At 39.6% G+C, this 72,089-nt stretch overlaps 2 protein-coding genes and 2 long non-coding RNA genes across 4 annotated transcripts; 1 reads left to right on the top strand and 3 right to left on the bottom strand.

Annotated features, from left to right (window-relative positions):
• Positions 1-2,349: 2,349 nt before the first annotated feature.
• LOC121968124 lies at positions 2,350-4,111 on the bottom strand. The gene is made up of 2 exons (XR_006107942.1): positions 3,859-4,111; positions 2,350-2,528 (listed from the first exon to the last, which is right to left on the bottom strand). It is a non-coding gene; the product is annotated as an uncharacterized LOC121968124 (long non-coding RNA).
• Positions 4,112-12,487: 8,376 nt separating this feature from the next.
• LOC122056109 lies at positions 12,488-16,463 on the top strand. Its single transcript, XR_006133026.1, has 2 exons — positions 12,488-13,371; positions 15,583-16,463. It is a non-coding gene; the product is annotated as an uncharacterized LOC122056109 (long non-coding RNA).
• Positions 16,464-49,106: 32,643 nt separating this feature from the next.
• On the bottom strand, positions 49,107-51,277 carry LOC122056108 (G-type lectin S-receptor-like serine/threonine-protein kinase At2g19130). The gene has a single exon (XM_042617895.1). It carries the CDS (start codon positions 51,275-51,277, stop codon positions 49,655-49,657), a length of 1,623 nt encoding a protein of 540 aa, XP_042473829.1. The 3' UTR covers positions 49,107-49,654.
• Positions 51,278-51,280: 3 nt separating this feature from the next.
• On the bottom strand, positions 51,281-62,222 carry LOC122054734 (G-type lectin S-receptor-like serine/threonine-protein kinase At2g19130). Its single transcript, XM_042616172.1, has 2 exons — positions 62,000-62,222; positions 51,281-52,029 (listed from the first exon to the last, which is right to left on the bottom strand). Exons 1-2 carry the CDS (start codon positions 62,220-62,222, stop codon positions 51,281-51,283), a joined length of 972 nt encoding a protein of 323 aa, XP_042472106.1.
• Positions 62,223-72,089: the final 9,867 nt, after the last annotated feature.

Genomic DNA, 72,089 nt, shown 5'->3' with positions numbered 1-72,089 from the left:
TTTTGTTTTTCTTTTCCTTGTGATTTGATTATTCTTTTCGGTTGACCTAAAGTTATTTAAGGAAATTAAATATTAGTTTTCCTTAAAAGGCTTTGTCTAGTCGGTGGTGGTTGTTTCCATATCCAAGAAGGCCATGTGCCTCGCCACGTCAGTACTGAAAGCCAATTTTGGAAATTAATATTTAATAGAATTAATAACCTAGGTGATTTGGATCGAAAGTGTTAAGTTTCGCAGGAGATCCAAGTCTAAACCTAAAAGAACAAATAGATTAAATTTTGGATCAAACGTGTTAAGTTCCGTAGGCGATCCAAGTTTAATTTAAAAGAACACATGGTAGCTAGGAAAAGGTTCAGACATTTGTACAAAATTTTTGTACAGTGGAACAATTAGGTTATCCGAGTAGCAACCAACACGTTCCCCATATATCATCTGATCGGACACCATTCATATCTGGTCTGCCCCATGGAACCATTTGCACACCGCCAGTTTCCTTCGTGCTGCCACCGCCGAAGATTCAAAAGTCTGTCATCCGACTGGCATCATTATCTCGACCGTCCAGCAGAGCCACCTTGGCCCAATCAGCCCCAAGCGGCCAGCATCACATAACAACGGTTATTCATCTTCCGACTGAGGAATGGCGTGAATCGAATGACGCTGAATCCTGAGCCCCTGAGCGTCAGATAATCATCCAAGGGTCGCTCGCACAAATATGGGTGGCTGCCCGAGCCCGTGCAGTGGTCATGCCTCTAGGGGTGCTCGCGGACAGCCATACCCAGATGTCTACTCGGGTAATTTTTTTTTGTACGTGCTTAATTTGCTCTGATCGACTTATAATTTCCTGATTCCTCGCAATGTTGGGTGGAGAGTCTGGTCATGTGCCAAAGGCTTGCTTTTTTGGAACCTGAAATTAAGCAACTACGCGCGTCGAGTGGCCAATCATCTACTTCACAAGTGCAAGTGGAGCAGATGAATGTTGAGATGGCACAATTAAGTGCCAATCTGGCTAAGAGTGTCGAGCTGCTAGAGATGGAAAAAGGCAAGAGCGCCGAGCAGACGACACAATTGGCTCATCTCAATAAACAAGTTGCCTCCTTTGAGTCGAAAATCCACTCGGCCAACACTAGAAAGGTCCGAGCTATTGAAGATCTAGAAATAAAAAACAAAGAGTATAGGGTGTTGACTCAGAATTTGAAGGAGGCTGAAGCGATGCTGAAGGCCGAGCAAGATGAACGATCGACCGAGCAGACTGCAATAAAGGCTTAGCTCGACGCCAAGGATGAAGAGCTGACCAAGTTGAAGGAAGAGCTGGAAGCCTCCCAAGCGGCTCTAGAGACTTATCAGGGAGCCAAGTCAAGTAGATTTGATCTCATGAAGCAAGCTACATCCGCTCGGATGCTTTTAATGAAAAAGTCACCAATCAGGCTCTTCGTCTATTCGACCTTGCCATTGAAGGGACATTTGGCCAACTTAGAGAAGGCGGCTACCTCCCCACTGCTCTATCAAGCAAGGTTATCAATCGGAACAAGCTAACTGAGTTACTGCCTGACGATGTCTTGGATTATCTAGAGTAATCTTGCTTGAGCAAATGTTTTTATATTGATTTTCATGCATGTTTGTAATCCTTATCATGTTAATGAATGGTCGTCTGTCCGGTGATCTTTTCTTAGTCGTTCGTCCCCTTATTGCCATGCAGTATCTTTTGGCTTGACTTATGTGCATCATTATAACCCTCCACTTAGTGACAAGCAGTCGGCAGAATGGTCATCGTATTTTGAAAAATTGAAGCTTTTTTGGGTAGTGTGTGTTCTCTATCGACCATTTTAGTCGATGATATTCCTCAATGGGCCTGAGTTTAAGATCGACGCCCGATTGTTGATGATGATAGGGGTTTAAGGTTGTCACTCGACCGCTGACAGAGATAGGTTTTTAAGATCGCCGCTCGATCACTGATGAAGATAAGGGTTTAAGGTCGTCGCTCGACCACTGACATAGACAGGGGCTTAAGGTCGCCGCTCAACCACTGACATAGACAGGGGTTTAAGGTCGCCGCTCGACCACTGACATAGACAGGGGCTTAAGGTCGTGTAACGACCACCCTTCTTACTACTACTACTACCTAAGAGTGACCGTTACTTAACTACTAATTCTACTTAACCGGTATGATTAAAATCACAAGGAAACCCTACCGAAAAATTTCGACAGAATCTCCCCTGTACCGGTGACCATAAACATTAATACATACATAGTATACTTCAGCCACAGGCGGCTGGAACATGCATCAAACACCACGCAGTTTATATATGTCAAAAACAAAAGAAATCATGATACTAAAAGAAGCAACTCTAGCGATGCACGATAAAACGAACCAAAGATTTACAAGTACAAGTTCTAAGTTCTCTTAACAATTTAGCGGAAGCAATCTTAATAAATTCTTAGCAATTCCCAGATCTCTCCATAGTCCAGACATCACACACTTCTCTTGCATCTCCTTGTCGCCTTCCTTTCCTATAGCTTTTCCTTTCTTTGATCTGTAGTAAGAGGAAATAGTATCTATAAGCAAAATTGCTTAGTAAGCGCTATCTAACTCACAAAATCTCGACATGCATGTACATACATCCATAACATGATCTAACTGATTACTTACTGAAGACTACTCATGCTCATCTACTACTAAAAGAAACAGGACATGCTGAAATGCTAAACATGTAGAGCTAGTGCAACATAAACATAAACATAGGCATAATCATGAACATGACTTGAACATACTTGTATGCGTACTTATAAACCTACTATTGTGGTGATCTAGTTACACTTAGCAATACCTTAACATAAGTTGTTGATCAGACAACTACCCTAGCGCTAGGTTGGTAGGGGTCCGAACTTAGGACTGGAGCCCCCCTTTATTCTGGCGCGCTCACCGGGCTTAGGTCCCCAGATCATACCACCATCCCAGAACATATCTTAGTTGATTCTGGCGCGCTCACCGGGCTTAGGTCCCCGGATCATACCACCATCCCAGAACATATCTTAGCTGATTCTGGCGCGCTCACCGGGCTTAGGTCCCCGGATCATACCACCATCCCAGAACATATCTTAGTTGATTCTGGCACGCTCACCGGGCTTAGGTCCCCGGATCATACCACCATCCCAGAACCTATCTTGGTCTTTTCTTTCTTTTCTTATCTTTCTTATACTTTTCTTAAACCCAAAATACTATTAGGGTATCTTTCGTATGCATCTATGAATGAAACTAACTGTGTAACACATAATCAGGCATAGAATACAAAAGAAATCTGCACATACAATACTTATCATGATCTGGACCATATCGGAATTTAATCAAACACCTGTGCAACATGAGTCTACACCATTCTAATCTAATCTATACTGTTACTACAGTTACAAGCATCCTCAATCAAAGCTTAAGAACTTCATAAGCCAGAACGGAACAACACAAACCTACCAAAAACATCACGATCTTGGTTCTGAACCCAAGCTATTTAGAAGAAGAAACAGGACTGGTAACCCAGAAATCCATGCCTTACTAACAGGACTTAAAATGATGCAGAGCATACAAAATATCCATAATCCACCAAGAGCAATCAAGAACTAAACGGAATTAAAGAAAGAACAGGACCCGAAACCTCAAAAGAAACCATAACCCTAGCAACCTCTTTTCTTACAGCATGATCTTAAAAGCTAAAAGGAAATAAAAACCTAATTCCTTAGCCAATTCACAAATTCCTCACAGCAGCAACTTAAGAAAAGCAAACTTCCATAATAACATGCTTCAAAAACAAGAAGAGGAACAACGAATAAACCTCGAAGCTATCCTACTGCAGGTGAGTAGCAACTTACCTTGCTCCTTGAACTCACAACCGAAAAGAGGGAGGCTCTAGGGTTCGCGGAGAAGCTTGAGTTTCGGCGGCTTCTTTGTGTTTCTGAGCTCTCCTCATCGAGGTGGTCACGTACGGTGAAGACCGGCCGGAAAAAGCCTTCGCCGGCCGCCGGAGGGAGAGAACCCTAGCTCCGCCGCCTTCTTCGCCCGAGAGCCGTCGCGCGCACAAGAGGGAGAAAGGGTTTCGTGAGCCAATCCCTTTCTCTCTTAACTTATCCCTTTTTATAACCGAGGGTATTCTGTTATGGCTTAAGAATATTTCGCTCCTTACCTTTTCACGAAATACTCGCAGAACCGTTGGTTGGTTGTGTTTTCGCCGAACCCCAGGTCATGGGTTCAAATCCTCAGCCGAGCCTCTTTCTTTCTCTTTTATTTTAAATGTTCCTAACTATACCTTATATAAGTTTGTTCTCATATCTAGATAACAAATCGAGCACAGCTCGGTTGGTCGGGCCGAGCTTTGCTTGGGCCGAGGAGCTCGGTTCGAAACCCAGCTTCTTCAATTTATTTTCCTTCTTATTATTCTCCATTACCATGTTCTACATCATATACACTTTATCTCATATATTATTAACAAAACGTTTCCAGACCAGTTGGTTGGCTAAGTCCGGATTCAGGTCCGGGGTCTTGGGTTCAAAACCCGGCTTCAACATTTTTTTGTCACAACTTCTTTCTTTTGGTAAAAATACCAAACGACCTCCAAAAATTCCATAAAAATACTCTAAAAATTTCTAAAAATCTCTAGAATTTTTCTAAAGTATTTCCAGATTTTAATAAGGTCTTTTAGGACTCCAAATCATAAAATTTGGGGTGTTACAGGTCGCTGCTCAACCACTGACATAGACAGGGGTTTAAGGTCGTCGCTCGACCGCTGACGTAGACAGGGGTTTAAGGTCGTCGCTCGGCCGCTGACATAGATAAGGGTTTAAGGTCACCACTCGACCGCTAACGTAGACAAGGGTTTAAGGTCGTCACTCGACCGCTAATGTAGACAAGGGTTTAAGATCGTCGCTCGACCACTGACATAGCATGGGTTCAAGGTCGCCGCTCGATTGCTGAAGTAGACAAGGGTTTAAGGTTGTCACTCGACCACTGACGTAGATAGGGGTTTAAGGTCGCTGCTCGACCGCTGATGAAGACAAGGGTTTAAGGTCATCACTCGACCGCTGACGTAGATAAAGGTTTAAGGTTGTCGCTTGACCGTTGACGTAGACAGGGGTTTAAGGTCGCCGCTCGCCCACTGACATAGACAGAGGTTTAAGGTCACCGCTCGACCACTGACGTAGACATGAGTTTAAGGTCGTCGCTCGACCGCTGATGTTGACAGAGTTTATAGTTGTCGCTCGACTTTTAACTTGGCCTGATCAGCCCAAGAGTCTAGAAAACTTTGGTTTTTATTCATGTCGGCCCTGCACCTAGAAGGCATAAGTACATTTATATTTGCTCACGACCTCTCACCTAGGCCTGTAGGATTGAAGATGACTCACGCTCCACGACCACTAGTGTCGTCTCCCATTTTCGTCTTCCAAGTAATAGGCACTCGAGCGGAGTTTTTGTACAACCTTGTAAGGTCCCACCCATGGAGCTTCGAGTTTGGTGACATCGCCGACCGGCTTGATTTTCTTCCACACTAGATCACTAACCTGGAAGGATCTCGGGATCACCCTCCTATTGTGGTTCTGCCTCATCCGCTGTCGGTAAGCCATTAGCCGAATGACCACTTTTTGCCGCACTTCATCCACCAAGTCAAGCTCCATTAACTTTCGCTCTCCATTTCCTTCGTCATAGAGTCGCACCCGGTCAGATTCTACTCCAATCTCTACAGGAACCACCGCTTCTCCTCCGTACACTAGCTGGAACGACTCCTTTGGAGCCGTGTGAAGTGCCCACAAGACACTTGAGAGCTCGTTAACCCAGCTACCTCCTGCGTGGTCAAGCTGAGTTCATAAGCCTTTGAGGATCTCTCGGTTTGTGACCTCCGCCTGGCTGTTGCTCTGGGGGTAGGCAACTGAGGTGAAGGTCTGCTGAGCTTGTGATGCCATAGCCCTCGCACCACTCCCTGAGCTTTTGACCCGCGAACTGTCTCCCGTTATCCGAGATGAGATGGCGGGGGATGCCGAATCGACACAGGATGTTCTGCCATATGAATGTAATGACCATCTGCTCACTTATTCTTGCTAACATCTTGACCTCCACCTATTTTTAGAAGTAGTTCACAGCGACGAGTAGGAACCTCCACTGATCGGTTGCCATGGGGAACGACCCCACGATGTCCATGCCCCATTGGTCGAACGAGCAAGATACAGTGGATGACTTCATTTCTTCGGTCGGTCGGTGAAAACATTGTGATACTTTTGGCAGGATAGGCATGTGACTGTCGTCCGAGCGACATCCTCTTGGAGAGTTGGCCGGGAGAATCTTTCGAGCTAGTGAACGGCTGTCCAGATGGCTCCCACAGGAGCCTTGGTGTACTTCTTGCAAGATGTACGCTGCATCCTCTGGTCCAACACACTTGAGCAACGATCTAGAGAATGCTCTTTTGTACAGGTGATCTTCGACCAATGTGAATCGTTCAACCCTCTTCTTTAGTAGACCTGCCATTTCTTGGTCGGTCGGCGTACTTCACGATTGGAGAAATTCGATTAATGGTGTTCTCCAGTCGCTCGAAAAGACAACTACTCCCTTCATCTGGTCAATATGTGCCACTAAAGAAACCTGCTCGATTGGCTAACTGATCACAACTGGTGATAATAAACTAGTTAACTTAGCCAGTTCATCTGTTGCTTGATTGTCCGATCGGGGAATCTTCTGGACAACGACTTCTTGAAAATTTGTCTTTAGCTTCTCAAAGGCTTCTACATATAACTTGAATCGGGGGTTGCTAATCTCGAACGCCCCCGCCAACTATTGGGCGGCCAATTGGGAGTCTAAGTGAATGAGGACCTTTGTGGCTCTGACATGCCTCGCTGCTTGCAAGCCAGCTATCATGGCTTCATACTCGGCCTCATTGTTGGTGACGCGATATTCTAGACGAACAGAAAGTTGCATTCGGTCTTCCCTTGGAGAAATGAGTAGGATACCGATCCCGCTGCCTTGTCGGCTGGAAAAGTCATCAACATATATTCTCCAAGTTACTTCTAACTCGTCACTCTGGATTTCTGTGATGAAATCAGCTAAGGCCTGAGCTTTTATCGTCGTTTGGGGTTGGTATGAATGTCGAACTCACTTAGTTCAGTGGTCCACTTGATTAGCCGACCAGATGCTTCTAGGTTAAGGAGAACTCTTCCCAAGGTACTGTTGGTCATCACGATGATTGGATGGGAGAGGAAGTACATGCAGAGTCTCCAAGCGGCTAGTACCAAAGCGTAACCTAATTTTCCCATACCAGTGTAGCAGGATTCATCATCTTTCAATATATGACTTAAAAAATACACGGGATATTGCTCTTGCCCATTCTTCTTAACTAATGCCGAGCCGACCGCATTTTTGGTGGACGACAGATAAATCCAGAGCAGCTCTCCTATGCTCGACTTAGCTAATATAGGCAAGGAGTTAAAATAATCTTTGAGTTCTTCGAACGCCCAGTCGTACTCCGCATCCCACTGGAATTTAATCGTCCGACGCAGCACCTTGAAGAACGGTAGGCTCCAGTCGGATGATTTGGATATGAATATGGGCAGAGCGGTAATACACCCGGTCAGCCTTTGGGCTTCTTTCAAGTTGTGTGGTGGTGTTATATCTTATAGAGCCTTGACCTTGCTTGGATTCTCCTCGATCCCCCGCTCGGTGACTATATATCGCAAGAATCAACCACTTTTGGCGCCGAATAGGCACTTGTTCGAGTTTAGCTTTATTCCATAAGCCCTCAGAGTTTGACAGGTCTCCTTGATGTCTATGAAAAGATCAATAGCTCTTGGAGATTTTATTAGTATGTCGTCAACATACACCTCTATGTTTTGACCGATCTACTTCCGGAATACTTTGTTCATGAGTTTCTGATAGGTGGCGTCGGCGTTCTTTAGTCTGAACGACATGACATTATAGCAGAATGTTCCGTCGGTCGTGATAAAGCTGACCTTTTCTTGATCTTCTCGGACGAGCAACACTTGGTGATAACCTTGATATGCGTCGAGCATGCAGATCAGCTCGCAGCCAGCCGTAGAGTCCACCATCTGGTCTATCCGGGGTAGCGGATAGAAATCCTTCGTGCATGCTTTATTCAGGTCGTGAAGTCTATGTAGACCCTCCATTTGTTGTCCGGCTTGGGGACCAGTATGATGTTAGCAAGCTAGCTCAAAAATTGTACCTCCCATATGTGACCAACCTCCAACAATTTCTCTATCTCCGCTCGGACAACCAAGTTCTGCTCCGCGCTAAAATCTCCTTTTTTCTGTTTTACTGGCCGAGCATCTGGTTGGACGTGTAGCTCATGCTGAGACACACTCGACGAAATACCGAAAAACTCGTGTGTCGTTCAAGCGAATACATCATGATTCTGTCTGAGGCAAGATACCAGTTCCGTCTTTCTCTCATCCTCCAGATCAATAGCAATGAAGGTAGTTGCTTCTGGGCGGTCAAGGTGGATCTAAACTTCTTTTTTTTCTTCATAGACCAAAGTGGGGGGTTTTTCAATGATGACGTTCACCTCCAAGCAAGGGGTCTTCTGAGCGGCTCGTGCTTCCGTTCTGACCATCTCGACGTAACAACATCAGCGGCCAATTGATCTCCTTTGACTTCGTCTACTTTTTCATCCACCAGGAATTTGATCTTCTGGTAGTAGGTGGACACCACAGCTCGGAACTCATTGAGTGCTGGTCAACCCAAAATAACGTTGTAGGCCGAGGGTGCATCTACTACTATGAAATTTGGGGCCCTTATCCGCTTCAGGGGCTCTTCTCCGAGTGAGATGGCTAACTTGATCTGGCCGATCGGCAACACTTCGTTGCCTGTGAAGCCGTAGAACGGAGTCGTCATTGGCAACAATTCACTCTGGTCAATTTGTAATTGATCAAATGTCTTCTGGTAGATGATATTTACCGAGCTCCCTGTATTAATAAAATTGCAATGGACTGTATAATTAGATATTACCCCCCGCATGATTAATGCATCGTCGTGGGGGACCTCCACTCCTTCCAAATCCTTAGGGCCGAAGCTAATCTTGAGTCTCTCAGCTTTTTTCTTGCTACAGCCAACAACATGTATCTCGAGCCGCCTAGCATGCAACTTTCTTGCTTGGTTAGAATCTCCGCCGATCATTCCTATCTCCCCTTGAGTGGCATTATTCATGTTCTCTTTTTTCCTTGCAGGCGGTCTGGTCCGTTCGAAAGAGGCTCAGGCAGGGATTCGGTCCCGATGGTGGTGGCGTGGCTTGGTCGTCCTTTCCTTCTTCCTTCATTTTGCAGATCGACTTCGATGATGCCGAAATGGAAGTGGCGATCGACAGCGGTATCCACACGGAATTGACCTATTAGCTTTCAGGTCGTAACAGTCCCTGGTGTTGTGCGTTGTTGACTGGTGGAAACTGCAAAACATTAGTGCCCACCTCTTGCCTCCTGGATGAACGACCACCACCTGCTGTACGACATGTGGCTTACTCTCCTGGTGTGAAGGAGCTCCGGACCGGGGCCCTTTAGGTGGCTGATGATTGCTCGATTAACACCGCTCGGATGCTACTGCGTGCTGGGCGGCCATCTCTTTCTTCCTTGCCGCTTGGGATTCTTCCACATTAATGTACTCATTGGTCTTCTTTTGGAGATGACCAAAGTCCTTCGACAGTCACTGAATGAGTGATAGGAAGAACTCTCCCTCGGTGAGCCCTTGGGTGAAGGCGTTCACCAACACATCTGAGGAGACTGCTGGAATATCCATCGCCACCTGATTGAAGTGCTGGATATAGGCCCTCAGGGCCTCTCGGGGTCCTTGCTTCAGCGAGAAGATATTAACGCTAGTCTTCTGGTGGCGGTGACTACTAGCAAAGTGGTCTAGGAATGCTGCTTGGAAGTCTTTGAAGTTGTACATCGAGTTGTCTGACAACCGCTTGAACCATCATTGCGTCGATCCAGATAGAGAAGTAAAGAAGACTCGGTACTTCACTCTGTCCGTGTACTGGTGAAGGGTGATTGCGTTATCAAACTTGGCCAAATGGTCGTCATGATCAGTTGTTCCATTGTACTCTCCAATTATTAGCGGGGTATAATGCTTCGGAAGAGGGTCATTAGGATCCCCTCCAAAAATTGTTGATTGACTCGTTCGGGCGAGTCATCTTCTCTCGGCGTTTTTCCCTTTCATGCGTCCCGTACGGGCACTTCATCCGAGGAAGATCCCCGGTCTATATCCGCTCGGCCTCTTTCTACTGGGGAACCCATGATAGTGCTCGGTTGAAGGGGATTGGCGCATTACAGGCATCCCCATAGGAGCCGATTGGTCTCCTATTTAGCTCACGAGTGGAAAGTTGATCCGTTCGATCTTCTCTTTCTCTTTCAGTCTGCCGACCTGCTGTAGAGGCAGCGGGCTCATGCATTGGTCGATCGGCCAACACCTGTTCTTGTTGCTCCAATATTTTTGTCACTCGAGCCTGTATTAGTGTATCGAGTTCCTCTTGCGTTAGCGTCACTGTTGTGAGTCATCCAATGTCTTTCATCTTCTTATTCGGATGCAGGCAACGTTTCCACAAATGGCGCCAAATTGATCCTGCCTGAATGAAGGAAGCTGGAAAACCGAGAATGGCGTGATCGTTGATGGGATGAAGACCTCGATCCTGCAAAACAAAATCAAAACCAGGGAAGGGGTCTCTGGCATTGGCCCTCCGATGCTCAAGTCAAAATCTGAAAGAGAATGAGTAATCCCGAAAATAAAAAATCTTACCTTCCTCATACTTGACGTACCCTTTATACCTTTTTCTGTGATCGTTCATCTGCCCTTATTTAATAATATTAATTGCCAGAGGAAAACTTATTTGTCTTGACTTCCATATATTGATGATAAATGTAGTTTCTTCTTTGTCTTGGCTTCCTCATATTTAATGATAGACCGCGTGTTCTCTTTTGCTTTCTTGTCTCATTCTGTGTAATGTCATTCCTTGCGCCGGGCGAGCGGTCCGAGCGGCTCGTTTCCCTGCCGACCGGTCCATGATGCCCCAATCGGTCCGGTGATATCCGCTCTACTACTCTTTTATTGATCAGGATAACTATAAGTCTGACGTTGACCGTCTAAACTTTAATCCATACCATATCAATTGACCTCCATGACAAGTAGGCCGGCTCTCCTTTATCATCGCATCGGGTAAATTTCATATGGAAAAAAGTCCAATCGGTGGCTAAATCCGAGCGGCTCAGGGGGCAAATTCCAGTCACATGCAAAGCAACTGGTCAAAGCTAGGGATGACAATGGGTCGGGTTCGGGTCAGATTCTATATCCTCCGTACCCATACCCATCGGGTATAGGATATCCAATGGGTATACCCATACCCATTAAAGGACCGGATATATTCTATACGTATAATTTTTCTTCTTTCTATCGAGCTATTATCATTCAACAAAAACATATTAAAATTAACATCCTATTAAAAATATATATATATATAATTTTAAAAAATAGATTAAACATCTATATAGGCCTACTAATATCAAAAAAAAAATAGTAAGTTGAGTTTAGAAAAAGAAAATTTTCTTTAATATATGTATATATATTATTTAATCGGGTATTCGGGTCGGGTATCGAGTATTGATAGTCCCTCCATACCCTTCTCCATTCGGGTCGGATGTCAGCGTCGTGTTCGGATGAAATTCCCATCACTAGTCAAAGCCGATTACTTCAAAGGAAAAAATTTTCATTCAGCTCAAAGTAGTAAAAATTCAGTCAGCAGCATAATTGGAGTCGACAGATCCGATCGACAGATGGATCGGCACGTGCGTCATCAACAGTGTACATTTATAATGCGCTGTTAATAATAGTTTTCATGCGCACCAAATAAAGTATGTTGCAAATACTATTATATTTTTATAAATAACAACGTATAAAAATAATATATTATTAAATACACTTTTAACCGTGCTTAGTACGTTATTTTAATTAAAAATAATGCAGTGTTAAAACCTTGTTTTTTTATACTCCCATGTGCATCTCTTCGCCTTCGCCAAAAAAATCCTTGCCCTTTCCTCTCTTCGCTTTCATTGAAAAAATCCTTGCCCCTTTGTCCCTCCCTCTTCGCATTCCCTATTCCCTCCCTCTTCATGGAAGGAGTGAGGCGCAACCGCCTCCCTCTCTTCGAGCTCTATCATCCTCCCTACTTCTTCGAACCCTATCAGCAGTGGTGCCCCCCTCTTCGAGCACCATTAGCGGTAGAGGCGCCACCCCCTCCCCCTTCAAGCACCATCAGCGGTAGAGGCGTCACCCCTCCCTCTCTTCAAGCCCTATCAGCTGAGGTGCCCCCCTCTTTAAGCATCATCTCCCTCTCTTTGGGCACCATCAGCGGTAGAGCCGACACCCCCTCCCCCTTCAAGCACCATCAGTGGTAGAGGCACCCGCTTCCCTATTCGAGCCCTATTAGCAACCTCTTTTCGATCCCCATCAGCAGAGGTGCCCCTCCCCTAAGCACATCATCATCATTTTATCATGATATTTTAACTCATATAGACATACTATTTAATATTCTTATGTATTAATTTCATGTTATATTACATTTCATGAATTGTATTTATTTTTAGACTTAATTGTAAATTATATCATATTTATGATATTTGATGCTAATATTTCAATATATTTTTTTATATGCATTAAAAGATCATAGATCCAATAGATAGACCTAAGTGAGCTCAAATCTGAGTTGAAATGAGGAGATCAACCTTTGAACAATCTGGACCGTTCATTCAAGATCTGAGGAGATCTGAGCTATCCATTAGAGATCTGGTCCATACAAGTCAAGGGAGAGTAGATCCTAGACATAGATCAAGATCTGGAGCTTTAGATCAAATTTAGAGCAATTGCAACCATTGGATCATATCTGGAGTAATTTCATCCATTGATTCAGATCTGAGATCTGATTTAAAAGAGAAGCTACAGTACATAGAGGGGATTGTGATTTCGGCTACAAGGAAGATGTGCGCGAGAGCAAAGGAAGGCGATTCCGATCATCTTCACCGCCACCGACTGCCGAAACTCCACCCACTGTCGAGGGTTAAGAGTTTGTCCTTCACCATCCACTCCATCCAGCTTCAGTGATCTATTTTCAGCCATCCGCAAACACCATCACTCGCCAAGCGTCGATCATCTTCCGCCATCATTCACCGTGAGAGAACGGGGTTTTCCTTTCATCTCCGACCTTTCTCACTACTGCGACCTTCTCCTTCTTCATTGTTTCCATTTCCTACGCACATCCTCTGCACATCAGATCGTCGCCGATGCCCTCTATTCCTCCAGCAGTGCTTCTCTATACAAATTCAATCTGGCACAAGCTTGGGATTCCCTAGCTTTTTGTAAGCACCCTTAGATTTTTAGATTCATAGTTGGTTATCATTTCCATTTGATCAGATTGTTAGATGCATGTTTTGTTCAAGTTCCATATACATTTAGTTGATTTTGAGTTAGCTTGATTAATTGTTATGTAGTTGATTAATTGTTGTTTCTGTTCATGTTTGATTTGTTTACAACAGTAGATTGGATTAAGATTGTTTGTTTATTCTTCCAATTGCATTAGTTGATTGTAGTTTGTAGTTGTAGTTTAGTTTCCTTAATTCTCTATTCAATGCAAGTAGGTGATGGATTTGATTAATTGCTAAAGTTTCATTAATCGCCTTGTGTTCTTAAGTTCATTGCAATCATGGTTTAGATTAGATTAGGTTTTTATTATTCGCATTGTCTTTCATTTCTTAGCTTTAGAACCCAAAACCCAAATCCCCATTTTAACCTCAAAATACCAAGCAATAACATTTGATCCTAGATTTATCATATATTGCCTACATTCCTTGTGAGAGATGACCCAAGTTATCTCTATGCTACATTAGTATAGAGGGGTTCAGTACTTAATTATTTGATATCCATTTCACGATAAAATTGGGATCTATCAGCCGTCCCTTTAAGCCCTATCTCAGCAAAGGCACCCCCAGCCCTATCAGCGAAGGGAAGGGAGCTAGGCGCAGCAATTTGTCCTTAAGATTAGCACTATCTTTTTTTAAACAACACCATCTGCCGACTGTAGCCTCGCCAACGTCAACTACCTAGAGCACCCCATGAAGCTCAGGCGGAACGATATTCTGCCCTACATTGAGATGGAGACAAGCCAAGACTTGCACCAGCATTCCCCTCTACTTAGTTGATCATTGTGGATCTCTTCGGATCCCTCGACGGAGTTCTATGGATCCCCCTTCTCAACTGATAGAAAAAAGTAATTTCCCTCTTTGATGCTATATTCAAAGGGGAATCACTTTGTTCATTTTGTCTTGAAATTATGCTTTGGTTTTAATGTATGGTGTTATATTCCTTTTCCTTATTTCAGACCACCAAATAAACTATTGAACTTTTACTTGTTCATGAAGTTTTGTTTCTTTATATTTATGTGCCAACAATGGGTCTCAGTAAGACTAAGTCAATTTGAGAAGATTGTTGGAAGCGGCTCCGAGATAGTAGAATGAAACAAAGGCCATACATGTAAGTGTAACTACGTAGCCTGAGGAGCATTTCACTCGCTACATCTTCTCATGTATTTTAGTTAAATTTCATGGTTCATCATCCTGCTTAAAGGGGTACCTTGATTGATGACGCTTTCTTGTTGCTTCACAATTCTAGCATCAATAGTGCGTGTTATTTGTTCCCTATTATTCTATAAGTTACATGTATTTATAACAGCAAAAGAAACATACTAAATTTATTTTGACAACTACGATGATTATCATGGTGCACCAAATCAAGGAGTGTTTGATGTTTTGCTATATACATGTTGGTAATCATGGTCCTTTCCTTTTGGATAATGATAGGCATCAAAAATCAAGGTAGCTCTTCTGTTGAAAAGAAATCTACTAAACTAACTCTTACCACAATTTAGATTGATCCCAACAGAAGAGACTTGCTCCTACGATGTCATGGTATACACTTTGTAATAGATATGGTGTAGTGGATCTTAGTTCCTACAATAACCCTTGAGTCATGCTTCACTACTAAGAATTCCGCATGTGTTTGGCTGTAGTAGTCTTTCATGATAGCACCTTTAGCTATGAATGTTCTTTCATTAGGTAGCTGCATATGCTCTCCTTTGATTGCTCTATGTTTATTCCATAACTATTTTTGGTTTAAAAGTCAAACATTGAACATTTGCCTGAAAGTCCACACTGGCTAGCAATCGAACGAGCAACCCTCGCCCTTTTTCAACCAATCTTGGGACCGACTTTGGCAAGGTTGTTTAAAAGTCAAACATAATTAGTTCTTTTTATACTCATTAAAAAGTTAGCAACTGAGTAGCTGGTCTAATGATAGAAAAAGTTTTAGATTTAGGATTATCCCTACTTTATGCACATATGATGATGTGTTAACGTGACATTTTATTTTGTCGGAATTGTCCGGTTATGGAGACTATTTTGAATGAGAAATTGATTTGTCAGTTAATTTTTGTTAAGCAAGTAGTATTTTGAGCTTATCTCATTTATTATTCATCATTCATGATTTGTGCTTAGCATGTTTAATTTGATTTGTAGGGGAAGAAGTGGACTTATCTAAGGAGGTTTAACTAGCTTGGAATTTGGACTTAATCCGTACTCAAATACGGATGAACCAAGACAATTGAACCAAAATCAAGTATTTCGAGCTTGCTGGACTAGTGAGCCTCCGTTGAGCTCAAATCAGGCGAAACACTGTTGAACCTAACTAGATCCAACTACTGTGCTTGAACCGGTTTTATTCAGCGTTTAAAAACATTGAATTGGCATGATGAATAGCCACTATTCACCGTGCATTTCTTCTCAAGAGCAAGATCGCGGAGCCCCGTTACACTTTCAGATTTGAGATTCGAAGTTCTTCATCTCCGGCGAATGTTGAGGTACCAGTGACCATCGTCCAAAGGTAGAGCGTATCAGGCGGAGTTTCCCTGATCGCGATTCTATTTCTCGCGTTTTCTTGTTGCGTTGAAGATTATTGGGAGTTTCCTTGATCTTCGGTTCCCATCTACAACGGAGGTCTCAGCGGAGTTTTCTTGGTGTCTTCGATTCCATTGCGTCCATCATTTCTTCTGTGTCACCTGAGTCGATCGGATCAATCGATCTGATTTCATTGTGCGTTGGATATGTCATCCAATCGCGAGCTCGAAGGGAGGTACCCAGGAGCAGTCAACATCGATTGAACAATCTGAGAGTTTAGATTCTCTTCGGAGATTGCTTGAAGGGAGGTTCCTAAGAGCATTTCTATGTTACAACAAAGAGGAGTTTTCCCTTGGATTCGAGTTGTGGAACGTTTTCTGGATTTATGACTTCAATTTGGATTGCTCAGATCTAACGATCTGATTTCTCACCTTGCAATTATGTTCTTGATTGCACTTTTACATTCGATTCCTTATTTCAACAATTGAATCTTTGTTTCGAAATCTGTTTTTGAATTCATTTCATTTGATGCTTAAATTAGATTTGTTACAATTGAATTGCTGTTACGCTCTGAAATCAGAGTTACAAATTGGAACAGGTTCAATTATCATCAACTGGTATAGATTTTGTGTTCCGAGTTGGCATGATTGATATTCTTTGGTTACATAACTTTCATATATCTACTTTTAGTTTAACCAAAAATAATTTCCCAGATTGTTACAAGAAAACCCAAAAATAGTTTTAAATCTAAAATTTACACACACAATTAGTATTCCCTTAAAAATACTCCTTACTTTATATGAGTTTCAATAATTAAGTAATTTGAACTACCTTGTGACATGCAAAATGGGGATATCAACATACCTTTATTTTCACATAATTATGTTCTCATAACAAGAGGCAAGTAGTACTTGGTTTGAAGATAAAACTATCACTAAGGGGGTGTTTGGTTAAATGATGGGAATGATTATGGGTATGAGTTTGATAGTAGGGTGGAATGGGAATAGGAATGGAAATGAAACCGATCAAGTTATATGAGTTTGGTTGATTCCCATAAATCTGGTAATCATTTCCAAAATGTGATTCCCAAATCCACAATCCAAACACTATCTTTTACTATCATTCCATTCCTTCATTCCCAAACTCATCAACCAAACACCCCCTAAGACTTTAAAGACAAAAACCAGAAACTTGCATCTTTGGTAGCAAGTTGATTTTCTTCCACTATCTTTTCTTATTCCCTAGTGTTTCCTTCAACTATTATGAAAGCTTGTAATCCTTCTGAAACCATAAGGCAAGCTACATGCAATTGTTATTACATCTTAGCCTTTTCAGTTTGGTAGAAATCTATATGAGCTTCATTAGTTTGCTTGTATTTCTAATTTGTTTCCATAAATTGATGATTAAAGAATTTTGTTTTATTATTTTTCAATTGACAAAGCCATCAATTTATAACATGTGACAGTATATCACAATGTTAAGGGAACAATTAGAGCAATTAAGTGTTGAGACTACACTGAATGGAACACACAGGTTTGTTGTAGTCTCTTCAAATAATTTTTTTTTCATCTTGATAATATTTGATCTGAACAAGTATTTTTTTGGAAAGAAAGTGCAAGTCATCCATTATGTCTTGAGTAGAGGGGGAATGCTGGCAGGGAAATTATCCTGCCATATTTTTGAAAATCTGATTGAATTTCTAAATTACTTTTCGTGGAGCTGGTATCTGTTTTACTATTCTAATGTTGTTATCTTGTCTCTAATAATTGTTTACGTGAAGAAAAGTGGTATCTAAGATGATGCTGTGTAGCAATTTGCTAATCCTCATTCTCTTTCCATTGTATTTTGTTCTTTTTTCTTACATTATACTTTTATTCTTTGTATATTTATAATGTTTGGTAATTGTTTCTTGTTTATGTTTGTATTTTTCTTGCTCATGTTAACATCTTACTTGTCTTTCTTTGCAATTAGGGGGGAATCAAGTCGACCAGACTTTAATTGTAAAAGCACAGAAGGTTAGCGAGTGCCCCTCCCTGTCAAAATCTTTTTTCTATTATTATATTAATGTGTTTCCAACTCCCATTATTTCAAAATAAGAAAACTATCATTTGGTTTTTTCGGACACATGAATCAGTGGTTGGTTATTTAATGCTAACTTAGGTGTGAGGATTGTCAATCTAAATTGAGACGTGTTGGGTCACTTTTTGATAATGTTGATTTGCAGTGGAATAGACTCGAAGCAAGCTCTCAATGCTAACAATATGGATTTACTTGGTATCCACCTTAAATGAGGTGACTAATCCAAGTATCCAGACCTTACTCATACATCCACTATGAATACACTCCTTCTCGGAAACACTCTGGAGGTGAAGAAACCTTGTACAAAACTCTCAATACAACAAGAATAAAATAGAAGCTAGTACAAAAGAAATCTTACAAGATTTACACAAATTAAAACCTATCTAGCATCTTCTTCTTACTTGGGAACACCTCTTGGCCTTGGAAGTGCAACAACACTTGACTCCAAGAAACTTCAAGAACTTGCGAGCTCGATGATGAGAGTGGAGAAGAAAACTGTGTGAGCGCTGGTGAAGATTGTCCACATGAACGCCTTTTATCAGGCTGATAATGGCTAGTTTTTCAAGCTTAATTGACTACCCTAATCGATTAAGTCTTTCTAATCGATTAGCCCAATCGATTAGGAAGCTTTCTGTTCCCACGATAATAAGCCATAAGCGATTAAGCAACCTTACTTAAAGCTACTGTTTCTTCGTAAAACACCTTAATCGATTACCCTTAAAGCCTTGCTCAATCGAGTTGCCAGATCGATTCAGTACCATTCTATTCAATCACGAGAAATAGCTTAAGCGATCAACCTGATCGCTTAAGCTTTAAATAGAACCATTCTATTTTAAGCAAAAGGAACCATAAGCGATTACCCTAATCACTTACGGTGTCATAATCGATACCAATAGATTAGAAAGTCTTTCTCGTGATTCTAAACTTAAGCGATTACCTTAGTCGCTTAAGCTATGGTAATCAATTAGCCTAATCGATTACCTAATCCTAACTTCCAAACCTAAGTCTAGGGTTCTTTTACCCAACATCTGGTCACACATGACCTGTTGAGACTTCTCATTGCCTAGCATCCGGTCAACTGATGTGCGTAGATTTTATATACTTTTATGCATGTTTTGACTCACATTTACATACTTTGAGCATGCTTGATCTATGCATTTTTGTACTTCCAATTTTCCTTTTAGCATATTTACTCTTTTTGTTCGGAGATCTGCTTTTGTGCATTTTCTATACACAGGAGTCGAATTCGATGAAGATTCTGCATTCTTGGACAAAACTTATAAGCAAAGCTAGCGAGAAGGCACCTGGTCGTGTACCAGACACGGCCCTGCATTGGTAGGGAGCTCTGGCTGTGTGGAGTTCAGAGGTCGTGTGGCAGCAACAGCAAAGGAGCTTGTCCTGGCCGTGTGAACCTCACACGGCCGTGCCAAGTTTTGAAGCAAATCAGAGTTCAATCCTTACATGGCCGTGTGGATCTACATGGCCGTGTAAAGTTTCCAGAGACCAAGAAGGCCTTGGCCGTGTGCATCACATGGCCGTGCAGGGTTCCCAACGCTTAAAAGTGTTCTGGCCGTGTGCACCACACGGCCGTGCCAGGTTTCCAGAAGCTGGGGCAGTCCAGGCCGTGTGGATCTACACGGTCATGCTTGGAGGTCTTGATGGGAGTTGTCCACAGCCGTGTACACCACACGGCCGTGTATGGATGGCAGAGAGGGGAAAGGCTCTGGCCATGTGAACCTCACACGGCCATGCCTCGAGGTCGTGTGGCGCCCGAAAACCCCCCTCTATTTAAAGCCTCTTTGAAGATTTGAAGGGGGATCTTCTCTCCTTTGGGAGAAAGCAAGATTTGGTGGATTCCTCCCATTCTTGGGAGGATTTTTGGGCGATCTAAAGGGAGATCTTGGCGAATGCGACTCCGGGAGCGAGGATTGGATCGGAAGATGGAGCTATATTGTAGATAAGTTTTCTTTCTCTCCTCTTCTTGGATTGGGATTGAAGGAATGCTTGTAATCTTCCTATCTTTGGTTTTCTTTCTTCGTTTCATGGAGTAGATCTTGTTGTTCTAGGATGGAGGGAGTATTTGTGAGATAAATTGATGTAAACTCTTGTGGATTTGCCATTTCTTTGTTTCTATGATGTTGCCTAGTTTGTATCGATTAGATCTTGAATGATTAATTGTGATTAGGGCTTAATTCTCATTCTTGATTGATTGTTTGGATATCTTAAGGACTTTGTAGAGATTAACCCTCACTCGATTTTTCGAGGGATCCACGTGACAGGTGCAAGCCCGTGTAAGGACGTTTGAGGGATAACCTTGAAGGGGAAATGAGAATATTCAAGAGGGTAGGATATATTTTATGATTCAATCCTTGTATCTTTATGGGTTAAGAAGTTATGAACTTCTATGTTGGTATTCGAGGGAAGCATAGTAATATGTGCAATCCTGTGTAAGGACAACGTAGGTTCATATCTAATTGATCACATTTAGGTACATTTTTCAGTCCTAAGCCGGTTATCTATTGCAAGAGAGAACCGGCAACCTTCTACAAATATTAGACAATTGAGAAATAAGAATTGGTAAACCATATACATTCAAGAGATCCTACAAAGAAACCAAAACTCCCAGAACCTCTCTTTATCATAACTCAAACCCCAAACTCTTGTTTGTTAATCTTTCATTTTAGATTTGTTTTTCATCCTTAGCATTTGAAACCAATTGATTAGTTGTTTAGCTAATTCGCTTTAAGATATTTCTAGTGCTTATTCCAGTACCTGTGGATACGATAATCTTTTATATTACTTGCGACATTTTCGTACACTTGCGGAAGCGAACATCAACCTTGACCTACTGGGACTTCTTTACTAAGTGTCCGATCAATCCTTTGACCTACTTGAACTTTTTTTCCTTGTGCCAAGTATTCGATCAATCTTTTGACCTACTTGGAATTTTTTCCTTGTGCCAAGTATCCGGTCAATCCTTTAACCTACTTGGATTTCTCATCTCATGCCAAGTGCCCGGTCAACCTTGACCCACTTGAACTTCTAAATACCATATGCTCGGTCAACCTTGATCCACCTGGATTTCTACATGCATGGCTTTACTCACCAGGACTTTCTCACTGCCTAGCTTCACTCACTAGGGATTTTCACTTAACTTAACTCACCATCATTTTCTCACTGCTCGGCTTCACTCACTAGGACTTTCAATTGTCTGGCTTTACTCACTAGGAATTCCGCCTAGCTTCACTCACTAGGATTTTCTATTTGCCTAGCTTCACTCACTAGGATTTATCAACTGTCTGGCTTCACTCACTAGAACTTTTTCACTGCCCGACTACACTCACTAGGACTTTTAACTGCCTGGCTTCACTCACCAGGATTTTTACCTAGTTTCTCTCACTAAGATTTTTCATCTATCTAGCTTCACTCACTAGGGCTTTCTATCACCAAGTGTCCGGTTAACACTGGCTCACTTAGATTTTCTTCTTCTGCCAACCTTCCGGTTAGACTTGCCCTTGCCTAATCTCCAGTTAAGACTTCTCAGTCAAGTATCCGATCAACCTTGACCTACTTGACTTTTCTTCACATCACACTGGTTAAATTTTGACCAATCTCCCTAAACGGACAATTGCACCTGCAATTTCCATATATTATCAAACATCAAAACTCAAGCTTGAGCTAACTCAAGCTTAGTCAACCTGATCAACTTTGACCCAAGAAAATTACATCAACAATATTTTCCTTTTTGATGTTTGACAATCCGTTTAAGTTAGACTAAACCCATAGCCTCAACTTCTTCTTCATGCCAAAGCATGAATGAGGATTTCCTTTATTCTCCCCTTTACATAAGGGTTTCACAATCTCCCCTTGCGAACATGGAGAATTTCCTAACTTAAATCCTACATTCTCCCCCTTTGGTACACATCAAAAACTCTTCCCTTGAAGAGTTATCTACATATTGTTCACAACCTCACTTGTTGTTCACAACACTACACTGAATGCCTCATACCCTTCATTGTGCCCAACACTCACCCTTGAGCATTAATCATGCATGGCAATGAAGATTTTTCATCTTCCATTATCTTCGATGCTCAACTTGAGCATTCACAATCATGAAGGTTTACAACATTCCATTGTTTAAAAAAAAAATCATATCTTTAAAGAGTAGCTTCCTCTCAAGACATGCTCCAAATTTCTGTCACTGCACCAACAATGACTAGGAGTTTCTAAACCTTTACAAAATCCAAAATTTAAAGTTTTGAGGTTTAAATATCAATATTAAATGCAAACATCATCCTAAAATTTAACTTAGTCTTCTTTTAACCAATCCTTTTTTGTTTCAACAAGAAAACTACCCTTAAATGCTTATCTAAGCACTTCCTAGGGTTATGAATGGTTAACACAACTAAACATGACTTAATCAACTTAAATAAACTTATTTAAGATGAAATCATGGTCTTAAGCGCTTAAACAAAGCTCTTAATTGCTTAAGACTAGCCATAATCGATTGAAATTGGAATTCAATCGATTCCCAAGTGTTAATCGATTGTCGTAATCGATTAAATACCTTAATCGATTGTTGTAATCGATTCTGTGAGCTACTGTGCTCATGGGAATTCACGTAATTGATTGACTTAATCGATTAGAGTGGGTAATCGATTCCCATTTATGATTTCTGAAATTCAATTCTGTCCAAATTTCAAAAATACCCCAAAAAGTCTATAAAATTCTAAAAATCATGAAAATTCATGTAGACATTATTTAAGGCATATACTATCATGAAAAAATAGTATAGTTTTCTAACAAAATATATCTTATTTTTAAAGATTGACACAAAACTTGAAACCATTGAAAAACTTCAATGTTTCTTCTTAGTTTGTGGCTAACTATGCAATGATGATTACTATAAAAAAATAGCATTCACCAAGGTTTTCCAAAAGTATTTTAAAATAATTTTTAAAATTAATTTTCAACCATGTTCTTTGGACTCAATGCACATGACTTGTACACTAGCTTTTCCAATGATTGGATAACACATAACTATGTGCTTTGAGGATATTAAAACTAAAAAATGATGCACTAAATCAACATCTCGAGTTTTGTTCATCCTCCTAACATCTCACTTGTATCTACTGGGCACTAGAACAAATACAAGTAAACTTATGGTTTTTATGAGATGTAGATATTGGTTTTCCCTAATCTAAGGGATTATCCATATCTATTTGAGCATTGTAAAATTGATCCACCTAGGATGTCATTTGTTGATTAATGTCATTATTCTTAATTATAAAGAATTTAAAATAATGTATGATAATTTATTCCATACATCAAAATAAATAATTTTTAAAAGAAAATCTACAATGTCTACATGATGTATGTATGACATGACATGATATTTTTTTTCATAACAAAAATATATACAAAATATGATGTCATGACATATGATAAGAAAACAATTATGACAATTTAGTATAAATAATATACCTAAATTATTTATCTAAGTATCCTTGATTATTTGCTAAAATTAAAAATAATTCTAGGTTGCTCTCATCTCCCTAAGAAAATACCAAAATCCCAACTTGACTTTTCTTTTGCTTTTCCTATTTGTGTCAATTTTAATTAAGTCCACTTTATCAATTTTTTGAGCACATTTTACTGTTCCAAAGAGTAAACATTTAATCCGTTTCATTTTCAAGGAGTATAACTACCTTGAAAATGTCCTTCAAGTGTCAATTTCTTTAAAGTTGGGTTAACTATCCTTCTAATTAAAGTTGACACTCTCTAAACTCATCTAGGGTGTAGAAAATATACTCTTAGGAACCCAAAATCTATTGGTGTTCCTTGAGTGTTCTAGGTATTCGCTAGGGATAACTTTCCTAGTTACCTTCCTGATGACTTTCCTAGACTTCATAGAAGCCTTGGTCATGCTCATCTCCTCTAGGTTAACTTTAGGGATAGCTTTCCTTGTGGACTTCCTAGTGACTTCCTTATGCTTCTTTGAAGCCTTAGTCACATTGGTCTTTGTAAGGTTAATTCTAGGGATGACCTCCCTTGTAACCTTGACCCAACCACTTGACCTACGGTTGGTTCCATAGCTATATGGAATCCTATGGTATGAAGTCACATCCTTCTTAGCTTTAGGTTTGTATCCCAAACCTCTATGACAATTGGATGACTCTTGTTTTTGTTGGTCCCTTGGTGACCGACTAGAGGGGGGGAGGGGGGTGAATAGCCTGCACAATAAAAACAAGAAAAATCCCTTTTCAAACTTTATAGCTTAATTAAATCATACACTTACATAAAAATAAACTGATTAATTAAAGAAATAAAAGAGACACAAAAGAAATTACTAAGTTTGCAATCAGAGAATTGCTAATCCTAGGAAATTAAAAGCTCACTAATGTCTCCTTCGGGCGGAGAAGCTTCTTACAGTAGTCAAAGCACTCAAACAATAGTAGAATAATCAAAGAAAGCGATTACAAGTGTTGTTCTAACCTTCTGGGACCAGAACTGTATTTAAAGTCCTGGTCGGGGCGTTCAAGGCGCCTGGAGGAGGATAAACTTTTATCCCCATCACAATGGGGGCGCGTCATTTTGAGTTTGGATAAAATTTCTAGTCCGGACGCTCAGAAGGGTTCTGGGACCCCGGGGTCAAGCCGCCCCGGAAGCTGCCCTAGACCAAGAAAATCAATATTTTGTTGACTTTCAGTCTCGGTCTTCTGCTCTGGTTCTGCTCACATTGGTTCGGGTTTTCCGCTCCAGCTCCGCTCGCTTGGGTGATTTCGTCCATCTGGAATAGGGCTCACCTGAACCCCTTTTCCAGCGTTAGAGCAGTCTTCCACTCAGGCTTCTCGTCCCTCAAAAACGTCACACGCCTCCTTCTCGTCTGCCAACGTACTCTTCCACAGCATCTCATGCCTCAGACGCACCGAGCCCATTGGTGTAGGATCGTTGTGCTAGAGGGGGGTGAATATGTTCGTGGCTTTCATGCTTGTTTAGAAATGTTCGAGTAAAATGCAGCGGAATAAGAAGGCAAAGACAAAAAGAAAGCAATTACGAACACTGAGAGTTACTTGGTTCGGAGCGTACAGTAACTCCTACTTCAAGGCCTGCACGTGATGTTAGGATGTATACTAAAAGTCTAGCTTTTTGTATGAACATTTATTGAATGAATATTTATTTTGTAATACGAATTACATTGGTCGAATGTCTGCATTTAGTTAAATGCAGTTGTCCATTTAATTTATATTGTAGATAACATGGTGTGTGGTGTCACTCAGAAGATCATGTTATCAGTTCCTTATAAATTATAAATAGTAGCTCACACCCAAGATGGATTGGGACAAACCATTGGAATGGTTGTAGTATAATTTGGTATTAATTTATCTTGACTATAAAATTACACTAGTACACTATGTGTGTATTGAGTAGGACCATTTGAGGTTGTTCCTTTTATACTGACTGCATAAAAGAACATAACTTCTGTTATTATGGATGTGCGTACTCTTAATCTCGATATAATAACAAGCACATATACTTAGTATTTATTTCTTTAATTTATCAATGAGTGAGATTTATTCGTTAAATCAATAGGTCGATAAGTTGAGAAATAATATTATTTATTGGTGTGTTGTTGATTATAGAAGGAAATTGTGTCCTAGTTATCTATGTTGATGATGCCCCCTTAAGGAGCTCATAAGGATGGTCATGTAAATTCTGCAGGTGGACTTAGTCCGACATGATAATGAAATTGAGTGGTACTACTCTTGGAGCTAGATATTAATTAAGTGAGTTGTCAGTGACTCATTTAATTAATGAGCATTCAATATCTTAAACACAAGGAGATTAATGCACTCATGATAAGAAGGAGCCCATAATGTAATATGGGATTGGTGCGGTAGTTCAATAATAACTCTTTAGTAGTATGAGTTATTATTGATGAACTTGAGTTGAGTGTTCGGGTCGAATACAAGAAGCTCAAGCTCATCGAGAGACCAAAACCAATTCCTCCTCTGTGTCCCTGTTGTAGCCTCTATAAAGCCTTCTATCCACAAAGTTCACTTCTTATCCAAGTAATGGGTTGGACACATCCTTACTTGGTGCAAGGGGGTCAACCAAGCATTAGCTTGGAGCACAAGTAGTGGCCGGCCAAGCCTTGCTTGGTGCCCAAGCAAGGGGCCAACCATAGCATGATAGAAAAAGAGATTTTATTTAAAATTTAATTTTGGTAAAAAATTTTCTTTTTGAATCCATCCACATGGTTTTAAAAAAGAGTTTTAAATTTTAAAATCTTTCCTTTTATAGTTATCTACAAAGGATTAAAAGAGAGATTTTAATTTTGTTTAAAATCTTTCCTTTTTGTAGTTATCTATAATGTTTAAAAGAGAGATTTTAATTTTGATAAGACTTTTCTTTTTGTAACCATGATTTAAAAAATAAGCTTTAATTTTAATCTTTCCTTTTTTTAGCCATCTACATTGTTTAAAAGAGAGATTAATTTTAAAACTTTCCTTTTGTAGCCATCACAATAGGAAATTTAAAAGAGAGAGATTTTAATTGTTATTAAAATTTCCTTTTTTGCCATGAACAAGGATTATAAAAGAGAGGTAGAGAGTGCTTTATGTGATATATACATCTCCATAATTCCCTTGCTCCCTTAGGGTCGGCACCTCTTCCTCTTCTTCTCCTTGTGTGGCCGGTTTTCTCATCTTCTCCCCTTCACCTTGTTTTCTTCCCTAAGGCCGGCAGCACACATCTTCTTCTCTCCCTTTCTTCTTTCTAAGGTCGGCACTCATCTCTTCTTGGTGGTCAAAACTTGAAAGAAAAGAAGAAGCACTTGGTGGCCAGTTGCTTGGAGAAGAAGGAGAAGATAAGGAAGTTTCCTATTTTGGCATTCTTTGGGTGGCCGAAACTTGTAAGCAAAGAAGAAGTAGTTCAGGTGGATTTCATCTTGGTAGATCGTCGCTCACACGATGTCCAAGAGGAGGAGAGGAATACAGCAGAAGATCAAGAGGTCTTTGTTTACAAAGAAAGGTATAACTAGTTCTTAATTCCGCAGCGAAACTAGTTTTTCTTTGTATGGATCCTGAAATATCAACACAAGAGACTAGCGATTTCGAGTTTCATTTTTATGTTTCGATTTAGTGTTTTGATCTTGTGCTTCTATTGAGATGTAGTTAAACCTAGGATTACTGTAAGAAGTTTAAATATCCAATTTCTTTGAACGGCTTTATCTAAGAAGTGGTGGATGATCTCATACCCAAGAAGACCGAGTGTCTTGCCATGTTTAACCTGGAAGTCAATCCTTGAAATATATATTTAATCAACTTTTGTAACACGGGATGAACTTGGATTAATAATGTTAAGTATCATTTGCAATCCAAGTTTAACTACTGAACAACACATGAGTTGAACTTGAAGTAAAAATGTTAAGTTTTGTTTTCAATTCAAGTTTAACTCATGAGGAACATATAGGTTGTTAGGAAAGTTCTGTGCTTGTTCAAGTTTTTGTACAGGGGAAGCAGAACGAAATTTCGAGTAGCACCCAACACGTGAGAGTACTTTCGATGGACAATCCACTATCAATTCTGAATAAGTACAAGTATGAAATCACAATATTAAAATAACTTGTAAAATAAAGAATACCTACAACTACATATCTGAAATCTTTAGTAGAATCGTCGTCGGAGCTTTTGGGCATCATTGGGGCTTTTTTAGAGCAGCTTACAGAAGTGGAAGTTGTTCAGAATATTGTTGTTTAGCCCCTGGTCAAGTGCTGCTTATATATGCCGTTCCGGGTGGTTGGAATCCCTCCAGACGCTTGGACCACGTGTCTCGTCCAATCGATGCACTCCACATCAGCTTGTTGATGACTTTGACGGTTCGAGCACCTAGACCGACTCCGAGCGCCCGGATCGCCAAGGCACCCCAAGCCTGCCCTAGATGAGGCTAGTCTAGGAGCCCAAACCAACTTTTTTAGCAACCTTGATTTTATGAAAAACAAAGTTAGTCAAGACAATAAATAATATATAAAATATGAATTTGACATCCTCTAACTGTCCGGTTCTGACTTTGAGTTACGCTGAAACTCTAGGTTGAACCTGTTAGGACCCTTAGTAGCCGACAAGAGAAGGTTAATTGCCTGCAAAAAGAAAAACTCCTTTCACATTTTTTCAACTCTAATTTTACGCAAAAATAATGATAAATTAAAATAACAACAACAAAAATGAGGCACACTATTTACTTGGTTACAACCTAGGTGGTTGTTAATCCAATGACAATGAAAAAGCTCTAAAAGATCTCCTTCGTATAGCGGAGAAGCCTCTTACAATCATTGAATGCTCAGACAATTGCTAGGAAATGAAAACAGGAGTTGATTCCTATTTCCTAGGTCCATGGGTCATTTTATAGCCCCTGGGAAAGTTTATTCAGAGCTGGAAGGTGCCTCTAACAGGCTAGAAGGTGCCTCCTGCGAAGCGCCAAAGGATAGAACTTTATCCTCTGGCAACGACTAAAATTCTGGTCGAAGGCACCTTCCATAGGGTTGGAAGGCGCCTTCCGCCTGAAGGTCGCAGAGGCGCCTTCAACTCCTGTCGAAGGCGCCTCCAGCAGCTCCATAGCTCCATTTTAGCTCTTTCACTGCTCCAATCTCCTGGATGATTTCGGCCAACTAAAATAGGGCTCACCTAAACTCAATTTCTGGCCTTCTCCTCGAGCAGACTTCCGCTCCGGCTTCTCGTCCCTCGAACGTCGTGCACGCCCTTCTCATCTACCGGTGTACTCTTCCACAGCACCTCGTTTCTCGGATGCACCAAGCCCGTCGACTCTCTTATTGTGTCATCCTTCTCGCTAGTTGCATCTTTCGCTGGACTTCTTGTGTTCCTAAGCTCCTTCACACTTAGACACAAGGTTCAAAGCATAACATAACCTAACTTAACTTGTTTGATCAAATCAAAACTACCACGGGGTCTAACAATCTCTTCCTTTTTTATGTGCATCAACCCAAGTTCAAGTTAGGGAAAAAAATAAACAAATTACAATAAGTACTAATGAAATTGCAAGAATAACATTGTAAATGTTTAACTTTAATGTTGCAAGTGAGTTAGAAAAGTAAAAAAAAAAAAATCCTAACTCCTCCTGAACTTGTACCTAATTCTCCCCCTTTGATCACATAAAAAAATAAGAAAAAATATAAGAAGTTAGAAATTAATTGTTAGGGGTACGTGAAAATAATAAACAGAATTTTTTTAACAGATAACATACTCTGTATTTGACAAGTAATAAAACGGTTAAAAACACTTTTAAAAAAAATCCGACTAAGTTTTAAAAAAAAATTAACTTTTTAAAAGATTATAATAGTAAATCGTTTAACACTTAGTTAATTAAATATTTATTTTGATGGTTGGCTTCCGTATTGTGGTGAGGCACTAGACCTTCTTGAATATTGGAGTAACAATCACTCTCTTAGACACAGTCTTTTAAAAAAATTAATATTCAATTTAGCTCTTTTATAATTAAAAGAATTTTAGTCTAGGTATGATCTTGGAACCCAATATAAGTTCCTACATATTGGATTAATCAGGAATTTTGGAAGTACATAATTTTTAAGAATATTCCTAATTTGTCTCTAGTGATGTCTAACATTATATCTCCTAATATTTTGATTTTTTAAGCATGCATGATTTTTCAAGTATTCTATTTTCAATTTATCATTTTCTATTTTTAAATTATCAAACAAATCTAATGGGCATGCTTTTGCTAATTGTCTTTTCAAATCATTGTTTTCTTTTTCTAGTTTTACTAAATCCTTATAAAGTACTTTAATGAACTGAAAAGATTGTTTGGATGAAAGAGCGTGTACCCCACTTACCTTAAGTTCTAATGCTCCCCCTTCATTGCAACTTTCCTCTAATGATCCTCCCCCTTTGTCGATGCTCATCTCTGAATTGGTTTCGTTTTCCTTTTGATGGTCTGCTATTAGGGCTAATCCAGTGTAGGCTTCAATTTTAGAGTCGGAGGACGACGATTCATCCCATGTGACTTTTAGATTATGTTTAGGCCGAGTTAGCTTCTTATTCTTTTCCTTGTCTTTGTTCTTCAGTTTTGGAGAATCATCCTTGATATACCCTTCTTCGTTACGGTTGTAGCATCGGACCGTCCTTTTGTTTCGATAATGCTTTCTCGTTTATGATTTAAATTTATTAGATTTAATAAATTTATTAAATTTTCTTACTAGTAGCGTTGCCTCATCTTCGTCGATCGACGCTTCGGAGTCAGGACCTTCCTTCTTGGCTCTCAAGGCAAGATTGTTGTTCAACTTTTAGATTTCTTTATAATTTGCACATCTAGTTTCATGAAGTTCAAAAGTGGAAAACAAATTCTCTAGTGTACTTACCTGAAAATCCTTAGAGATGTAGTATGCATCTACTAAGGATGACCATTCTGGAGTTCTTGGGAAGGCGTTGAGCGCATACCAGATTAAATCTCGGTTCATTACTGATTCTCTAAGATTGTTGAGTTGAGTGATGAGTTCTTTGATTCGTGCTTGGAGTTGCACTACATTTTCTTCATTGTTTATCCACAGGTTTGTTAGCTAGGTTCTGAGGATGTCTCGCCTTGCTAACTTTGCTTCCGAAGTTCCTTTATGGAGTTCTAGGAACTTCTCCTAGAGCTCTTTGGTAGAGTCGTAGCTGCCAATTCGATTGACTTCCTGGGGTGGAAGGACACTAACCAGATGGAATTCTGCTTTACCATTTGCCACGAAATCGGCTTACTCCTTTTTCATCCACTGATATTCTTCTTTATCTTTTGGAACTACAAAACTATATTTCATAATTAACAGAATCTCAAAATCTATTTTAAAAAAATACCTCCATCCGGTATTTCCATTGCGCGAAGTCTCCCTCGAATTTTTATGGGTGGATGCTTGCACCGACCATCGTCTCATTGCTTCAGTCGACGGTTAGTCCTTCTGAGGTGGTGTGACTCTAATACCACTTGTTAGAACCCTTGGCGGCTAGCAAGAGGAGGTTGATTGCTTGCAAAAAGAAAAACTCCTTTCCTATTCTTTCAACTCTAATTTTAAGCAACAATAATGATAAATTAAAATAACAATAAAAAAATTGAGACACACTATTTACTTGGTTACAACCTGGGTAGTTGTTAATCTAAAGGCAATAAAAAAGCTCTAAAAGATCTCTCCTTCGTGTAGGCGGAGAAACCTCTTACAATCGTTGAATGCTTAGACAGTTTCTAGGAAATGAAAATAGGAGTTGATTCCTATTTTTTAGGTCCAGGGGTCATTTTATGACCCTGGGAAAGTTTATCCGGAGCTGGAAGGCGCCTCCAACAGGCTGAAAGGCGCCTCCAGCAAAGTGCTAAAGGATAGAACTTTATCCTTTGGCAACGACTAAAATTCTGGTCGAAGGTACCTTCCATAGGGCTAGAAGGCGCCTTCCATGGTTAGTTGAAGGCGCCTTCATCCCTTGAAGGTACCTTTCGCCTGAAGGTCACGGAGGCACCTTCAACTCCTGTTGAAGGCACCTCCAGCAGCTCCATAGCTCCATTTTAGCTCTTCCGCTACTCCGATCGCTTGGGTGATTTTGGCTAACCGAAATAGAGCTCACTCGAATCTAATTTCCGTCCTTCTCCTCGAGCAGGCATCCACTCCAGATTCTCGTCCCTCGAACATTGCACACGTCCTTCTCGTTCACTGGTGTACTCTTCCGCAGCACTTCGTCCCTCGGATGCACTAAGCCTATCAGCTCCCTTCCCGTGCCATCCTTCTCGCTAGTTGTGTCTTCCGCTCGACTTCTTGTGTTCCTAAGCTCCTGCACACTTAGATACAAGGATCAAAACATAACAGGACCTAACTTAACTTGGTTGATTACATCAAAACTACCATAGGGTCCAACAGAACTGACGCCTACTATTTCCTCTTCGGGGGAACACATCCTCACATACTCCTCTCAGGTGAATTTACCTTTTGCCAGATCGGTCCTTCATGACTGTCTAGACTTTTACTTAGCATCCAAGACTTCAGGTCTTCATGCTGAACGCCTGCTCCACGACCCATCCAGACTTTCACCTAGTCCGCAACCACCAGAATTTTCACCTAGAATCCCTGACCTGCCAAGACTTCGCCTTGCCTACATGCAATTAGGACTTTGCATTTCCTAAGGTTACCATCCCCTAGGACCTAGGGTTACCTCCCCCTATGGTTTTGAACCTGCCTAGAATCCATTAGGACTTTTGTCTAAGAACACTTAGGACTTTCTTGCAAGCTTATTCAAACTTGTTAGACCACAAGTAGCCTTAACTTTGGACCCTTTGCCATAATAAAAATATAGGTTCGATCGTCTGGTGCTCCCTGCACCAATAATCGACTCTCTCTCATGTTATTCTTTTCGCTAGCTGCGCACTTCGCTCGACTTTCTATGCTCCTAAGTTCATGCACACTTAGACATAGGGGTTAAATATCTACAGGACTTAACTTAATTTGGTTGATCACATCCAAACAACCACGGGGTACTTACAATCTCTCCCTTTTTTGATGTGAGCAAATCTAAGTTAAGTTAGGGTAAACCATAAAAAATAACAGTTATAATTTTTGCTAGTACAAAAAAAAATTGCAAGTAAAATTTTTTTTTTACAAGTACAAGAATTAAAAAATTATAGTAACTACCCTTCCTCTAGACTTAATCTCAAATTCTTCCCCTTTGATCACATTAAAAATGAGGTACTTTACAGTGCTTTTGAAAATAAATCTTAACCAAAGTGTAAGGGAAAATATTCTTATTCAAAACATTATGAAAGATTAAACTTTGAAAAAAAATTGGATTTATAAATGAAATTAAAAATTTTAACATAGATAAGGTAAGTAAAAATTTTCATAAAGTTGATATTATTTTTAAACAAAAATAGAGTCTTTTCCATATTGAAAAGAAAACAATTTTTGTTAATAATTAAAAAATTTTCTTACAGATTATTTTATTAACTTTTAATTAATTTCTAACATCATTTATGCAAAATAATTTATTTAAAAGTATTTTTATAACAACTAAATGCTTAGCAGTTAGTCAATTAAACATTTATTTCAGTAATTAGCTTCGAGGTTGTGGTGAGACACCAGGTCTTCTTGGTTATTGGAAGAATAACCACTTTTAGACAAAACATTTTAATGAAAGTAAATATTTAATTTTCTCTCTGAAAGTTTAAAAAAATAATTAATCTAAATATAATTTTGGAATTCAAAATAGATTCCTTCCTACAACATTAATTAAAAATTTCTTAGGAATATATTTATGTGATATTTTTCTAATTTGGCCTTTAAGGTATTTAAAATGTCAATTTATGTCATTATATCTTCTAACCTTTGAATACGTGAACATGTGTGATTTTTCAAATATTCTATTCCTATTTTTAATTTTTCATTTTCATTTTTTATTTTGTCAAGATCTTCTAATCGACAAGTTATAGATAAGATTGTCTTTAACTCTTTATTTTCTTTTTCTAACTTACAGTATTTTTTTGATAATATTTTTACAAACTGAAATAACTTGTCAGGAGGAAGAGATCGTACCTTACTTACCTTGTCGATCCTGTAATCTGAAGCTTCCCTTAAAGTGTTGCTTTCTTCTGATGTTACTCCCCCTTTATCGATGCTTTCGATGCTCATTTTTGTCGAGCTTGCTTCATCTTCATCTTCTTGGTGACTTGGCACTAGCACAAGTCTGGCGAGGGCTTCTATCTCCAATTCGGATGACATTTTGTCCCACATCGCCTTTAGATTTTTATACTTGTCGGTTTGAGTTGGCTTCTTATTATTTTTCTTGTCTTTGTCCTTATTCTTCAATTTTGGACAGTTATCTTTCACGTTCTCTTCTTCATTGCAGTGGTAGCATTTTACTTTTTTTTCTTCTTGTACCCTACACTTGATTAAATTTTTTAGTTTTAAATAATTTTTTAAATTTTCTTACCATAAGTGTCGTTTCATCGTCATCGAGAGAAGATTCAAAATCTCATTCGTCCGTTTTTATCTTTAAGGCAATGTTGTGCTTTGGCTCCTTCTTCAGATCTGCACATCTTGTTTCATGAATTTCAAATTATCTCCATCATGAAAATTTTTTTGATTCTTGATTTCCAAGAATCGAAGCTTGTTATTGTGAATAGTGGAAGCATCCTTGTGTCGAATCTGAGTTCATCTCTGAAATCTATCTTGAAGTTGAGCTTGTTGATGAAGTATTTGACTTTGTTGACTTTAGGTATCAACTTCTTCTTCATCCTCTAGCTCTTTGGCCTTTCCGACGATGAGTTCAATGAAGAGCAGCCTCACTCTGATACCACCTGTTGGGTCACTTTGGGGGTGAATAGCTTGTCGCGCTTCGATGATGTTGATTTGCAATAGAATAAACTCGAAACAAGCTCTCAATGCTAACAATGTAGATTTACTTGGTATCCACCTCAAACAAGGTGACTAATCTAAGGATCCAGATTTCACTCACACATACACTATAAATACACTTCTTCCCGGAAATACTCTGGAGGTAGAGGAATCTAGTACAAAACTCTCAATACAATAAGAATAAAAGAGAAGCTAGTACAATAGAAATCTTACAAGATTTACATAAATAAAACTCTAGCTAGCTTCTTCTTCTTGCTTGGGAACTGTTACATCCCGAGGGTATACTTGTCCGCCAAATCAGACAGTACCCCCTAGGCGAAATAATCGATATCACACCATTTCAGGTCAATACAACACCGATGCAACATAAAATCAACTAGATACAAATCTCAATGCGTGTATGTATGTATGTACAAGTGAACGCACAAAAATCCAGAACAGAAAGAAATCATAACTATAAGCAACGAAAACAATAAAGCAAAACAACTCAACATAAATCCAACTCGATCGGGACTGGCAACTAGGACCTCTGAGCGACACAACACCTCCTCTATCTGCTAACTTGAAAGTCAAGGGAAAAGCAAAGGATAGTGAGTACAACCACTCAATGGGTAGAAGAAGATAGTGCAAGTATAATCAATAATATAACACTCCACTAACCTTCTCAACCAAGAATAATGAACAAATCAAGAGTACATACAGTACATCTAAACCTGCACGAACAAATACATGACTGACATAAAGCAAGTATAAAACAAACACTGACTGCAGGAGAACACTCTACCACGGATGGTCCCGTGGGTAGTCAAGTTAAACAAATAGTCATTGTCTGCAGGCGAACTCGGTATCATGAATGGTCTCGTGGGCAGACAGGATAAGTAAATAGTCACTATCTGCTGGCGAACTCGCTAACGATTCTCTCAACCACGAATGGGAGACAATGGTCAACACGATAAACTAATGGTCACTTACGACTCTCTCAACCACGAATGGGAGACAATGGTCGAGAAGATATAGTAACCAAGGGTCTAGTAAGATACTCAAAATACTACACTATGGTATAATCTTACTAATGTATAAGCATGAGCTTATATAACAAGGGTCTACTAGGATACTCGGTACCCTATATTACGATATAACCTTACATATATATAGGAAGAAAATAGACAATCACATCCCCAAGTTACTAGTCACCTAGCATTAATATCTCGACTAATTCCATGGAATCATCACAGATATAATAACCAACGGGATCAATATCAAGTAGGTCTAGGAGTTGATTCAGAGGGGAAAGCCTAGTGGAATACACTACCCTTTCTAGGGAGTGATTTCCATCAAGTCTAGATCAGTATAATCTCACTAATATGTATGCCCTCACACCAATATACAACTATACTTCCTATAATATCAGTGCCCTGCAGGCACGAGCCTAAGTATATAACTATACTATAATACAAATTCATAAACATAAGATATAGGCCTAAATAACAATAAGGGTATATTAGGATACTCAATATCCTACACTATTGTATGAAATAACAAACACAGGTTTAGGAAGATGCTCAATATCCTATACTACGGTATGATCGTCCTATACTAGGGTCTAGTAATATATATATATATGAACCCAATCATGAATAACAAACATAACTACATAGCTATCAATAATATGTCAACATATAAGGACAACCAATAAGATATCAACTTAGGAGAAATATAGGACATATTTAAGGTAGGCGAGTAACTGTAAGCTCATCAAACATGGCAGTAAATAAGTATGAATTATGATCAAAACTACCCACCTCAAATGTACCTCGTTCAAACTATCTTTAAGTGAGAGGAATTTACTTTGATCTTGAATCCTACACATACAAGATACAAAGCAAAACTAAGTATAGAATACTCCTAGTAACCATCAGTAATATACGTAGGTTAACCATTTATTTTTTTTCCTTTAATAATCATCTTAATTTCCTAATTAAATTGATAACTCAGTTTACCTAATTGCCAATCAAGATTAGATTTAATTAAAAATAAATTAAGATCATCAATTCACTTTGATAATCAAATCAAACAAATCCAAGCTTACCCTTCTCCATCGACAATACCATCTCCAGTGGTGGTTCACAGTGGCCACTGGTTGAGGAAGCCGAAGGCAGAAGTGTTGCAAACCTCGCGGTGCACTTGGAGACACAAAGGCTTCCGTGATCATGGCGTGCGAGGGAGGAGAACAAGACACCAGCGAGGAGAACAAGACACCAGCGTCAGCTTCCCCTCGAGCCGAGTGCCTTCCCGGTTGATTGCGCGATGAGACGACGTTGAGCAGCCGATGTTTCAGCTTGGGCAGTGAAGGAACGGCACGAACGACGATTCTGGTACCGGGTCTGCACGGTGTAGGAATGGCCAACGGTGGCGATGGTTACCCGAGACAAAAGGAAAAGGCATAGACGGAGGCGACGCCATCAGTTGGGGCAAGCGGCAATAGACGCGCTGTCGAGCGTGACTGTGGAGAGGAGGAGAGGGAGTAGTCCGAGCCAGCCAAGCTAGGTGAGAGGGACTAGGCATCCACTGCTCACTGGGACGACATTGACCATACACGGGGTGATGTCGACAGTCGCACGGATGCCACTATCGCATGGATGAGAGAAACGAGAGGGGGGAAACGCTGCCCGCGTTGTCTTGCTCTTGTGTCGACGAAGGAGTAGTGCCAGTGGTTGGGCGGTGCCGGTCCATCTCGCACCAGAACAGAGCCGCATGGGTAGTAGTTGGGTTGTCGAAGCTTGGATGAAGATAGCCGTGGAAACAATGTTGGGACCTTAACGCCGCTAGAGGGAGGGGTGAATAGTGTCTCACTCAAAACGTCGCTTCCTACAATGGTTAGTGTGCACAGCAGAAATACAAGACAAACACCAACAAAAGAAAGCAAACCTAACACATTGCTTAACATGGTTTGGAGATGAAGCTCCTACTCCATGATTGTCCATAAGGTGGACGATCCCGATCTGTCGATGGATGACTCTTCGAAAAACCTCTGGCTAGCTCGAGTAGCTCCTTGTGGGTGGAGAAACCTTTCTACAAACTTGCACAAGCTCTTGATCACTCAAGAAGACCTTGGAGATACTAATAGGGGTTAACCACCTCTATTTTCGTCAACCTTAGCCAAGCACCCCGAGCTCTGTTAAATAGAGCTCGAGAGGAAACACCTAGCTGTGTTTCTTGCTACCAGTCGACTGGTACTAAGTGGAATTTGATCGTTACAGACCAACGGCTCGATACCAGTCGACTGGTAAAAGTATTAGTCTACTGCTCCACATGGGTTGAGCGAATAGAGGCATTCTGTTCGCTAGCAGTCGACTGATAAAAATACTAGTCGACTGCTACAGTTAAACCCTAAACCTAGAATTTTACTCTGAGTACAATCTCTTATGCACTCATCCTTGCCCGCACAACCTAGACCTAACCTTCTAGTCTCCTCCATCAGGCTGCGTCCCTGAGATGTCTCCCCATCCTTCACGCCTTACCTTCTGGAGCTTCTTTCGACCTTATCCTTGTTGTCGGGTCTTCCTTTGCCAAGAGGTCGCGCCTCCGGGACTTCATCCATTGCCAATCCACACTTGGACTTACGTTGCCAAGACTACATGCTTGGACTTACACCGCCAAGACTCACCCTTGGACTTTTCTCCTTTGCCAAGATCACACTTAGACTCTCCTTATTGTACCTATATCCTGCACACTCACACTACATATCAAATATAACCATAAACCCAACTTAAACTTTTTTCCAAATATCAAAATCTAGGGTACCCAGATTGCTCCAACAATCTCCCTCTTTTTGATGTTTGGCAACCCGTTTAAGTTAGAGAAACATAAATACAGTAACAATGTAAATCAACATGCATATCTACTCATGCATATGTCATGGAATCTAACCCTAAGCTCCCCCTTCACCTAAGCTTCCCCATTGAGATAGGATTTCCTGCAAAGGTAAACTTCTCCCCCTCTGCCAATAAATGAGCAATCACTCCCCCTTCACCTAAGCTCCCCCTTGAGCTAAGATTTCTTGTAAAGCTGTGTAGGTTTCCCACTTAAACTTGAACTCCCTCCCCCCCCCATACATCAAAAAAAGTTCCAACAATATCCTAATTATTGGATTCTTTGACCTCTAATTACCATAAACATCATGTATTAATCTCCCATAAGATTATATACATGTGTACCACTCTTTTAGTCATTTTATAATGTCGAAAAATATTTTCAGACCGTATCAGTCGACTGTCATAAGTCTCAGTCGACTGTCATCATCAAAATGAGCTTACAAAGACATTCTGTGCTTAAAATTACTATTACCAGTCACCAGTCATATGGTAACTGTATCAGTCGACTGGTACTCTATTTTGGCAAAAAAATAGTCTTTCTGACCCACTTTCAGAAATAAGCCAAAATTCCACAAACCTCTAAAAAATCTCAAACTTTATGAAGAGTTCTATTTTATCCATATTTACTTGAATATATATATATATACAGAACTGCTATGCTGCGGACAAAGTCCGTGCGGACCGCTGTGCTTCCTGATCGGTCTGGTGACCGATCAGGAAGCATGTCCGCAGCGGTCCGCACTGGCTTTGTCCGCAGCATAGCAGTTCTGTATATATATATATATATATATATATATATATATATATATATATATATATATATTTATCACAGATCTCAAGATTAATACAAAATTCAAAACTAGCTAAATGGTTCAATTGAACCTTGACCTAAAGTCCTAGTTTTGGCTTCCTCTTAATATATTTGCCCATACTAAACCATAATGCATCCCTATTATTAGTTTATATTGCATCTATACATCAAAAATTAATTTTCATACAATATGAACTCAATTCATATTTCAATGCATGAAACACATCCCAATTATGTCAACCCACTAGGTTAGAGACTTAAGTCCGTCTCTTAACCACTTGGCACATTTGATAACCCATATACCATGGGTCCCAAAAGCTCTTCCTAGCCTTAGGAATCTTAACCTTTGTCACCTCCCTTGGTGACTCATCCACTATGGCTACACCCACATGATGTACCATAGGTGACACTTGGCCTACAAACTTGACTTTCTTAACCTTATACACCTTATCTTTGGTTAATTTCTTCTTGTCCTTCACCTTGGATACCTCATCCTTGCTATAATTATATGACATCCTAGCATATTCCTTCTTATTGGCCTTGGATAACTCTCCCTTGTCCTTTGGCACACCTCCCTTACCAATGTCATGTGTCACCCTAGCACTTGACCTCCACTTGGCATAGGAGGGACCCAATTTGACACTTTTGGATCTTTGGCCACCTAAACACATGTCAAGTTCTCTAGGTCCAATAATGAATCTATCTAGGACTTTCTCCATTTCTTCAAACCTTACCTTCAAGGCTTGATTTTCTAATTCTAGGGTTCTAACCCTTGAATCAATATGTCCACTTGGACATCCCTAGACATACCCACCCTCCTAAGCATATGTCTCCCCTTCTTGGGATTTATGCTTAGGGTTTCACCTATTTTCCTTCCCTTAAGCAAAGTGGTTTGAGTCTTATTAGGTCTACCCTTACTAGATTTAGTATGAATAAGTCTCCTACGGTCATCACCTACATTAACCCTATTCCTATCATTGTACCTAAATCCATGATTATGCTTAGGTAAATAATCTACATTATTTCTAACAAGCATATAAGAATTAGAGCTTGGATTAAACTTTAAAATAGGGATTACCTTCCCTTTTACCTTTAAAGCTCCTCCTTGGCTTGAGCTCCTTTTCTTTTCTCATTTCTTCAAGTGTGCTAATTTCTTGAGCTCTCCTCTCCTTGGACACTTTGTGTGGTAGTGACCCCACTCACCACATATAAAGCATCTAATGTGCTTCTTCTCCTTCTTCTTCCTACAACTCACATTAGTTTCTAAATTAACTTTAGTGAGTTTAGGGTTTACCTCCTTTACCTTCTTGAATGAAGGGCACCTACTCTTGTAATGCCCCATCTTACCACACTCAAAGCATTTGATGTGATCCTTTGTGCTCTTCTTGATAGTTGAGGTGGAGGGTTGAGCTTTCAAAATCTCCTCTTCCTTATATTGTTCTTCTTCCTCTTCACTTGATGATGTGGACGGTTCCACTTCTTCCTCCCTTGAAGATGTAGATGATACCTCTTCATCTTCCTTCTCCTCCTCGGATGTTGAGCACGTGCCAACAACTGATTGGTCCTTCTCCTCTTGAACCAATGAGTCCTTCTCCTTGGGGTCCTTCACTACTTGGAGTTTTGTAGGATCTTCATGAAATACAATTATCTTTTTCCACATGTCACTTGTATTCTCGAATTTACCTCACTCACCAAAATGTTAGGGGGCAATAAATTTAATAGAATTTTCATTACCTCTTTATCCGCCTCTGATTGCTCCCTTTACTCCTTGGTCCAATACCGAGGACGGAGGCATTTTCCCTTCTTATCCATCAGAGCTTCGAATGATCCTCCAATACCATCCAATGGTCCCAATCCATTTGGAACCAAGTCTCCAAGCGAGACCTCTAATACCCGAATGCTTCTCAGTCATATGGAGGTGGGATCCGGATATCCCATCCAAGCGGACCTTATAACTCCATCTTCCTCTAACGCTTTGATCCCTCAATGATTAGTCCGTAGAAGAGCAGTCTAGCTCTGATACCACTTGTTGGGACCTTGACGCCACTAGAGGGGAGAGGGGGTGAATAGCGTCTCACCCAAAATGGCGCTTCCTACAATGGTTAGTGTGCACAATGGAAATACAAGACAAACTCTAACAAAAGAAGGCAAACCTAACACGTTGTTTAATGTGGTTCGAAAATGAAGCTCCTACTCCACGGCTATCCGTAAAGTGGATGATCCTGATCCGTTGGTGGATGACTCCCCGAAAAACCTCCGGCTAGCTCAAGTAGCTCCTTGTGAATGGAGAAACCTCGCCACAAACTCACACAAGTTCTTGATCACACAAGAAGACCTTAGAGACTCTAATAGGGGTTAACCACCTCTATTTTCGTCAACCTTGGACAAGCACCCCGAGCTCTAATAAATAGAGATCGGGAGGAAATACCTAGCTGTGCTTCCTGCCACCAATCGACTGGTAAAACCACCAGTCGATTGGTACTAAGTGGAATTCGGCCATTACAGACCAACGGCTCGATACCAGTCGACTGGTAAAAGTATCAGTTAACTGCTCCACATGGGTTGAGCGAACAGAGGCATTCTGTTTGCTAGCAGTCGACTGACGAAAACATCAATCAATTTCTACAGCAATTGCTACAGTTAAACCCTAAACCTAGAATTTTACTCTAAGTACAATCTCTTATGCACTCATCCTTACCCACACAACCTAGACCTAGCCTTCTAGTCTCCTCCATTAGTCTCGCGTCCGTTGGATGCCTCCCCATCCTTCACGTCTTACCTTCTGGAGCTTCTTTCGGCCTTATCCTTGTTGTCGGGTCTTCCTTTGCCAAGAGGTCGTGCCTCCGGGACTTCATCCATTGTCAATCCACACTTGGACTTACATTGCCAAGACTACGTGCTTGGACTTACACCGCCAAGACTCACCCTTGGACTTTTCTCCTTTGTCAAGATCACACTTAGACTCTCCTTATTGTACCTGTATCCTGTACACTCACACTGCATATCAAATACAACAATAAACTTAACTTAAACCTTTACTCAAACATCAAAACCTAGGGTACCCAGATTGCTCCAACAAACAACATGTTGACGGTAGTGGAAACTCTTTCGGTATTGGGTCGGACCTGTGCGACATCCACTGCGGTGAAAACTAGTGTCGATGAGAACAGGCATGTGAGTGGGCGAGAAGCGGCGAAGATAAATAGTGAAGAGAGAAAATAAACTTAGGGTTTGATAATCCCAAACTAGGTTTCGATTTAAAATTATTTAAATGATTTTAGAAAATTAAGCATTTCTTTATTTAAATAGAATATTTAAAACAAACTTTCTTTTTATCCAATTTATCCACATAAAACATAAAAAGGCTCCTATAAAATTTATAAAAATTCTAGTAAATCCTAAAAATTCATATAAACCTGTTTCCTGATAAATTATATATCTTCCAAAAATATTTATTTTTCCTATAATAATTTAATTATGTCACATTTAAATTATATATAAATCTTTATTATATTTTATTATATTGCAGTCTCTTGACCTTGGAAGTGCAACAATACTTGACTCTAAGAAGCTTCAAGAACTGGTGAGCTTGATGATGAGAGTGGATAAGAGAATTGTGTGAGCATTGGTGAAGATCATCCACGCGAACACCTTTTATCAGGCTGATAACGATTAGTTTTTCAAGCTTAATCGACTAACCTAATCTATTAAGCCTTCTGTTCGCACGCCGTAAGCGATTAAGCAACCTTACTTAATCGCTTACTATAGCTATTGTTTCTTCGTAGAACACCTTAATCGATTACCCTAATTAATTTAGCTTTGCTGAATCGATTAGCCATATTGATTTAGCAACATTTTGTTCAATCGCAAGAAATAATTTAAGTGATTAACTTGATCGCTTAAGCTTCAAACAGAACCATTCTGTTCGAAGCAAATGCACCGTAAGCGATTACCCTAATCGCTAATGGTGTCCTAATCGATTACACTAATTGATTAGAAAATCTTTCTCGCGATTCCAAGCTTAAGCAATTACCCTAGTCACTCAAGCTATGGTAATCGATTAGCCTAATCGATTACTTAATTCTAACTTCCAAACCTAAGTCTAGGGTTTTTTTACCCAACATCTGGTCACCCGTGATCTATTGAGACTTCTCATTGCCTAGCATTCGGTCAACCTTGACCTGCTGGGACTTCTTCACCAAGTGTTCAATCAATCCTTTGACCCGCTTGGATTTTTTTCCTTGTGCCAAGTATCCGGTCAATCCTTTGACCTACTTGGACTTCTCATCTTGTGTCAAGTGTCCAGTCAGCCTTGACCCACTTGAACTTCTAAACACCAGATGTCTGGTCAACCTTGACCCACCTAGATTTTTACATGTCTAGCTTCACTTACTAGGACTTTCTCACTGCCTATCTTCACTTATTAGGGATTTTCACCTGACTTCACTCACGAGGGTTTTCTCACTACTCGGCTTTATTGGTGCGGTTAGCACTAACGATCTAACTCAAGTTTTGATGAATGATAAAGTAGGTTAAGTTATTTTCATATTAATCTAACACTTTGACGAAGTGTGTAGGAGAAGTCCAGACGGGTCGACGGGCTGACCTGACGTCTGGCACAAAGTCCAGCTAGGTCGATGGGTTGACTTGATAGCTGGCACGAAGTCCAGACGGGTTGATGGACTGACCTGATGTCTGACACAAAGTCCAGTTAGGTCGATGGGCTGACCTGATAGCTGGCACGAAGTCCATATGGGTCGAAGGGTTGACCGGACGTCTGGCAGGTAAGTAAAGGTAAGTCATTAGAGGGGAGTGACTGTGAGGACGTGTTCCCAGAAAAGGAACATTAGGCGTCGATCCAACTTAGATCCATTTCGGAAATCTAAGTTGAGATCGTGATTATAGATTCCGGTCTCGAAGAGATGGAATCTAATTACTGCTTTTATTCTATTATAATTATATTTTTTAAACTGTGCTAACACTTTGTTTTGTAGGGTAGTTTTGCATTTTGCCTTGGACTAACATTTTCATGCAGGTCACTGGAAAACAGAGGTCTGGGCGCCCGGAAGGGATCCGGGCGCCCGGGATGCAAACTTTATCCCCTCGTCGCGTCACCACGCGGAGCTTCATATTTGGATGAGCTACGTCATACTCCAGGCGCTCGGAGCCTCCTATATAAGGAGGATGCACCCTGGAGCAAAGAATCAATTCACAACAAGATCTGTCAACGCTTTCTCTGCTATGATGCGCTCCTGCGACGCTGCGAAGCTCCTCCGACAACGCGCTTCTTTCTCATTTCCTATTGTTGTCGATATTTTTCCTTTAAAGAAATTGTAATTTCACTTGTAATATTTTGAATTGCTAGTGGATTGCCCAACGAAAGCACTCAATGAGTGCGGACCTTGGAGTAGGAGTCGATGAAGGCTCCGAACCAAGTAAATTGGTTTTGTGTTAGCGTTGTTGTATTCTTGTCTTTCCGCTGTGCACTCTAACTCGAAAAACTATTTTATTTTTTGATTACTATTCACCCCCCTCTAGCGAATTCACGGTCCAACAAATGGTATTAAAGTAGGTACCGCTCTGATTTGGTGCAACCACTAATTAGACAGGGGGTGAAACTTTTTTTTTTTATTTTTGTTTTCAGTTTTACGTTAAAAATCCAAATTGGTATCATTGCCTTTTTGGAAAAAAAAAATTCATAGTAATTAAGCTGAATTGGTGCAACACCAATTTAGTTTTTCTTTAATTTTATTACGCACTGCTAATCCAAGACCAAGTCTTGAGATTTCTCGTCTCCTTGTTAATTTGTTTGCAGGATAAAAATGTCTCAAGTCGAAGGCTTCATCACAGTTCGTCCCCCCCTATTCAACGGGGGTGACTTCCCTTACTGGAAGAAGCGAATGGGGGTTTACCTAAAAATCGACTTCGACTAGTGGTTTAGCGTCACCAGGGGATACAAGGTGCCGGTCAACAACTCCTGAAACCCACTAGACCCGGAACAGTGGACTCCGGACATGAGAAAGAAGTCCTCGATGGACTACAAAGCTCTCAACATGCTGCAATGCGGGCTGACAAAGGAAGAGCTGAACCGAGTGGGACCGCACCAAAATGCTAAAGAGTTATGGGATAAGTTGATCGAACTACACGAAGGAATGAGCGACGCCAAGGTAACTAAACGTGACCTTTTGTTAAATAAAATATTTAATATTAAAATGCAGGAAAGAGAAATAGTGAATCAACTTCATGCGAGGATCAAAGACATCCTCAACAGACTCCACGTGATAGGCCACCAAATGAAAAATCGAGACTTAATAAGGTACACTTTAAATGCTTTTCCACGTAATACATTGTAGGCATCTATTGTGGATGCCTACAAAATTTTAAAAATTTTATCTAAATTGAAATTAGATGAGTTATTCTGCGAACTCGAATTACACGAGCAGACTAACGCTGGAACCGAGAAAGGTATTGCCTTGTTTGTAGGTCCCTCCAAGGAAAGGAAAAGGACCAAGCCTGACCCTGAAGATGAGTCCAACCAAGATTCTGAAGACGAAGAGTACCTGGTGAACCTGGTAAGGAAGATGTTCACCAGGAGGAAGAAGAGCTTCCGCAAAAAGGACCTACAAGAGATCAACACCCCATCTGAACCAAGGAACGTGGCTTGCTTCGGGTGCAACAAGAAAGGCCACTATAAGAACAAGTGTCCAAGATTGAAGGGCAACAAGTCAAAGACATCCAAGAAGAAGACTCTCAAAGCGACCTGGACGACTCATCCTCAGAAAAATCGTAGGCCGAAGATCAGAAGCACCAGAGTCACCTTGCGTTGATGGCTTGCGAAAAAGAATCGGAAGACGGGTCCGAACCCGAATCGAGCCACGAGTCTATACTCGTTTCCGAAGGCCCCGAAGAGGTATGTTTTAATTTGAATAAGAAATTTTTTAAAATTATTGCTTTCTTAAATAAAAAATTAACTACAATAGAAAATGAAAATAAATTGCTCCTTGAGGAAAACCAAAACCTCAAGGAACAAATCATAAATTCTAATCTAACTCAAGACCTAACATTTAAGGAAGAAAATTTAACACTAAAAACAAAAAATAATAAATTTAAAAGTATGTTAGAAAAATTTACAACAAGATCTAAGAATTTAGATCTAATTTTAAATAGTCAAAAAGCAGTCTACAATAAAATCGGACTTGGCTACAAGTCAAGTTCAAATAAAACATTTAAATCATTAATAACCCAACATAAACAACAAAATAAAGTTTGGGTTCCGAATGCGTGCTTAACCACGCAAGTAGGAATTAACCAATATTACATACCTAAAGAAAAAATATACTATGTAAAATCAAATCAAAAATCAAAACAAAATCCTAGACCAACAAAATCAAAATCGAAAAATTTTAGAACTCATGAAAAATCAGATTATCATCAAGTTAAATATAATTATAAAAGTAGCAGACATAAACCTAGAACTAAAAATTAAAAATATAGGCCAATAATTCGGGGGGAGACTCCAGAATAGCTGGGACCTCCAAAATTAACCTACCCGACAGGGTAACCAAAACCAATCTACCCGACAGGGTAATTAGGATTAGTTTAAAGGAATAACAGCTTAACTTGACCAACGGTACTAGTGAAGTTTTGGATGATAGTACGTTAGGGAAACTTTGTCTATGCATGTCTAGGAAGATATGACTTCGACCTGGTGCATTTGGCTTAGCGGAACTAACCGAAACTACCTTTTATGGATCCTAACTAGTTAGACCAAGATTTTGTACTAATTCAGTGGATAGGACTATTTGGAAAACCTCGAAAGCATGGTTACTCTAATGATGTCCAAGTGACTCAACATAGCCCAGAAGTTTATCCAAAGAATGTCTATTTGTTGAACTCAAAGCTAAACCTAAATCTAACACAAAGTTAAATCAAACCCTAAAATTGAATCTAATTCATCTCACAAAATTATAAGATTCCCTGATTGAAAATTTAGATCGGATGAGATGATTAAAGACTGCACTTTAAATTAAATTAAATTAAATTAAATATTTTATATTAAAATTTATTTTAAAAATCTTTTTAACTTAAAATTTATTTAAAAAAAAATCTTTTTAACTTAAAATTTATTTTTTTTAAAAAAAATTAACATAAAATTTATTTTAAAAATCTTTTTAACTTAAAATTTATTTTAAATCTTTTTAACTTAAAATTTATTTTAAAAAAAAAAATTAACTCAAAATTTATTTTAAATCTTTTTAACTTAAAATTTATTTTCCTTTTAACTTAAAATTTATTTTAAAAATCTTCTTAACTTAAAATTTATTTTAAATCTTTTTAACTTAAAAATTATTTTAAAAATCCTTTTAACTTAAAATTTATTTTCAAAATCTTCTTAATTTAAAATTTATTTTAAAAATCATTTTAACTTAAAATTTATTTTATTTTAATCTATTTAACCTAGTTTTTTTAACATAAATATTTTAAAATTAATCTTACATAAAAAATTATTTTAACACAAAAACTATTTTAACATTATTTTGAAAAAAAAATCAGTCAAAAACCAGGGGCGGGCACCCCTGCATAAAGTGTATATAATCTACGCACATTGAGCTTCACTCACTGGTCTTCCAACTACCTAGGTTCATTTACTAGGATTTTCCATCTGCCTAGCTTCATTCACTAGGGTTTTCCACCACCAAGTGTATGGTCAACACTGACCCACTTGGATTTCCTTCTTCTGCCAACCTTCTCATTAGGCTTGCTCTTGATTAACCTCCAGTTATGACTTCCTAGTCAAGTATCCGGTCAACCTTGACCTACTTGACTTTTCTTCACATCACACTGGTCAAACTTTGACTAACATTCCCAAACGGACAATTGCACCTGCAATCTCTATATATTGTCAAACATCAAAACTCAAGCTTGAGTTAACTCAAACTTAATCAACCTAGTCAACTTTGATCCAGAAAAATTGCACTAACAAGACATCATTGCCCTGACGTGTCTCTAAAATTGTAGGCAAACTTTAAAGCCTGGTATCCAATTCTATTGGAATTCAATCCGATCAATGTAAATTTTCATCTAATTTATATTTTTTTTCTTATTTGTTATAAAATAGCCCAATAAGTTTTGAATATTCAAGTAGATTTTGGATATAAAAAATAAAAATTTCTATGTATTATTTATTAGATACTGGTAAGACTAGTCTCATGAATGTTAGCTTGTGAGAATTAAGTAGTCTATTAATATTATAGCTATTTATGTATTTCAATGCAAGAGATTTAGAAGAACCAACACAATAATTAGAAATCAATGTGGACTTTAAACTACTTATACTACTTTAGAGAGGCATAGACGGAGAGGAAAGACTTACTACTCATAATTTTTTTCTTACCTTATCAACTTGTAACAGGGTTATTTCTATTGGAAATAAAAATTATATGATATTTTTTTTATTTTTTATATGTTTGTAACACAGTTATTCCTATAGTGATAATTATGCAATATTGATAATTATATGTGAGATATTTTTTTAATATTTTATATGCAATTAATCGTAGTGCACAGTCATGTGCTGTGAATGATATTAACTACAACGCGCAACTGTGCACTGCAAATGCAATTTACCATAGCTCACAGTTGTGTGTTGCGAATGCATTTTACCGCAACACACAACCATGTGCTACGAATGTGTTATGACTTTTAACAACATGGAGTTGTGCAGCATGCAATGCGCACTGCGGATAATATAATTGCACACTGTGGAAAGTCATTTTTATTGTAGTGCCCCTCTAGGTCCAAATATCCAGAACAATATGTGGGCCTCCCCGTAGGTTGTCAGAATACATAAGTTGTTAGAATACTTGGGTTCTCAAAGTACATGAGTTGTCAAAATATATTAGTGTCCAAACATGTGTAGTATATGTGGAGTAGTATATGTGACATAGCGTGATCCCTAAAAGATCTCCACAATGCAAGATATGGGTGACATGATCCTCTAATACCTTTGACATAACATATTCTTTAATGTAAATATAACATCGGGTTAAGAAATGCACCACCTCTTCTAGCAGCCATGGATGTGACACATAACTCCTTCATGCTATAAAAAGTCGTGCTCCTACGGGTCAAGGTACACTGGATACTCCTTACTCATACACCTGTATTTTATTATTCTCTTACACTATTTATCTTCTCCATTTTTGGCATCAAACGCCGAAGTGGAAAGCTGGGGCACCCCCGGTCTTCCTCTAACGCTTTGTCTACCTTTTCCTGTCTTCTAGCAACCTTGCAAACGTCATTGACAAGAGACTTTCTGGCACATTTGGTCTCCTTTTTCTTGGCTTTTCTTGGAGGTATAGTATTCCAGTCAACCTAGAAGACAGACAGCTCATCTTCTTCTCCCTCGTCATGGTGACTTGGTCCACATTTTAGTCACCTCATCGGCATTCCATCTCTCACCGCTTTTGGATGGGATCACATAACAAATGGACTTGAAGCATATCTTTGTTCTGTCTGAACCAGAGCTTAAGTTGTAGCATTGTTTATCTCAGCTGAAGAGGCACGACTGTTGGAGTTCTGATTTGAAGAGAAGTTTCCAGGGGAATTGATGTTGTCGGCACAAGAGTCAGATAGACGTTGGAGAAACTTAGGAATAGGAGGAATGTTGATGTCTAGATTACCCTCTAGAGCTTGAACAACTTGACTCATCGTTGGCCTGGAACTCTCATCATCTTGAATGCACCAACCGGCCAATTTACAAGCTATTGCAAGCTCTCCCATGTCAGCTTCCCCCTCAAGACGGTGGTCTAGCAAGACTTCGACATCTCCGTTAATGAGTTTGCTTGTTGCCACTGATGGAAAAAACTCAAAACAACTTTCTGTTGCACAGACTAAATTTCTCTTGCCGGATATGATCTCGAACAACATCATTCCGTAGCTGTAAACATCTACTTTGGTGGTGATGGGCATACCTGAAATCCATTCGGGTGCAATGTACCCTCTACTTCCTCTAATGGTTGTGAGAACTTTGCTAAAGTTCCTTCCGACGAGCTTTGCTAGACCAAAATCGGCTACTTTTGGCACAAGTGCATCGTCCAATAGTATGTTCTCTGGCTTAATGTCACAATGTATGATGTTGTTCCTGCATTGCTCATGAAGATAAGCTAATCCTCTTGCAGTTCCGATAGCAATTCGATATCTTGTTTTCCAGTCCAAAACATTCGAGTTGCTACGAAAAAGCTGATCAGCTAACGAACCGCTTGGCATTAACTCATAGACCAACAACTTTTTGGTCCCTTGAGAGCAAAAGCCAATTAGCCTAATGAGGTTTACATGTTGAATAGCTCCTAGTGTGCTCACCTCGGATCGGAACTGCTTCTCGCCTTGGTAAAGACCCTCAAGCTTCTTCACAGCAATATCAATTGAGCCGGGCAACGACCCTTTAAACACAGATCCAAATCCCCCTCCTCCGAGCTTTTCAGAGAAGTTTTTGGTGGCCATCCGCAGCTCATCATACATGAAGGAGACCATAGAATTCTGCACAATTTTTGAGTTTTGGGTAGCTCTCCTCCTCTCTCGCTTCCATATCAAACCCCCAATGATGAACAAACAAACTACAACAGCTGGCACGATGACCCCGACGACCCCGTTGGATATGTGAGCTACCATTCTCTTCTTGTGGCTTTCAGAAGATTGCAACTCCGAGGCAGCCAAGCGCAGGTAAAGAGTACCTGCATCAGACTGATTATATTGTTCTTGCAGATTCAGCAACCCTCCATACCAAACAAAGCAGCCACTATCGTTGTAGGAATAAGCATTGCAGGAGCAATTACTCAAGCAAGACAACTCGCAGCCTTCCCTGCTTCCAGCTGTGGCCAAAGTGTTGGGGCTATCAGGCAGCCTGACATTTGTCATCTCAAAGAAGCCATCTTTCTCTGAATCGACAGAGTTGTTTAGACCACTGCATTGTAAAGGAGTCTTCCTCTCGCAGCCCTGACTTCTATCACCCAAATCCCAATCTGTCTGAGACTTGATCCTGAATCCATTAACACAATAACAGAAGGGTAAGGTGAAGTCAGTGCAGCTACCAAAAGGTCCACATACCCCATAAACTGAGCACTTGCTGGTCGGTCGAGCCCAGATGAGCATCCATCACTTCGAATTCTCTATCCACACCTGTACTTGGATCTGGCCGGTATCATTATCCAATACCACTCTATACATGGAATGATTGGCAACATCTGCCGTGAATGTGATATACATCTCATCTGTATCATTGACTACTTGCATGTGGTACATAAATCCCACAGGCACTAAACTAGATAAGTGGCCATCCCACAGTACACTAGCCCAATATATGCGAGACATATTCCATAAAATCAAGTATTGTGAGAGTCCAGTCGGATCCATCTCAAAGGTGAAGATCCCAGGAGAAGGGTCAACTTTATTCTTCCAGGAAGTGAGGTGCTGGGATCTTTTGGTGATCTTATTGAACCCCAACTTGGCACCAGGAAGCCAAGTGTCAGTGGGGTGATCAAAGCTCTGCCAGAAGACGAGCGAGGAGTTGGATCCATCCCTGAGCTGGAGATTACCGTTGTCAAGGATGACCGCGACGACTGTGGAGTCGGAGGATGGGATGGTGGTGACGTTGGTGGACCATATGACGGATTTGAACTGGTTGAGGAGGACGAGGTTGCCATCGTCAGAGATCTTAAGCTCCGACGTGGTTTGGTCGGTGATTGGAGTGACTCTGTTGGCCACCCACGCGGGGGTGAGCACAGAGATCTCACCGTACCAGATGCCGATGTAATAGTTGCCGCCGCTGCCTGGTGGCGTGAAAAAGCCAAGCACGAACCTGCCGCCTCTGGAGGTGATGGTCTGGTTTCCGGACAGAGAAGTTTCTGCGTAGATTGTGTCCGTTGACGTTGCCGAGAAGAAGAGAAGAGAGAGGGAAAGGGAAAGGGAAAGGGAAAGGGAAAAAGAGAAGTGCAAGGATGAAGTTGCACTGGAACATGGAGAAGCCATTGCCGTTGTCTTTACCATTGCTGATGGCTGATTAGCGATCGACGAGAGGTTGAAGTAGAATATGGAATATTTAACGGCGTCCTGGAATGAACTGATTTACTCTACTCCGTCCAGATGTTTCTTATCCAAATTGGAATGACGACACAGTCAAACAATCGCCTGAAAATAATGTCAGTCATCGCCGCGTGCCGCGTGCCGCGTGCCGCGTGCCGCGTGCCGCGTGCCGCGTGCCGACGGCCTCGTGCCGCCGGCCTCGTGCCGCGTGCCGCGTGCCGCCGGCCGCGTTCCGCGTGCAGCCTGTCGCGTGCCGCGAGACAATCTGAACTTAAATTGATTTGAATTGTGATTTTCAATCTCTAATGTCAGAGATCGCATATTTGTCCCCACCGAGTCGTAATTAAGGATGACAACTTTTCTGCACATAACAAGGATCGAATTTTTAACCGGAGTATATTCTAGTGGTTAACTATAAATTAATCTTATAATTTTTTTTCACATAATTTAAGAATAGGGACGGACTATGACGGATGCACGAGAGAAACGTTATTATCTTTTTGCTATCAAAGTGATCTCATATTTATGTTAAATTTATATTTTTGTAATTTTTATTTTTATTGGATTTGAGTCAAATACATTTTGTTTCAAATGAATATTGTTGTACTCCTACTATATTTTTTTTAAAGTGTGCCCATGTTTATTTTTTAGATTTAGAGATTTCGTTAAACATTTTTACGGTTAAAGGTGCTTGATGATCATTGACTAGATTCAAATCCAATTGAATGATCACAGTTAATTTTTTTTTACCAAAAGTGTTTAACTAACCTAAACACCTCAATTTCATGTTAAAAAGACATCAATTCACTCATAGAATTTTCTCTATGTGCTTATTGTTTTTAGATATTAATTTCTGACCAAAAAATTATATATTTTATAAACTTATAGGCCTCAAATTTGTGTTATACAGCCATTATTACACTCATGGGCTTCCATTGAGTATGTTTATATTTATTTTTTTTAGATTTTGAGTTTTGTATCATCATCAAATATTTTAAATTTTATGTCAAATGAGTATTGTTGTACTTCTAAGATTATCATGTGATACAGAATCTTATACACGGATCCCAGGATGATGTGATAATTAAAGACAAGGTGATATGGTAGTCAAAGTCAAGAAGAGGTGATAGCTAGCGTATCACTCTCGATAGGACCTTTGCTCCTCACCCAGTGCTAAGGTCCTCAATCCAAGGACGAGTGGCCCATGAGCCGACCGGACCCAAGAGGCCTAGTGTTTCACTCATGTGCCAAGACACTTAGTGTATATTTGATCATCCAGGAGCCACTCAGGTTTAGGAGAAGACTGGCCTACCACAAGACCGGCCGGACAAATGTCCGATCGAGACTTAGCCGGGGGACTCGGCCTTCCACTCTCAGGATACGATTCAATATATAGTTGGTCGACCTAACCTCTGGTCGAGTTTATGGGCCTTCACTACTTAGGTACCCATCCTCCCTCATACAAGTGATTGGTTATAATGCTAATTAGATTTATCAGGTCCAACGTCCTTATCTCAGAAAAAATATACAAGACAAATTTAAGAGGAACCCGACTGGACTTTCAGAGTTCATGCTATCACTTCAAGAACGAGCCTCCAAGTTCCTGGACAATCGGTTGAAATCACCGGTTGGGTCTTTCGAAGCTCAGTTCCTCATTCTTAAGAAGCAAGTATCCCTGTATATGATCTGTCGGTCATAGAGCTGTCTGGACCTTTGGGACTTGATTCTCTATTACTTCATAATCAGACCTCCAGCATCATACAACATATATCCGGATAGCCCTAAAATTCGAACGCCCTCACAGGATTCAATATCTTGCTTATGTATTGAGCTACCACTAGTATAATATACAGTCAGCCAGCTAAATGTCTGGCCAAGATCTATTCAGAGGACAACATTATTAGAGAATCATAATCATTTGTCAAAAAATAGTATTCTATTACAACAAACGCAGTCAATAGAACCTTCTCCAAAGTTGACTATACGCCTGCCATCAATCAACACATAGCATATTCCTGTAACTGCCTCATGAATGATGCAAGTTATAAAAAGGGTACACACTTATAACGGAAGATTTCTCGGACGATGACTATACGCCTCCCAGACATTCTTTACCACCTCATGATTGCAAAGGTTATGAGAAGTGGTATATAAAGGGTTTTCTCCGTTGGCAAGGTACGCGCGATGCTTACGCTCAAGCTCACGCACGCATCTACTGTTCTTCTATTTTTCACTCGACCAATATACTAATTTGAGCATCGGAGGGCTTTTGCTAGGGACCTTTCTCCTAGTTTTTGGGCACTGACGTTTTGTCTACTCTCTTGAGTGTGTGTAGAGAGGAAGAAGAAATCCCCTTTCACTCTAGTTCGCAATCTTTTCTTTTGGTTAAAGTCTTCTCTCCGTCAACATCCGAGCCACCTACCTATCGTATCATCTCCACTGGTTTCAGATGGGATCAAATTTGACATTGTTTGTGGGATCTTCCATTACCCTGTGCAGTCTTTTTATAACTTACATCATTCATGAGGCAGTTACATGAATATGTTGTGTGTCAGCCAATGGAAAGTGTATAGTCACCTTCGAAGAAGGTTCTATTGATTGCATTTGTTGTAATAAAAGAGTATTCTCTGACAAGCGGTTGTGATTCTCTGATAATGTTGTCCTCTGAATATATCCTGATCGAATATTTAGTTGGCCAACTGTATATTATAGTGGTAGCTCGATACATAAGCAAGATACTGAATCTTATGAGAAGTGGTATAATAAGCCATCCGGTCGAGTAGATACAAGATTTGGGTCTAGTCGGTCAATTATGAGTTTCCTTCGACTAGACTTGAAGAGGAGGCTAGTGATACAGGGTGTTATGCGCAGACCCTGGGGTGACATGATGGTCAAAGTCAAGGTGACGTGACAGTAAAAGTCAAGAAAAGTTGGTAGCTAGCGTGTCACTCTCGACAAGACCTTTGCTCCCCATCCAGCGCTAAGGCTCTCAATCCAAGGATGATCGGTCCGCGAGCTGGCTGGACCCAAGGGACCTAGTGTTTCACTCTTGTGCCAAGACACTTAACGTATATCCGATCATCTAGGAGCCGCTCGAGTTTAAAAGAAGACTGACCTAGCACAAGACCGGTCGGACAAATGTCCGATTGAGATATAGTAGGGGACTCGACCTTCCAGTATATAGCTGGTCGACCAAACCTCCGATTGAGTTTATGGGCCTTCACTACTCAAGCTACCATCCTCCCTCATACAAGTGGCAAGTTATAATGTTGTTTAGATTTATAGGGTCCAACGTCCTTATCTTATAATAAATATACAAGGCAAATCTCAGAAGGAACCTGACTAGATTTTCAGAGTTTAGGCTATCACTTCAGGGATGAACCTCCTTGTGCAAGGACGATCAGTTAAAATCACCGGTCAAATCTTTCAAGGATTAGTTCTCCATTCCTCAAAATCAAGTATCCCTGCATATAATCGGTTGGTCATAGAGTCATCTGGACCTTTGGAACTTGGTTCTCTATTGCTTCATAAGCAGATATCCAGTATCATACAACATATTGTTGGGATATGCCTGATGCGGTGTGTGCTAAAATTACGTTTCATAAACATGCATACTGAAAGACTTAACGATAAATAAACTAATTTATTACATTACACATCACACGCATGTAAGATACAATCGCGTGGACAAGATCATAAAATAAAAACGAAATCAAATAATAATTATTCTAGGTATACCTTACGGATGACCAGTAACGAAAAGAGCATCAACCTTTTGCGACGTTATTGAACCTCACCTCTATTTGTATTCACGTCAAACTCTTCAAAACAACTCCAACAGAATAAGCTTCACCTTCGGAAGGTACTAGCCACGAGCAAAAAATAATGATCAAGAATTGGAAGAAGCAAAAGGAAGATCTTCTTCCTTTGGGTAACTCACGATAACAAGAGGAGAACCTCTTGTTGTGGTTAGCGGCAAGAGAGAGAGAGAGAGAGGGAGAGAGAGGTATTGGGTTTAGATTTCCTAAACCAAATCAAGCCAATAATGAATTATGTATAAATTTTTTCTTAACTTTATCAATATATAGTCCTCTTTAATGAGTTGGATTAGAAAACTTAAATCCAATCCATTATGCCCATTAACTCCTAGGTTTGGTTTACAACTAAATCAAGTTGGCTCATGACTAAAATAAATTGGTTCATGACTAAACCAAAATAGGGTCCAACTCTTTCATAAGAGATGTGACCCATCCGAGCTTTCGTTCTGATAAATATTTTCATATTTGTTTTATGTATGATCCAACCAAATATTTATCTCTTAATCTGAAAATCCTATTCTCTAACTTGTTTTACATCTTTTAGAGACTCGTAGTGCGTGTGATACACTAAGAGAATATGATATATTTTCAGGAAAAAAATAAATTTTGCTGAATAATTAAAAAAAATTAACATTCAAAAAATTTAAAATTTTTCTTACAGATAAGTAATAAAGTTATCTTTCTCAGAAAAAAATTATCTTCTAATTAATTTCTAACAGAAATTTTGACAAACAATTGAAAGCATTAGTTAACAATTAAATACTTCACAGTTAGTAATTAAACATTTATTTCAGTAATTGGCTTCCAAGTTATGGCGAGAAATTAGGTCTTCTTGATTATTGGAACAACAACCACTTCTAGACAAAGCTTTTTAATGAAAGTAAATATTTAATTTTCTCTCTGAAAGTCCAAAAAATAATTAATCTAAATATGATTTTGGAACCCAAAATAGATTCCTTCCTACACGATTAATCAAACATTTCTTAGGAATATATTTCTGTGATATTTTCTAAATTTAACCCTTATGGTATTTAAAATGTCAATTTAAACCATTATATCTTCTAACATTTTGAATATGTGAGCATACACGATCTTTCAAATATTCTATTTCTATTTTTATTTTTTATTTTTTATTTTTATTTTATCGAGATCTTCTAATCGACAGGATATAGCTAAAGTTGATTTTAAGTCTTTATTTTCTTTTTCTAACTTACAGCAATTTTTTGATAATATTTTTATGAATTAAAATAACTTGTCAGGAGGAAGAGACCGTACCTGACTTACCTTGTCGATCCTGTAATCTGAAACTCCCCCTGAAGTGATGCTTTCTTCCGATGTTGCTCCTCCTTTATCGATGCTCATTTTGGACAAGCTTGCGTCATCTTCGTCTTCTTGGTGACTTGCCACTAGCGTAAGTCCGGCGAGGATTTCTATCTTCGATTCGAACGACATTTCATCCCGCGTCACCTTTAGATTTCTATACTTGTTAGTTTGAGCTAGCTTCTTGTTCTTTTCTTTGTCCTTGTTCTTCAATTTTGGGTAGTTATCTTTCACGTGCCCTTTTTCATTGCAGTAGTAGCATCTTACTTTTCTTTTTCTTCTTGTACCCTGCACTTGATTAAATTTTTTAGTTTTAAATAACTTTTTAAATTTTCTTACCATGAATGTCGTTTTATCATTATCGAGAGAAAATTCAGAATTTCTTTCGTCCGTTTTTACCTTTAAAGTAATGTTGTGCTTTGACTCCTTCTTCAGATTTGTACATCTTGTTTCATAGACTTCAAATGTTAAAAATAATTTTTCTAAAGTACTTAATTCTAGATCCTTAGATATATAATAAGCATCTACTAATGATTCTCATTCAATAGTCCTAGGAAATACATTAAGCGCGTACCTTAGCAAATCTCAGTTGCTTACCTTTTCTTTGAGATTCGTGAGTCCAATGATGAGTTCCTTTATTCTTGAGTGAAGGTGTGCAATAGTTTCTTCTTCTTCTAATTTGATGTTACTGATCCGGTTCCTGAACTGATCTCCTAGAGCTCCTTGCCAGACTCGTAGACTTCGATTCGGTTGACTTCTTATGGCGGTAAGACGCTCAGTAGATGGAACTCTGCGTTGTCGTTTGCCACAAAGTCTGCTTGCTTTTTCTTTATCCATTGGTATTCTTCTTTACCCTCAGGTGCTATAAAACTAAATTTCATTATTAAAAGTAAATCAAAATTTGTCTTAAAGAATACCTCCATCTTTTTCTTCCATCTTATGAATTCCCCCTCAAACTTCGGTGGGTTGATGCTCGATCTGGCCATCTCTTGTGTTTCATTCGACGGTTAGTCCTCCTGAAGTTGTTGGGCTCTGATACCACTTGTTGGTCCCTTGATGAACAACTAGAGGGGGTGAATAGCCTGCACAATAAAAACAAACAAAATCCCTTCTAGAACATTACAGCTTTACTAAAAAAACACTTACATAAAAAGAAATTGATTAATTAAAGAAAGAAAAGAGACACAAAAGAAGTTACTTGGTTTGCAATTAGGGGATTGCTAATCCAAGGAAGTTGAAACTCACTACACAATCTCTTTCAGGGGGAGAAGCCTCTTACAGCAGTTGAAGCACTCAATTATAGAACAAAACTAACGAGGAATCAATTACAAGTGTTGTTCTAACCTTCTGGAGCTAGGGCTATATTTATAGCCCTTGTCGGGGCACCTGGAAGGGTTCTAGGTGTCTAGAGAGGGATAAACTTTTATCCCTATCGCAACGAGATGCACCATGTCGTGTTTAGATAGTTTTTCTAGTCCGGGCGCCTGGACCAATTCTGGGCGCTCAGACCGTGCTGAACTCGCATCTGCGACGATGCCGAAATAAGGAGCCCTGGGGTTGTCCCGGGGGTCCAAACGCCCGGACTCGGTCCGAGCGCCCAGACCAAAAAGTCAACATTTTGTTGACTTTTTGATCCCTGACTCCCGCTCTAGTTCCACTCGCATTTGTCCGGGTCTTCTACTTCGATTCTATTTGCTTGGGTACCATGCGGAATATGGATCACCCGAACTCATTTTTCGGCCTTCTCGAGTAATCTTCCACTCTGGCTTCTCGTCCCTTGGAAAAGCTACGCTCCTCCTTCTCGTCCACCCGCGTACTCTTCCGTAGCACCTCATATATCGGACACACTGAGTCCGTCAGCTCTCTCCCGTGATGTCTTTCTCGTTGGCTATGGCTTTCACTCGACTTTCTTTGCTCCTAAGTTCCTGTACACTTAGACACAGGGGTTAAATACCAACAGGACCTAACCTGACTTGGTAGATCACATCAAAACTACCTTAGGGTACTAACACATCATTTCCTATAAGTAATATATCATCAACATATAATATTAGGAATACGACCACACTCTACAAACCTTTTGATACACACAAGGTTCATCTAGTTTTATGAGAAATGAAACTCTTTGATCAACTCATCAAAATGGATATTCCAACTCCTGAATGCTTTCTTTAGTCCATAAATAGACCATTGAAGGTTGCATACTTTATTCTTGTTAACAGATGTGAAACCTTGGAGTTGTATTATATACACGTCCTCAAGCAGGTTTTCATTAAGAAAAGCTATTTTCACATCCATTTACCATATCTCATAATCATGATGAGCTGATATGGTCATGACTATCTGAATGGATTTAAGTATACCTATAGGTGAGAAGGTTTCGTCATAGTTAATGTCTTGCCTTTGATGATAATTTTTTGCCACCAACCTTGCCTTATAGTATTATATTACCACTCATGTCAATTTTTTTCTTGAAAATCTACTTGCACCCTATAGGTGTAATGCCTTCAAGTGGGTCCACCAAATTCTAAACTTGATTTTTGTGCATGAAATTTGTTTTTGACTTCATGATTGTAAATCACTTGTCCTTCTCTGAACTATTCAAAGCTTCTTCATAATCAATAGATTCCTCATCCTCAATGAGTAACACATCATTCGATTCTCTCATAAATATTGCATGTCCTACTTAATCTACAAGGAGGTTGTGTTATAATCAGTTGTGGTTATTGACTAGGCATCTCATTAGTGTCTATTGGAGTCTCGTGAACTTCATCAAGTTTAACTATACTCCCACTTGCTTCCTGCAAGAGAAACTCTTTCTCTAAGAATGTAGCATGTCTTAAAACAAGTACCTTTTATTCCAAGGAGTGATATAATTGGTAATCCTTAGTTTTCTTAGGGTATCCAATAAATAAACACTTATCATACTTAGCATCCAACTTGTTTGATACAGCCCTCTTCACATAAGCAGAACATCCACATATCTTCAAATAAGATATGAGGCGTTTCTTACTAGTCTATACCTTATATAGAGTAGTTGATATTGCCTCCGTCGGGACTCTATTTAGTAAATAAACAACTGTCATGAGTGCATGACCCCAAAAAATTTTGGAAAGGTTTGCACAGTCCATCATTAACCTGACCATGTCCGACAAGGTTCGATTATGCCTTTCTGATATAGCATTATGTTGTGGCATATAAGGCGGAGTCCATTGAGATAATATACCATTGTCTCTTAGATAATCATGAAACTGTTAGGTTAAAAACTCACTACCTCGATTGGATCAAAGTATCTTAATACTTTTACCAAGTTGTTTCTCTACTTTATTTCTAAATTCTCTAAACTTTTCAAAGGCTTTTAACTTATGATTCATTAGATACATATACCCTTAATGAGAGTGATCATCAATGAAAGTGTGAAGTAGCTATAACCTCCTAGTGCATGAGTTGACATTGATTCACATACATTGGTATGTATGAGCCCAAGTAACTCATCAACTCGTTCACCATTTCCAAAAAAAGATAACTTTGTTAACTTACCTTTTAAACATGAATCACATGTATCTAATTCAAATGTTTCGAGAACTATAATCTTTTACAATTTGGATATGCATTTTTTTGCTTATATGGCCAAGGCACCAATGCCATGAGTAAGAGGTTAATTGATTATATATTCGAGCGAGTTTATTACTTATTTCGATATTAAATACGTCACTAGATATATCTAACACGTAGATGTCATTGTATAAAGTTTCAGTGCCATAAAGAATGTCATTCAAAGTTATATAACAACAATTATTACTAAAAGTCAAATGGAAATCTTTTTTTATTTAAGAAAGAAATAGAAATAATGTTCTTTATTAATACAGGAACAAAATAATAATTATCCAATTCTAAGATAAGCCCACTAGGAAACTTTAACAAGTATATTCTGATGGCGATTGCACTAACCTTTGCTCTATTCCCAACTTGCATACTTGATTCTCCCTTGAAGAGTCTTCTGTTATTCATTAGCCCCTGTATGTTATTATATATATGTAAGTCACACCAGTATCAATATCCAAGTGTCTAAGAAAATAGCATGACAATCAATAATGAAAATATCTAAAGAGGATGAGGTATCAAATGCCTTATTCTTCTTCATGGACGTAAAATATATTTTGCAGTTTCTTCGCTAGTGTCCCATCATGCCACAATGATGACATAGGTCCTTTTATGTTGGTTCTATTATCTTGGTATTTTTGCTCTTCCCCTGTAAATACCGAAAAAATGGCGAATAATAATAAGGAAATTTTCCGAAATTTCTGGGAATTTTTCTGGAATTTTTCGGAGCTCGTATGGACGAGTTTACAGGGATAAAACGGGGTTCCGGGAAAAGCCTGTTTAGGCTACCCATTTAAGCGAGGAAATGTTTATTTTTATATTTCCTTTTTCTTTTTCTTTTTTTTTCTTTATTTCTTCTCTTCCTCGCCGAAAACCCGCGCGCCCCTCTTCCCTTCTCCTCTCACGCCGAAGCCCTAACCGCCCGCGGCGGTTTCTTCTTCTCCTCTCATTGGATTTCTTCTCTGTCGCGCCGCCTCTCTCTTCTTCGCTTCCCTTCTCTTGTGCCCTAGCGAGTCGTGAGCCACCACCGCCGTTCCTCCCCGCTGCACACCGCGAGCCCGACTCCTTTGTTCCCTAGCATCTCCGCCGCCGCCTCCCGATTTCCTTTCCCCCTCCTCTGGTTCGACGAGCCACCGCCGACCGACGCGCCTCCCTTCTTCCTCCTTGTCCAAGCGCCGGCGACGCGCGAGCACAGCCAAGCAGAGCCGTTCAATTTGCTCTAGCGCCGTCCTCCTTCCCTCTATGCTACCGAGCCGATCCTCACAGCCGACCATCGCTGGAGATTGCTTGCTTCCGTGCCCTAGCCTTGGTCCACTGCTACCTCTGCACAGGTTAGTTTCGGACAGGAGCAACAGTGCCGAGTCCTATTTGTGCTCTGCTCGATAGTGCCGAAGACGACACAGAGCTGTGCCCTAGTCGGATCTTGGAGGTAAGCTTCGGTTGTTGATTAGAATTGTTGCTTGATTTGTTGTCGATCTTGATTTCATCTGATTCGAATAGTGAAGAATTCCAGCAACTTACAGCCCTTAACGATAGCAAATTCCAGCCAGCAACTCTTAGATTTCAGTACAAACCAGTGGCTGTGAATTAAGGTAAAGAACATGATTATGATACATGTTGATGTAGGTAGGAATTGGAATATACATAATTGTTTATGTGTTTGAATTAGGTTTATGTGTTGATTTGGGATTTGCCCTAATTTAGGGTTAGAGAGTTTATTTAGCTATTTATGAGAAGGTAGTTAAATAAAAATATATTCAATTGATATCACAGGACTTTGACGCGAGACAAGCATCTCGACGTCGGATTTGGACCAATTTGGATTCGATCTATTGAAGGCGGGTACTTTTGACTTTATGTCTTTGATATGCATAGTAGTGAATTTAACAAATAACAATAATTATGTTTCTTATTTTGTTTCGGTTAGTCACTACCCGCTACCTGTTACATGCTTGGTTGATTGCTTGTTTTGCATCTCATGTTATTGCTTACCTGATTATACATGATTAGGGGTAGTGATATAACCATGCTTCACCATGTTCAGAACCTAGGTGTGATACCTTATCTGATCTATGTACCCTTGATATGATTTATTGACTATGGTGCACATCATATATGTATATAGATTGGTTCAGTATATTACCATGCTTAGTGTCATACACCATTCACATGATTGCATGTTGTGTGATAGATTGTTCCATTATTGTCGAGCGCATCTCCAGTTTCATCACTATTCGGTGCTCCGTTGTGACGCTCATGGGTAGCGTGATGCAGCGTGGTAGCACGTCAGTTTGCTCGTTCGGTGCTCCGTTGGTCCGCTCATGGGTAGTGTGATTGCAGCGTGGTAGCACGTCGAGATCCCTCCCCGTCATCGTGTACCGGGAGTTGAGAGCATTGCGCTCCCCCATTTATGATTTGGGGTAGGAGTATGTGTGTACTCCGACAACATCCCGTCCACTCGGTCACTCATCAGGAGTAGTGATGCAGAGTGCACGGTTGTCACAGCCCTACCCAATCGGTCCCACCATTGGATGTGAGATGGCTGACTGGCATCAGGGGTGACCATGACTGCATTGACATCATACACATTGATGCATTTATTTTTTGTAATTGTGTTTGCTGCATTTATTTGCTGCATATTGGTTGGATGCCCATGCTTGACATGCATACAGGTTTTCTATACCTCTCGGACTGTTTATCCTTGTACCATGTCCTGGTTAGTACAGTATTCTCTTGGTTATTTCAGTTTGCATTTACCTTCATTACGTCAGGAGACTATACGCATGATTAGTGTTAGTTGTTATTTCCTTACTATGTATATCAGTTGTACCTGTTGAGTGTTGGACTCACACCCGCCTCCGTTATTATTTTCAGGTTGATGCTGTCAGGAGAGAGTTCCAGTTGCTAGTCCCCTACAGACCACGAGGATATTGTTGGTCTTTTGGTTTTCTTATTTAGATTATGCTAAACTTGTTCTGTTTGATGGTATGGACATTGTATGGATTTGGTGATGTCGATGGATTTGGTTTTGGATTTGCTTTTACTACATGTCTGCCTAGATGACAGAAGAGGTAAGTTGGTTTTATCGTCTGATTTGAGCTTTACGAGTGTAGTGGAGTAGGAATATGTTTTGAGCTTTATGGGTGTAGTTGAGTAAGGTTGTTTTCGAGTCATCGTACTACTGTTCAGTTTGATTACTTATTAAACTGCGTGGATGTCTATGTGTTGTGGTTTGTTTATTATTGTTATTATTTCAGCCGCATGTGGCTGAGGTATATGGTGATGTAGTAAGTTTCAGATTGTCCGTCGTACAGGGGAGATGTTGCCGAAATTTCTTCGGACAGGGACTCCTCCGGGGCGTGACATCCCCTTAGGTTGATGTTTTGACTTTCTCTTAGAACCTTTCTTGGAGGAGTCTACTAACATCATAGTTTTTTGTTCACCTTTAGCAGAATACTCAACAATCTTGAGCATATTAATCATCTCGAGGATGATCAATTTCAAATTGTTCATCCGATAGTTTTTCACAAATTGTAGATGGCTTTTTGGTAAACTATATAGAATTAAGTCAATACTTAACTCATGATCCATCACAAAACCGAGTGATGCTAAATGGTCTATGTAGCCATTCATTTTTAGTACAAATTATACTACTAACAAACCCCCTACTGTATCATTGAGCAAAAGAGAAGCTTGAAGACCTTAAACCTATAAAATATGGCAACCAAATAAAGATTAAATAATAAGGTTATTTGACAGATAATCTTATTGGATTTCTTTGGAATTTTTAAGAATTTTCTGAGAATTTTTTGGAGCCCATTTGAAGTGTTTTAAGGGGATTAATTATAGTCTTGGGAAAAAAACTGTTTAAATATCCCTTAGGTGGGAGTTGATTGGAATTATTAAGATAAGGTTTTTATTAAAACCCCTAAGTTATTTTATCTCCTCATTATTTCCGCCCGAAACCCCTCGACCCTTCTCGTCACGTGATTCCTTCTTCTTCCCCTCCTCACCGTCCTCTTTCCTTCTCCCTTCTCCCCACTGTCGCCACCCTCTCCGGTCGGTCGCTGTGGCGTTGTTGCCACTACATGAGAGGCTAGCACAGCACCGTCGACGCTATCCACCCGATCTCCCCTCTCCTAGTCGAGGACACCAAGAGCTCATCGGAGGCCGAGCATTTGAGTCCTCCGTTCGGTCGTACCCTAGCTTCGATCACACCATCGTCGCCACTCGGAACAGCGTCGGTAGCCCCCTAAAGTCGACTCCTCTCTACTCGTCGCCTTTGGTCGTGCCCTAGCATTGGGCAACGCCGTTGTCGCCTTCAACAGAGCTCCCGTCGTCGTTCCTCCCTCTCATCGGCATTAACATTTGAGCTGACTTTGACACCGAGCCGTTCCACAGATCCCTTTGTCGAGGTTGAACCATGCCATCGGGTTGGATCTCTGCTTAACATTGGTGGCTAATTATGTTGGATTTTCGTGTGACGTCGTTGCTCGATTTCACCAACGCCACTTGATCGAGGTTGGTGTCGCGTAGCCCCAACACTCTATTTCTTCTCTGATTACTGCCAAGTCAATGCCCTAGTGTCGGCATCACCCCGTCCTCTGACCGACTCACCTCCACAGCTGCAACTAGCATTCATCCAATCCGAATCTGGTTAAGGGGTAAGACATGCTTAATGTTTAGATTAGTAGAGATTTCATCTCATATTCTGTTTTGGGTATTGTGATTAGTTGTTTGGCTAATTGATCTACCTTCGGCCATCATTGTTCACGATGATCCTTGAGGCTGTGATAGTTGCTGGTCAGATTCACCATTGCTAGAAGAATCGAGAGTTGCTAATTTGGGCAACAAACTGAATCTGATCAAATTAATGAGTTGATTAATCTATCCTTCGTTGATATTATTGGACTATGTTGGGTGTATATTGGTTTGGAATTAGTTGATCTATGGTTAAGGGATGAATTTCATTTATGGAATTGAAATTGTTATTAGTGGGTGATGATGTGAATGGGAACTAAAAGGTCAAAAGATTTATTAACCTTTAAGAAATGGATGGATTGGGTGGAGTAAATTAGGGTTTCCTAATTGAATTTAGATTTTGGTTAGCTATTTGATGTATGAAGATATTTGGTTGTGATCTTATGATTTGTTGCAGGACTTTGATTAGATGTGAGCGTCTCGTCATGGGACTGTTTAGCTCGATCTGCAGTTAAGGCGGGTACTTCTTACTCTATCTCTTTAATACATTGTTCTTAGTGCATGAGCTATACCTTCGGGCAGTTCTTATATTTATCTTGACTCCACTTGTATTTTTCCTGCATTTGACACTTCCACTCAATCTTTAAGCTACTCGTTTCTGTATCTATACAGTCTCTTGTTGCTATCTATGATATTTAGCAGATACCAGATACCAGATACTTGTTGGGACTTTCGGGCCGTAAAAACCGCTTTTTGCGTTGTGGAAACCCCGAAATCTTGCCACCGGATCCATGCGAAGATTAAAATAAATTCATGTACTTGTTTCTATCCTAGATCTACTCTAGATCTACATGGTAGAGATTTTATACCTTTGATGCGAAGCCCTTCGCTTATCCCGCTCGTCCAAGGTTGTCGGATCTCGAGAGTGTCAAGTGAACACTCCTCTATCTGTACCCACACGAACAACGAGATGGAGAAAAAGACACTAGAGTGTGCTAACACTCTTTGTGGCTCACAGCAATGGAGGAAGAGGGAGAGTAGAGAGGAGGAGATGAGGAAGAAGAAAGAGTGAATAAGCACACAATTGCATTCACTTGCAATCAAGTGGCCGACCACTTCATGGAGAGGTTATAAACCTCCATGCGATACCAAGAGTTATGGCTCTTGGACTCCCTCATGAGGTGGCACACACATAAGCCAACCTTGATGATGTGGAACATCATCATTGGCCCACCTTATGCCAACACACAAATGATGTGGCATTGGTTAAATCAAACTTGACCTTTCATCTTCCCTCTTAAGTCAAGTCAAACTTGACCTCTTATCTCCCATGGTTGATCAAATCTAACCATTGGTTCAAGTCAATTTGATTTAATGAATCTCTATTCATTAAATTAAATTGACTTAATGAGTCCAAGTCTAAATTAGACTCATTTAACACATGAATCAAATTGAGTCTAACTCTATTAGTTTAATTTTGATTGCTCGTAATCCAACTTGGTTCATCACATGAACCTAATCCTCTTGGTTCATCAAATGAACCTAATCTCCATCTAATTACCCTTTGTGTGTGACCCTATAGGTTCTTGTAACGTTGGCAATGCTCCTAAACTCATTTAGAAGCATAAGTAATGAGTGGTATCTAGCAACACATCATTGCTACCCAAGTTACAAGAATGTTGAGATCCAACATCACCTTTGTGACTACTAATTGTGACTCTCACAATATGTGACAATGTTCTTCTATTCTTGACATCTAAATTGATCAATATGAGGCATAGACCGTGTCATCCTCTAATCAATCTAAATCTTGAACTCCAAGTAGACTCACTCTAATCAAATGAACTCAATATCTCATATTGACTCATTTGGGCATGACCATTCACTTAGTGGTCTCACTCTATCAAGAATAATGATGTCACTCCCATCATATAGGAGGGATAGATCCCATCTACATTACTCACATCCCTCCGCATAATTTGTTACATACCCAGTAATCGCCTTTATGGTCAACCCAGTTACGGGTGACGTTTGACGAAGCCAAAGTATGCAACTCCTTATGTAGGGAACCATGGTGACTTCAGGTCCAAGGACCAATAGTCATACTAATAGCCACATGAGAAAATATATGACACTCATATAACGATCCATAATACTTTCTCATGGCGGGTCATTCAGTATACATTCTCCAATGTATACCCATGTGTCAACTTGATATCTCTATATCCATGACTTGTGAGATCAAGTCATCGAGTTGACCTATATGTTAGTCTCATCGCATTAACATTGTCTCTGAATGTTAATACTTGACTAGGAATGATTAAGAGTAGTGTTCTCTATATCATCTCACTATCGATTCAACCAATCGATTGATATAGATATGAACCTTCTACTCAGGGACGTTATTATACCTAGTTATTTGGCACCAATACAAGTAAGTATAATAACCATAAAGAAATGTCTTTATATATATATAGGAATATGATACATCGAATCCATACAACAATCATCATATGATTGGCTCTAGGGCTCTAACTAACAATCTGTCACTAGCACTAGTGTCAATCAGTATAGACTCTAAGGCCCAATGACCTAGTGTGACCATCATGTTTTCTCTGTGTCAAAGCCTTGGTCAAGGGATCAGCGATGTTTGCCTCTGTGGGTACTCTGCAAATCTTCACATCTCCTCTATCGATGATCTCTCGAATGAGATAGAAGCACCGTAGTATGTGTTTGGTCCGCTGGTATGAGCGAGGTTCCTTAGCCTGCGCAATTGCTCCATTGTTGTCACAATAGAGATCTATGGGATCTGTAATACTAGGAATCACCCCAAGCTCAATAATGAACTTGCGGATCCAAACTGCCTCCTTTGCTGCTTCTGATGCAGCAATATACTCGGCCTCTGTTGTAGAATCAACAACTGTGTCCTGCTTCAAACTCTTCCAGCTCACAGCACCACCATTCAAGCAAAACACGAACCCAAACTGCGATCTATAATCATCCTGATCAGTTTGGAAGCTAGCATCACTGTAACCCTTTACATCTAGCTCGTCATCACCTCCATATATCAAGAAATATTCTTTAGTCTTTCTCAAGTACTTAAGAATATTCTTGACCGCTATCCAGTGACTTTCACCTGGATCTGACTGGTATCTGCTTGTCATGCTCAAAGCATACGAAGCATCAGGACGAGTACATAGCATGGCGTACATGATAGATCCTATGCCTGAAGCATATGAGATTGTATCCATGCGGTCTCTCTCCTCTCTAGAAGAGGGACTTTGAGTCTTCGAAAGACTCACACCATGTGACATTGGCAGAAAACCTTTCTTGGAATTCTGCATGGCAAACCGTAGTAATACCTTGTTAATTTATGTACTTTGACTTAGGCTAACCAATCTCTTAGATCTATCTCTATAGATCTTTATGCCTAGAATGCAGGTTGCTTCACCTAAGTCCTTCATTGAGAAACAATTCCCCAGCCAAGTCTTTACAGACTGCAGGAAAGGGATGTCGTTCTCAATGAGTAGTATGTCATCCACATATAATACAAAGAAGACAACTGTGTTCTCAACAACCTTCTTGTAGACACAGGGTTCATCTTCATTCTTGATGAAACCAAACTGTTTGATCACATCATCGAAGCAAAGCTTTAGCTCCGAGAAACTTGCTTTAGTCCATAAATGGACTTATGCAGCTTGCATACTCTGCCAGTATGCTGTGTGTTGGTTGCTACTCGGAAAACCTAGAGGTTCCACTGTACAAAATTTTGTACAAAGGTCTGAACCTTTTCCTAGCTACCATGTGTTCTTTTAAATTAAATTTTGGATCGCCTGCGGAACTTAACACGTTTGATCCAAAACTTAATCTATTTGTTCCTTTAGGTTTTGACTTGGATCTCCTGCGGAACTTAACACGTTCGACCCAAGTCTCCTTAAGTTATTAATTCCATTAAATATTAATTTCCATAAAAGGTTCCCAGTACTGACGTGGCGAGGCACATGGCCTTTTTGGATATGGGAGCAACCACCACCGACTAGACAAAACCTTTAATAGAAAGCTAATATTTAATTTCCTAAAATAACTTTAGGTTAACCAAAGAGAACAATCAAATCACAAGGAAAAGAAAGAAACAAAAGAACACAACTTCGAAAAACCATATTCGAAACACTAGAACGTAAGCCTCTTGTATTTAGTATTATTTCCAAAAATAACTAGTATGATGCGGAAAGAAAAATTACTAGTTATACCTTTTAGAAAAACCTCTTGATCTTCTACCGTATTCCTCTTCTTATCCCGGACGTCGTGTGGGCGACGATCTTCCGAGACGAGAACCACCACGCACCTTCTTCTTCTCCAAGCAAGGTTCGGCCACAAGAAGAACCACCTCCAAGGAAGAAGAACTTGATCACCACCAATACTCCAAGGGATCTTCAAGATGAGGCTTCCTCCTTTTCTTCTTCTCCTTCCTAGGTCCGGCCACCAACAAGAGCTCCAAGAGATGTATGGTTCGGCCACCAAAAGAGAAGAAGGGAGAAAGGCTAGGGCCGGCCACAAGAAGAAGAAAAGAGGGAGAGAAAAATAGAATAGATTCGTTAGCTTTGAAGCCTCCTCTACCCCCTCTTTTATAATCCTTGGTCTTGGCAAATAAGGAAAATTTAATAAAAACTTCCTTAATTCTTTTGCCATGAAAAGGAAAAAATTATTTAATTAAAAATAATTTTTCTTCTCCAATTTATTTGGCCGGCCACACCATAGAATTTCCAAGCAAATAAAATTTTAAACACCAATTAAAACTTCCTTATTTGCTTCCAGAAATTTATAAAAATTTCTCAATAATTTTTATCCCTTCATGATTGGTTTATAAAAAGGAAATTTAATAAATTAAAATCTTTCTTTTAAACATGTGGATAAAAAGAAAGTTATCTCTAAAAATTAAAATCTCTTTTAATCTACAAATAAGGAAAGATATCAAATCTTTTCTTAATCTCTTGTAGAAACTTATAAAAGAGAATATTTAATTTTAAACTTTCTTTTAAATTATGAACATGATTAAAAAGGAAAGTTTTCTTAAAATTTAAAATCCTCCTTTAATCAACAAATAAGGAAAGATTTCAAATTTTAAACTCTCTTTTAAACATGTAGATGATTTACAAATAAGGAAAGTTTTTACCAAAAATTAAAACCATCCTTTTAAACTACAAATAAGGAAAGAGATTAATCTCTTCTCTTAATCTTTTGTAGAAAGTTATAAAAGGAAATTTTTAATTTTTAAACTCTCTTTTAAAATCATGATATCCACATAAGAAATAATTTTAATAAAAATCCTTTTTAATATTCTAGTGGCCGGCCACCTAAGCTTGGGACCCAAGCTTTGGCCGGCCACCAACTTAACTCATCCACTTGGTCTTGGCCGGCCCTAGCTTGGGTTCCAAGCTAGCTTGGCCGGCCCCATTGGATGGATAAGAAGGTGGGTATGCGGTGGGTATAAATCTCTATATACTAGAGGCTACGATAGGGACCGAGAGGAGGAATTGGTTTTGGTCTCCCGATAAAATTAAGCATCCCGTGTTCGCCCCGAACACACAACTTAATTTTATCAATAATAATTCATTCCACTAGAGAACTATTATTGAACTACCGCACCAATCCCAAATTACATTTTGGGCTCCTTCTTATTATGAGCGTGTTAGTCTCCCTGTGTTTAAGATATCGAATGTCCACTAATTAAGTGAGTTACTGACAACTCATTTAATTAATATCTAAGTCCAAGAGTAGTACCACTCATCCTTATTATCATGTCGGACTAAGTCCACCTGCAGGGTTTAACATGACAATCTTTATGAGCTCCTCTTGAGGACATTATCAACCTAGTATCTCTAGGACACAGTTTCCTTCTATAATCAACAACACACACTATAAGTGATATCATTTCCCAACTTATCGGGCTTATTGATTTATCGAACTAAATCTCACCCATTGATAAATTAAAGAAATAAATATCAAATATATGTGCTTGTTATTATATTAGGATTAAGAGTACACACTTCCATAATAACCGAGGTCTTTGTTTCTTTATAAAGCCAGTATAAAAGAAACGACCTCAAATGGTCCTACTCAATACACTCTAAGTGTACTAGTGTAATTATATAGTTAAGATAAACTAATACCTAATTACACTACGACCTTCCAATGGTTTGTTCCTTTCCATTATGGTCGTGAGTTACTGTTTATAATTTATAAGGTACTGATAACATGATCCTCTGTGTGTGACACCACACACCATGTTATCTACAATATAAATTAATTGAACAACTACATTTATCATAAATATAGATATTTGACCAATGTGATTCTTATTTCTAGATAAATGTTTATACCAAAAGCTTGGCTTTTAGTATACACTCTAACAATCTCCCACTTATACTAAAAGACTAAGC

Source organism: Zingiber officinale, chromosome 3B (assembly GCF_018446385.1).
Source record: "Zingiber officinale cultivar Zhangliang chromosome 3B, Zo_v1.1, whole genome shotgun sequence".
NCBI classification, from domain to species: Eukaryota; Viridiplantae; Streptophyta; class Magnoliopsida; order Zingiberales; family Zingiberaceae; genus Zingiber; species Zingiber officinale.
This window is presented reverse-complemented; position numbering and strand designations above follow the sequence as displayed.

What these genes read in the sequence shown, in the direction of transcription:
- LOC122056108 (XM_042617895.1), bottom strand. Translation starts at nt 51,277, where the DNA reads ATGCTCATCTGGGCTCGACCGACCAGCAAGTGCTCAGTTTATGGGGTA.
- LOC122054734 (XM_042616172.1), bottom strand. Translation starts at nt 62,222, where the DNA reads ATGGTCGGCTGTGAGGATCGGCTCGGTAGCATAGAGGGAAGGAGGACG. An exon ending in ACAAAGGAGTCGGGCTCGCG is followed by an intron (nt 52,030 to 61,999) that starts GTGTGCAGCGGG and finishes CAATCTACGCAG; the next exon opens with AAACTTCTCTGTCCGGAAAC.